General features: G+C 45.5%; 1 protein-coding gene across 1 annotated transcript; it reads left to right on the top strand.

Moving 5' to 3' along the window:
• The first annotated feature begins 40,316 nt into the window (after positions 1 to 40,316).
• RRP15 (ribosomal RNA processing 15 homolog) lies at positions 40,317 to 67,388 on the top strand. The gene is made up of 5 exons (XM_036277515.1): positions 40,317 to 40,461; positions 51,753 to 52,015; positions 54,392 to 54,489; positions 57,541 to 57,742; positions 66,340 to 67,388. Exons 1-5 carry the CDS (start codon positions 40,317 to 40,319, stop codon positions 66,484 to 66,486), a joined length of 855 nt encoding a protein of 284 aa, XP_036133408.1. The 3' UTR covers positions 66,487 to 67,388.
• Positions 67,389 to 72,089: the final 4,701 nt, after the last annotated feature.

The raw sequence follows: 72,089 nt of genomic DNA, 5'->3' as shown, positions 1-72,089 counted from the left end.
CATTTCTGATGCCAGGCAGTGCTCTTATTAATATAATTCCAAATGATAGCACATTTCCAAGAACCTCTCTTGAGAGGGACCTAGGAGCGGAGCCACTCTCTCGAAGAATTACCAATTACTGTCTTTTGCACTCCTCCTGAGCTGGATAAAAATTATCCAGCTCCAATTTATCAGCAACCACATTATAGTTCTGGGGCCAAGAGTCAAAGAAGAAGCTTTTCCTTCACTTACCAGCTCTCGGGAGCCTGGCCTTTTCGAACAGTTAGAAGATGGAGCTTCCATGACTTTGGCCTTGACCAGTTTGAAGACTTTCTCCGAGAGAACAGCCTGCCCACTGTCCTCTTTACCTTGGGTCCCAGGGTCAGTTTCCTGTTTAATTTTTTTTTTTTATTGATTTTAGAGAGAAAGAGAAAGGGAGAGAGAGAGATAGAAACATTGATGAGAAAGAACATCGATTGGCCACCTCCTTGATGTCCCCCGCTGGGGATGTGGCCCACAATTTTGGGCGTATGCCATGGCCGGGAATCGAAACGGTGACCTCTTAGTGCATGGGTTAAGGCTCAACCACTGAGCCACTCTGGCCGGGCTGGTTTTCTGTTTTTAATCAGGGATAACATGTGTTTTTCAAACCAGTCTCAACAAGCTCCAATGGGGTGATAGGAGAGAGTTACGTCTCGCTCCATAGACTGGGAAGTTCTACAGACCCCTTGAAAATGGCCGTGAATGTTAGACTAGACTTGTGAGCAAGACTCTTCAGCTCCTGTCTTCCTTCCATCTGTTTTTGTAGAATCCACTGCAAAGCTCAAAGCTCTAATAGCTCATTAACAGCGAGGGCAAGGAGAAAGCCCATCTGTTAAATTACTGGGGTAAAGAAAACATGGTTCTCTGTGCCAAGGTGTCTACTGTGTGGCAGGGACACACAGTCTCACTAGTGAATTCTCACGCGAACCCTAGAATGAGAAACTTAATATATCCCCATGAGAACACTAGAGCTCAGAAAGGTTGAATAACCAAGCAGAGGTCACAGAGCTGCTAAGTCGCAGAGACAGGATTCAAATGCTCCTCGGTTTGATACCAAGATCCCTGCCTTATTACCACCTACCTAGGAAGGACTGATAGTCCTGGCCTGTGAAACTGTATTCCCACGGAGAGGTCACAGAAGAAAGAAATCACCGAACTCCTGAATCCAAACAGCCATTATTGTAAAGAATGGAAGAAGCTATCTCTGGCCATGAATAGTGCTGTGCATTGTGAGTTTCCGACGGGAGGCACACGGGCAGAGCAGAGGTGAAATCGGGGGGTGGGGTGGGAGGGAAGATCAGAGGCCAGAAGCAGCAGAGGATGTACCATACAGCAAGTGCCGCAGCTCCGAATGCACGGGGAACAGATCAGCGCAGACCAGCTCAGCTCGGAACTGTTTGCAGCCTGGTTCAAAGCGGTTGGTTTCAGGCTGCAGGTAGTAACGGCCAACCTTTCACCTTCACATTCACACCCAGCTGTTCCCCCAGAAGATCATTCTTTGAGCTAAAAGAAATAGGAGAGAGGCGCTGTGCAGCGGTGCATGCCTGCTCAGCTTATTAAAACATGGGAAGAAGGCAATATTTCACCCCCCAGAAATAAAAAAAGATAGACAAGTGAGAGCAGCTAATCCATTGGAAGAAATTAGCAGGCAGAGTATGTAGCTGTTTGAAATGATGAACGAGGCTGAAATAGCTACACAGGCTAACATCCAGTGGGATAATTACTCCAAGCTCTCAGGCTAAAATCTGTCTTGGAGGAACGGGGAAGCTTTGATGACTCAATTTCAATGGGCATGCTTATGAAATACATAGTAAAACCTATTAAAATTGAAATTGTTCTTGGTAGGTAGTCTGTGACTAGGCTGCTGACCCTGTCAGGCGGCTTTTAATAAGGTACACACTATTTTTATTCTCAAAAGTGGCATGTTCTTTAGCTGCCCACACACTTGGGTTTAACCCTGTCGTCGCTTGCCGGGCGAATTTTCCCTACACGTATATTACACATACTTCCATTCTTCTTCCTTGAAACGGCGAGTTTCTAAAGGGACATGGGCGTCGTTGGCTTTGGCCAAACGACAGCTGCTTCCTTTATGATTCTGCCGACCAGTGTTCCAGCCTCAGAGAGAAGTATTTATTGACGAGACTGATCAGACTTAATGCTCAGGGAGTAAATGTTTCTAGGATGTGTTGTTACTGATCTAAATCCATTGTTGTTTTCCCCATGGTGATTACCGTGTCACGCCATGACCATAGTCAGATTATTCATGTGCAGTATATCCAAGTACAACCCATACCGACCCCCCCATTCATTCCAAAATGAATTGAAGTAGGTCCACGCCTGGCCATAATTGCTTTAGGGAAATCCTCAAAATTAAGAAGCTAGAGGATTATGAGGGCCATAGTACTCAAAGTGTGACCTTCAGTGCAACTTCGTAGGCTTCTCATTAGAAATTCAGAACCTCAGGCCCCATCCCCATCCCAGACCCAATGAACGAGATGCGTTTCGAGTCCCACAGGTAATATGCGGGCACAGTCAACTTTGGGAAGCACCCTTCTCTGTACAAGTGATTTTAAGTGTCCATCGTCATTCATCATCTGAGAAGCTTTCCATTCCACCAAACCTTTCTCAAGTAACACCTTTTTGGAGGGAAACAACTACAAAGAGTCAGTGGGAATCTACTCCAACTCCCTATATTTAGAAACCACTCTTTCATTCAAAAATACTGAGAGTCAAAACCACTCTATGTTTTGAGGAATTGAAACAGCATAAGTAGATGCTAAAGGAAACATGTAATTCAGAGGAGGGAAGAGAAAGATTACAGATGTTCAAACATGTCCTCAGAGCTCAGGCCATAGTGCCTGCAGGAACAAGCTTCCTGCCCTGGCCTGTTTGCCTCAGGGGTTGGAGCGTTGGTCCACGGACCAATGAGTCACGGGTTCGATTCCGGTCAAGGGCACGTACCTCAGTTGTGGTTCATGTTGGCCCTGGTTGGGTCATGCGGGAGGCAATCAGTCGATGTGTCTCTCTCACGTATATGTTTTTCTCTCTCTCTCTCCCTCCCACTCTACCTGATGATAAATAGAAAACATATCCTCGGTGAGGATTAAAAATAAAATGAAATTAAAGAACATACTTCTTTGAGGAAAGACTAATGAGAGAAAATGAATGAGCTCTTGTGAATTAAAAATATGGTTACTGAAATCAAAATGCAATAAAAAAAACAAAAACCCAGAAGTTAAGGCTAAACAAATCCAGAATGTTGAGCATAAAGACAAGAGAGGGAAAACCCATTGACTGACTCCTTGGCTGAACAGGCACTTCCTGTGTAACAGCTGGGGGTGGGGCCTCGCAGGAATACCCTGGAGGACCCTGCCCTGGAGCCGGGGGGATGCAGTGAGCCAGATAAACACGAAACAGGTAGAAAAAAGCTAAATAACAAACAAATGATTAAAAACAAAAAAACTTTTCAGAGCTAAAACAAACAAACACATGATTTTCACATTGAAAAAGCTCATGAAATTCCTAGTAGGAGATCTATCGATCGATCTATCTATCTATCCATCCATCTATCGATGAATAAATAGATGGATAGATAGATATTCATAGATATATAAATAGTGATAGATAATACATAGATTGATAGGTCATTTCATACCTATAGGAAATGTCATAATACCTATCCCAAAGTAGATTATTTACGTAGAAATAAGAATTAAATTAGCAAAAAAAGTTTTTATTAGCAATATTATATTTAGATAGAAACCACTGAAAAAAATACTTCAAATTGGTATCCAATCCATTTCCACACTGCAGCCAAGGGCTCCTTCTAAAATGCTCTTCAGCCCAGCTGGTGTGGCTCAGTGGTTGAGCGTCGACCCCTGCACCAAGAGGTCACCGGTTCAATGCCTGGTCAGGGCACGTGCCCAGGTTGTGGGCTGGATCCCCAGTGGGGGGCATGCAGGAGGCGTCCAATCGATGTTCTCTCTCATCGATGTTTCTATCTCTCCCTCTCCTTTCCTCTCTCTCTCAAGTCAATAAAGAACAACAACAACAACAAAATGAAAAATAAATAAATGAAATGCTCTTCAGATCAAGCTGCTCCTTCCCACACATTTTTGAAAAGCTCCTCTTTGCCTTGAGGTGGGGAACAGGGAGTAGATCTTTCAGGGTTGGCAGTCAACGAGGCTGTCTCCTACCCACCCCACCGGAAACAGCCGACAGACCGCTGTCACCGGCCACAGTGAAATGCACCAGACTTCCACTTGACTGCTGCTAAAGATTTCTGCTGAATAGCCTTTTAAAATGCAAACAGAATGTTTAGGCCAAATGTGTCTCTTCCATGTGAGTCCCTCCCAATTCAAAAGTGACATTTACTTCCAAAACTCGGGAGAATTCTGATGTGACCACATGGGGAGAGCAGATTCTGTAGTGTATCTCTTTGGTTATGCCTTCTCCAAAAGATTAAATATTTTACTTCAAATCCTCAGCCCCGAAGTTAGTTTTTTTAAAAAGCTAACAACACCGATTTATACTTATCTGACAGAAGGATTGTGAGGACCTGTTCCATGCCAGGCACTGCGCTGGGTCTGAAGCTAAGCAAAGATTTATTAAAACAAATAAATCTCTAGGAGCCCACAGTGTAGAGAGGTGATAATGTCCACATTTGATGAGACAGCGTATGAGAGTGTCTAGTTCAGTGTTTGCTACATAACAGGCACTCAATTATTGCGTTAAAAGAAATAATCAAGATAGAGTAATTGCTACCTTACTGGCTTTCATAGAAACTACATTCAATTTCCTTTTTGCAGCTGAAATTATTTTACAGAACACAAAGCTCCAATAGACTTACTGAAGATGTTTTTATTAAAAAAAAAATAGCATCTCTACGTCTACAGGCATCTGACACATATATCCGTTTTAATAAACCGTAACACATTTTGGAGGGAAGAACAATTAATGCCATATTAAATACCAGGCAACTGATGAATAGAAGCCAATTCGCCACCGGAGTAACTGTAATTATTTTAGCCCTTTAGCCCTTATTCTAAGGCCAATGTCACTGAATTGTTTTAAATGGCTTTAAAGTAGCAAGCCGAGTCTTTTGCCGCAGATTCGGGAAATTATGGTTTACTGGCCACCTCACTGACCTTCCAAGATCCTCAGCTGAAATTCTGTTAGCATAAGTTGTTTTAATGTGAACTTGATACAGAAACTCAGAACCTGAGAAAGGAGATCTGAAAGGCACCTTTTCTAAAAAACAATTGATTTGCTTCATTTCATTGAAATGGCTGATGCTTTGATGGCTCATATTTACAATGGCTTGTCCTGCTCGCCAATGGAGTTGATAGGTTGGAGTCTTTAACACTATAAACTTGATCAGAACTTCCTCAGTAATAAACAGGCTGGATTTAAGGGGTGTGCCCCTCCTCCCGGGGCCTCCGCAGCCCATTCACTTACCAATTTGTAGCTAAAGACATAAGAATGGTGTTCTTCATGCTCAACTGCCCCAGGTAGTTGGAAATAGTTCTGGGAAGCTCAATATGCAAACTGGTTTGGGAGCCTGAAAGACTTCAACGAGAAGAAAATGTGACCTTCCTCGGGAAAAGGCTGTCGCTCAGCCCGATTCACCTTTCAAAACGGAATTTCCGTAGCGTTCATAAAACACACGAACGATGTTTATTTTCCACGTAAGCCACCTCCTAAACAACTTCGCACACTAACAAGCTGGTATTCTCGTTTGTATTGTTTTGTTTTTTTTCCTGAATGCCAAAGCTGTGTCAAATTTCAGGGACTTACAGTTGAATCTCATCATTGAAACATGGTCCCATAAAAGAACAAGGGACACACCCCTCCCCTCTACATCTACAAGGCGGAGGCCCAAATTTAGCAGCTACTGCAGGGCCTGGGGTTGGTTGGGTTTTCCTTTTCAACTCCCCTCTTTTGGAGGTGTGCTGAGTGAGTTTATTTCCTTTTGTTTCTTTTGAACAGCAGATCCAGTTGGATTGTGAGCATGTTGAAATCAAGCCATTTCATTAATACAAATGATGATTCACAATGCTCCCACTTTTTTCTGCTTTTAGTAGCAGAAGTTTTCACGGAACAGGTGTGTCCCTGACAAGGTGCAGAATGTCACCCAGGTTACTTTCCTATCAGTTTGCAAAACGATTTTGCCATAGTAGCACTTGGGGCTGGCGCAGTGAGTTCAGGGTTAACCTAATCAACAAAAATTCCTACCCAAACCCTCAAAGACACAGGCAGTCCATTAGGGTCATTCCTCAGTACCAGACATGAAAAATTATCCTCTGCAGGTCTGTTAATGCTTGATAACTAACACCATCCCAAACCCGCTACACTCCTGCCTACGAAGACAATTACATGAATTTCTTAGGAAAAATCTCAGACCAAAAATTTTAAAGTCTTTTTTTGCCTTATAGGGGACTTCTACTCAACTTCTCTTCAGATTTCAACAAAATCCCTCCATGATTCCCAGCCCTATTTTTAGTGTAGTTCTTCCGCATTTGACCTATTTTTTTTTTCATGATGAAAAATAACCGACTGATAAGTTCTTCATAAAAATGATGGCAATCATGTAATTGCATGATTAATAGTAAACGTCGTTGGTGCAGGAGACAGAAGACAAGATAGAATAATTTTATGTCAGGAGTGCTTAGCTATTTCTAATTTGAATCGAAATAAGCAGCTTGAAGATTGTTTTAAATCATCTTTTTTAAAAAAAACTTCCACCTGTAAGATGGATTAGAAAGCTTTTGTGGGAAGTTGCTCATTACCAAGGAAAAGTTGAACCTGTTAAAAAGCAAGATCACATTTTAAATCAAATTAAGCCATAAAATCGTAGGCTTGTTTTATTATTTTTATATGTCGTATGTATGTATACACGGGTGTATGTATATATGAGAATAAGCATAGGCCACTTCCTGTGTTTCAATTATCTATATTGTCCAGGAATTGATAAACATGAAAAACTTTAAAATCTCCTATTTCCAAATATTTCAGCATTTATTGTTAGAAGACTAAAATGTGCAAATAATCTTTCCTCAATTTCTTTTCTTTGGAAGCTTAGCTGCCAGTTAGATGAGAGAATATGTACATAAACCAAAAAAATTAGAATATAATCAATTAAATCTAAAGTATCCATATTGATTTAATAATCTAATTCAGGTTGTGTAGATTTGGAGAAATAACATCAATAGGGATTAAAAATTAGTCTGCTGTCCTGGCTGGTGTGGTTCATTTGGTTGGAACATCCTCCGGTACACCAAAAGTCTCGGGTTCAATTCCCAATTAGGACACATTCCTAGGTTTCAGGTTCAGTCCTGGGATGGGGTGTGTGTAAGAGGCAGCTGGTCGATGTTTCTCTCCCTCTCCCTTCCTCTCTTCAAAATTGATACATGTGTCCTAGGGTGAGAATTAACAAAAAAATTAGTCTGATGACTCTAAATGTTTATATATATATATAGGGTGGGGCAAAGTAGGTTTGCAATTGTGAGTATGCAAAATCCAGATTATTCTTGTATTATTGTTTATTAATTATTATATTATTTTCCATACAAACAACTGTCAACCTACTTTTTTAAAAATTGATTTTAGAGAGAGAGGAAGGGAGAGGGAGAGAGAGAAATAGAAACATCGATGAGAGAGAACATTGATTGGCCGCCTCCTGCATGCCCCCCACTAGGGATTTGGCCCACAACCTGGGCATGTGCCCTGACTAGGAATCGAACTGGCAACCTCTTGGAGCAGGGGTCGACACTCAACCACTGAGCCACACTGGCCAGGCTGTCAACCTACTTTTAATCGACCCTGTATACATATGTGTATTTAACTTATGTAATGTAATCTCTCACCTCAATCAATTAATAATGAATGGCTTAACAGAAAAATCATGAAAGCCCTTTTCCAACAATGGTTCCTAAGCTCAGCGAAAATACTACAAAAAATGTCAAATCCACTCTTGACATCTCATTAGATGGCAGAAGTCCCTTCTCTTCCTTGCGTCTGTCTCAGCTAGAACACTGGGCCAAAATCCTTCCTTCTCCCTAGACTCAGTATATAAAACACTCAAATCAAAAATTACATATCAGGTACAAAATAAACTCAGTTCTCATAGTCCTTTGAGAAAGAATGAAGGTGAAACACAGTGTACACATTTATAAATAAAAGGTGAAAATTTAAAGAGAGTCATCGCTGATCGGCGTGAAATCCCCTCAGACCAGGGAAGAGTTAAAATATGAGAACTCCCCAAAGCTTAGATGACTTTGGAAACACAGATCAAAAACAAAGAGACGGAAAGTATAATTAACTCCATTACTGCTCAGTCAAATGAAAACAGCCATGACATCCTTTCTTATTTATGACACCAGCAAATGGTTCAATTCCAGTCCTGAATATTGCTATAGGATAGTTCCGGTTCCACAGGAGGAGAGACAGAAACAAGCTACTGAAATTTATGTCGCTGGATCATGTTATAGATAGAAGATTTATGCAGAAGTCCCATAAAAAATAAGTAGCTTTTCTATCTTCTTATAACAATTCTTGCTCTCAGCAAACAAAAGTCTCGACATAGAAAGCTGGAATTTTCTAAAGTGCATTTAGAATAATAAAAAGGTCTATTTACTTAAATATACATTTTGTATCAGATATTAGAATTTACCAATAGCAATAAAAAAAAATCCTTGAGTAATCAAGCCATCTATTAACACTTATGACACATTTTCATTTCTGAGTTGTCTTCTTAGTAACTGGAAAATTCATCCGTGTGGTATATATTCATCATTGTGCAGAATGACAACGGAAATATTTCAGGGCGCTCACAACATTATCTTCCTGGGAATTCCTTCCAATTATTTCCCGCCTCTGTTCTTATCTGCCTGCTCAAATCTTGTCTTCTTAATCATTTTGGTATTTCTAAAGCCTACTATATACAGTACCCAGAATGCAATATTTAATCAATAAATTATTTATCCATAAAGAATGTCACGGTACACATTATGTCCTATAGCTCCAGTTGAATGGCAGGGACGCCCTTACATTTCTTTGTATCTTATCAACACCTAGGACATGTACCTTATTTACAGTCAGTGCTCACTAAATATTAGTTGATCGACTGGTTTCCCAAGTTAAATAAATAGTTTTGCAATGATATAAAATATTTACTGCACTGCTGGTGGGAGTATACATTGGTACAACTATCTGACTGGCAATGTATTCTTCATACTTTGGGTCAAGAATGTTCATGGCAATGTGGTTGCTAAGAACAGAAAGGAAAGAATGGACACATAGTGGTATATTCCCATAAAGCAAAGTCCTAGAATTAGTGCAAAAGTATCAACCTTCCTTACACAGGTCATCACAAACGATTCTCCCAAATAAAATACTAAGAAAACAAAACCAAATTGCACAGCATTTCTATGCAAAGTTTCAAACCATGAAAGCAATACTCCCTGTGGTATCCCGCACAACTCATTGTATTTACTAATTTTAAATGTATGGAGAGAAAGGCACTACATTCAGCACAGTGGGCAGAACTGCAGTCATGGAGAGGGGTACAGGAACGTTGAACACATCCTAGTTTCCAGGACTGACAAGGGGATAGGGGATACAATAGCAATGCCTAACATTTACTGAGCATTTAATATACGCCATGTACTGTGTTCAAGGCTTAAAATGTGTTACCTCACTTACTCTTCACAATTATCCCATGACGTATTCTGCCTCGTTCTAGATGAGGAAACCAAGACTTGGGGAGGTCATGTAACCTGTCCCAAGTCACAGAACTGGGCCCGAGGTTTGCTCCTGGGCCGTCTCCCTCCAAAGCCTACCTTCTGAAATCACCCTCCCATTCTGCCTCCCACTTGAACATGGTGTTGTAGGGAGTATAAATTGTCACACGTTTCCCTGACAGCACGTATCTACACTTTCAGTTTGTATACTTTCTGACTCGGAAATGCCACTTCTATGCATTTACACTGAGAAATAATAATGCACACGCCCCGGGGAGATGTCAAAGGAAGTTTGTCTCAGCAATGCCTACAAAAGCCAAAAACAAGTCAATAATCATCACCAGAGGGTTGATCTGGAAAATTGTGATATATTCATGCAATATCACCCTCTCAGCCTATACTTATTTACATAGAAGACTTACATGAACCCGGTTATATTGAAAGGCAAGTTGCAAAACAATACGCACATGTGATCTCATTTTTGTAAAAAATAAAAATGTCTAAACGTATACATAGAAAGCAGTTTGGAAGGCTCTCCTCCTCCTCTGCTGATTTGCCATCATGATTCTCTACTTTCAGCCTTCATACAAGTATAATAGGCATTCATTTGTTTGCTTTCTGGTTTATTATTTGTGTCTTTCACCAAGCTTGTGCTCACTAAGGGCAGGGACCACTTCTGCCACTATTGGCCCAGGCCCCCGTGGTTGAGAATCTGTGCTCCTGAAATACTTGTTGACTAGTATTCAACAAATTCAGCTCCAGGTGGTTTTCACTTTCTACTTGAGGCCTTCATCTGTTGCTTCAGCTTTGACAAGGAGATTGGTGTGGATTCTTCTTTATGGTTAGGAGGAGAAAACAGTAAAGCTATTTTTAAGGTGGCAAAACCAATCCATTAATTCATCAACCGGGCAAGGCAGAAGCGATGCGGATGGAGTTAAACCCCCGGGGTTTGTATCCACAAGACTGGAGCTTACAGCCTGCCTTTGGGTTCAGACATCAGTCCTTGACTCCTCGCCCATAAGTTCTCTCTCTCTCTCTCTCTCCCTCTCCCTCTCCCTCTCTCTTTCTCTCCTCCCCTCTCCCTCTCCCTCTCTCTCTCTCCCCCCCTCCCTCTCCCTCTCCCTCCCTCTCCCTCTCCCTCTCTCTTTCTCTCCTCCCCTCTCCCTCTCCCTCTCTCTCTCTCCCCCCTCTCCCTCTCCCTCTCTCTCTCTCTCTCCCTCCCTCCCTCTCTCTCTCTCTCTCTCTCTCTCTCCCTCTCTCTCAGTTTTAAAGCAAAACTTTGTTACTTTCCCTGAGAAATGCATCCAGTATTGATTTGCAGAGCTAAGAACTGGGCCACCTCCCCCAAAGGGGCTAGACAATCACCCAATTCATGCCTTGAGGTGGACCAGGAAGAACCAAAGAACAGAAGCGACAGAGTCAGGGCCACTGTCAACTTGGTTTGTCGGGTTTTTATGCCTGTTTTGTTTGGGAAACGCCAGCAGGGGTGAAACTCATGATCTAAGGGCTGCCAAGCCTGCTTCCCTCTTGTTTTCTCGAAGAGAACAGGCTGACCTAGCCCCGGCCTCCCACTGTCAGAAGAATACTCATTCCATAAATATTTGTTGCAGAAGAGAATGAAGAAGTGAACACGTAAGACGATTTTTTCCATCGGTCTTGGTGTGGCCGTAAAAGCCATAAAAACCACAACTGAAAAATGTAAGATTTGATAAATATTGAGTCTAGGGAAGGAAAAAAAAAAAAAACTGTATTTATAAATTAATTTGTTTTCAGTATAAGACCTTGTATGCCAGGTTCCAACACAGTGAATTTTTACAGTGAAGCTATAAAGTCTAAAATGGGGATTATGAACGTGGACAATATAATTTATAATACTTGCACAGCTTTCAATTATTCAGGTGCTCAAAGCCCAACAAATTGAATAATGAACGGGGTAATGAATTGAACCCCGGGAAGATGATCACAGGAAACGCTGGGTCGTCAGCACGCAGGAATTCACCGGCACAAGTAGCTCTGAAAGAAACAAACTCGTCTGAAGGGCACATTTTCTCTTTCAAGCCAAAAACATTTACGAACAGTAATGCAAGAAGCAATTGCTTTTAAGAAATACCTGTTAGAGGCATAAAGCTGCTCAAATAGTATATTTCAGATGACCAAACAGAGAATTAGAATCATAAATTGGCCTGTTACATTCTTGGAGAGTGTGGGTTCTCTATTTCATTATTTTTAACAGCACGAAGAAGGGGGGCGGGGGGGATGTGGTCATATAAATTATTAAGCCCCATCGCTTTTGACTTAGGCTTGGAAAGTGTGTTGATATTCCACATATCCTAAAGCATAGAGTTCTTAAGAGTATTTCAACCAGCACTGCAGATCAGAAATTTAAATGATGGAATAGCTTCTGAGCTCACTGTTCAGCCCTGGGTGAGATGATGCATGTTTTTGTGACGGCAAGTGAAGATGCTGAGCCTGGCGCCCACATCTCTGCCCCCAGTGATACTCAGACCGGCACAATGTGCAGTTTGCAGAAATCCTGGGAAGGTTCTAGTAAAATATGATTAGCTAAAGTCGATAAAAATGAACCATTCCCCTCACCCAACCTCTATCCCGGTCACACACCCTCTCAGTCTGCATGCTCATCTAACTCCTCCATAAAGTATGTTCATCAAAGCTGCTTAAAAATAACCAGTCTGCTCAAATAGTGTAAACCAGGAGGCAAAACTAGATGAAGATTAGTGTATTGTCCATGAGGTCGAAGTCACTGGTTTTAAATCTCAGCTGTACTGTTTCCTGGATGTGTCTTAGGCAAACTACCCAATGTTCTGAGCTTCTGTTTTTCTATCTGCATAATGGGGATAATAACAGTACCTACCTCATTAGATTACTGGGAGGATTAAATGAGGTAATACGGACAGAACATTTAGTATAGTAAATTGTAAGATATTTAAGTCCTGGGACCTCTTTCCTTTTTTTAATCACTTCTGACACTCAGAACACATCCTTTATAGGTTCCCATTAAGTACCGCTGAATGAATGAGTTCCACGGGAAAGCATTTCAGACTAGTATAGCTGATGCACTCTGAGCTCTGAACTCTGAGAAAACTTGAAAAAAATTTTTTTTTGGTTTAAGGGTGACCTGGAACAACAAAAGGACAATCATTCACAACATGACCTTGGATAAGTCAATTAACCTCGCCGGACCTGGGTCTCTTCACCTGTGCCGTGACAAGGCTGGCCAGGGTGACGCCAGGGAGCCCTCCAGGTCCACAGTGTCACTTCCTCTCCACGGCTTCTCTGCACCGTGTTAGGTCATACCCGTCGCCCCTTCTAATAGCCATTCAATCTTACTTCTAAAAGCCAGGTCCCGCCGGTGTCGGGGGGCGCTGCTTGCGTCTAGTTCACCTGGAGGATTCAGTGGTGGGGAACAGATGAGGATCGATGCCCTGTTATGGCCACAGCTGGGAAGCAATTTCAACCCTGGTGCAGGGGGGCACTTGGCTCCGGGGCTGAGAGCATTAATGGGCACTGGAAGTACAAGCTTCGCATCTGGGATACTTTGGCAAGGATGCGACTCTCCTCCTAGTGAGTAGCTGGTCTGAAAAAAAACAAAAACAAACCAACAAACCTGTGTATCTGTTGATGTGATGGCATCTGAGGCTTCCTTCCTGATTGGCAAAGTGCAGAAACGGGTCCCGTGAAATCAGAGAGAAACCTCTTCTTCGCCCTCCATCCCTAGCTCTTCACTCGAATCGGGGTCCGTGGCCTGCACCAGGACTCGGCTCTGCCCCCTGGAGACCCTCAGAGGGCGCAGACAGTGCCACCGCACTGAAACTCCTCCCCAATCAGAGACCGGGCGAGTGGAGAAGGGGAAGCAAAAACAAGGAAAGAAAGAAGGTTTGGTAAGCTCAGCGTGAGTATTCTCCCCAAATCAATCTTCTTAAGGAAGGGTACAGGCAGAGAGGCAAGCAAAGTCGGGCGACCTGAGAGCAACATGAATGTGAAATGCCTCATGTTTTTTCAGCTGAGGGTTCGGTTAGAAGGTTTTGGTACGGCTTTCGGTGACAGGGGAGGGTTGCAAAACACAGTTGCCTCCTTGGACAAGGCGATGAGTCGTCTGAAAGCCTAGAGAAAGAAGAGGACACACAGAAGATGACCTGCGACAGCCGTCTTTTCCTCCCCACCAGAAAGCCCGACACCGTGCTTTTCCTAGACCACCGAGGTCCCTATGAACACATGACGAATGTTAAGAAATGAGCGGTAAGACTAAACAAGCCCACAGGCAGGCATGCCTATTGGAGAGAGAAGGATAAAACCAAATCAATTTCAAAATCGAGCACTTCCAAATGATCCCACTTACTCCTTTTAAAGCTCACTTTTGAATATCCAACTTCGTTTGGAAAGGTGTGTGCGTGTGTGTGTGTCTGTGTGTGTGTGTTTAATTTAATAACAGGTTAGCCTGGCTGGTGTGGCTCAGTGGTTGAGCATCGACCCACACACCCAGAGGTCGCCGGTTCAATTCCCAGTCAGGGCACATGCCCAGGTTGTGAGCCCAATCCCCAGTGGGGGGCATGCAGGAGGCGGCCAATTGATGTTCTCTCTCATCAATGTTTCCATCTCTCTCTCCCTCTCCCTTCCTCTCTCTTTAAAATCAATGAAGGAAAAAAATTTTTTTAATGTAATAATAGGTTAGACATCTCATTGCAAATACCCTAAACATTTTCTACCACATTATACTCATTATTATTCATCCAGGTACTCTCATTCTCTCAATAAAACCCTGAGGAGACAATAAGAATAATTAATGTAGAATTTCTATCTTAACTACATTATCAAGTCTATATATGACTCAGACAACAGAAGCTGGAATACTGGCTCTTCTTACAAGCCAATTATGGGCAAGCAATTTAAGTTCCTTAAGTTGCAGTTTCCTCATCTGTAAAATAAAAATAGTAGCGTATTTCTAATAGATTGTTGTGAGATCAAAGTCAGATAATTTACATAAAATACTGAGAACAGTGCTTGGAACATAATGGGATATCAATAAATGATAGCAATAATAATAATAATTATCACCATCATCATCTTCTTCATCATCATCATCTTCATTTTCACCATCACCATCATCATCATCACCATTACCATCATCATCATCTTCTTCATCATTATCTTCTTCTTCATCATCATCATTTCCCTGACATTTCCTCTGAGCTGTTCCCTACCTTCCAATTATGCTCAGAGAGTTCTAGTTTGGTGCAATTTTCAAGCATAAGGGAACAGACTGTATAACCTCTTTTTCTTATCAAAGAGAAATCATCTCTTTTTCTTATCAAAGAAAACTGCAAAGTCACAAAGAACAGAAACTGCCATATTTTGCCAAAGCTATGGCCCATCCATTCGAGTAGTCTGTCACCAACGTGGACACGAAAGACTAAATTGTTAGTAACAGCGATAATCATGACCATTTATTGAGCCCTTGCTGTATACCAGGTGCATTCCAAGGAGTTAATATGGATTGTTTCATTTGATCCTTTCCAAAGTCCCTGTGATGAGGGTTTTTTAGCTGCATTTGCAGATGAAGAAGGACATGCAAAGGGGAGTAATTGGGAACTGTGCCCAAAGTCTACGCCGCTCATCGGCAAACAAACCAAGAAGTGGATCCAGACCCTTCTCATGACAAAGTCTTATGCTTTTGATATCGAGGGTCTAGTTTGGTTCTGAAGAATTAAAGCATTTTAGAAATTTAAAAGAATAATATATACATTTTTAAATAGAAGACCATCTTTTGAGAAAATTGAGACCTGAAGTGTTCTCTCTACTTAAACAATAAAATCTCTAGATATAGAACCCAAGATATACAGGGTGGGGCAAAAGAAGGTTTACTGTTGTGAGTTCACAAAACAGAGTTTATTCTTGCATTATTATGTATTAGTAATTGCATTATTTTCCATATGATCAACTGTAAGCCTACTTGTGCCCCACCCTGCTTATACGTTAGAGTTGCCCAAAGTGATTTTGATAATTTTGTGGCTATCTTTGCTTTTCCTAAATCCCATTTACAGTTCTACATCCATAAATTCTAAACTATTATTTCTTAATCAATTTTTATTTCATACCAATGCTTCCCCATAGAAGACTGAATTCCCTAAATTATTGGTTAGCTGAAGTCGTAAATCATCATATAAAACCTTTACTTTAAATTTATTTAGGTTTAATTTCAAATAGTAGCATCTTTCCACAGTATTTCTGGCTTTGATAAAAATTTTCAGGTTTATTTATCCATATTATTGTTTTCATGGTTTTTTTTTCAGAGGTGAAATTTTGATAGTCTTGTCATAACAGCTAATTTTATTCAATCTCATTTTCCCAGTCATTTTAGTGACTTTTCTCTGAAATTTTCTTAGCTCTCTAGGCTGTGTATTTATGGCCTCCAAGGAATTACACCCCCCAACATGCAGCCTCGTGTTCAGTGGCCTCCTATGCTGCCTATGCACCTGGCTATGACTTGCTTTGACCAACTGGACATCAGCAAACATGAAGACAGAGGAGTGGAGTAGAGAAAGCTCAGGCTGTGGAGTCAGCAAGACCCAAGTTCAAGTCAGAGATGTTCAACGTGTTAGTTGAGACCGTGGAAAAGCGATCTGATTCTTGTAGTCATCATCCTCAGAGGCGGGTTACAGGGGTAGAATGAAACCCAGGCTTGAATCCTTGCTCTCTTACTTACCAGCTTCAGGGAATTGTACAAATGATTTAATTTCTCTGAATTCAGGTTCCTCATCAATCAGGTGGGTATAATAATATTTACCCTAAACATTTTATATAATGCAATGAGCACTACACAAGTGGTAGACACGCCAGGGATTTGCAATATTTTTGAAAGGTTAATTCACACTATTTTTTGTTCTATTTTTTAAAAACATTCACAAATAAATGTATCAACTAAATGTGGATAAGTATCAATTAAAATGGCTAACTACAGTATTCATTGTACTTGTGTATTACAGCTTGACTCAACATATTTTTCATAAACGGGTTTTCATTGCATAAAAATAAGACTATGTTAAAAAACACAAGGAAATAAAAATTTCCCATTTCCCACCAACTTCAATTAATGATTCATACTTTGGTAGCTAGATACTCAGATATTTTTCTGAAAGTCTGGGGCCATACTGTAAATACTGTTTTGTAATTTCCCCTTTATTCACTTAAGGACATACTTCAAACTTCTTTATGTGTCTATAAATATATTCCCCAGACTGCTCTATTAATGGCCTCATACGGATGTACTGTAAGTTATTTAACAAGTCCCAATGTTCACATTAAAAAGTAGCTGCGATTTTGTTTCCAGAGCAACAAATATAACACACTTATGTACAAATCAAATCAATCACCAGACTCCAATCAAAAAAATGATTTCATGTTCGATTTAATAAACATCTCCAATTTATAGATGTCACATTGAAAACTAAAACTATGGACTTGGTCATTAAATACACATTTGGCTTGTATCATACCAGTAACCAAGTCCCGGCTGGGATGTTTGTTGAGTAGAGAAGGATGTCGGTACAACTGCACCGATGCACCTCCTGTTGCCCTGGGGAACAAATCAACCCCGCTTTGTCCCAGAGAGAGGCACACTCTGAGGACAGCAAGTCCATGTTTCCCTGCCTATGAACTTGGAGGAAAACATGTCTTCCAGAGCTGATTTGTTGCTCTCAGGCAAGTAGAGCTGGAGATACTAAGCCAAGAGTGGGGAATGGTAGAGAGAAGCAACTTGATCCGAGAGAAGATTGAAGAAAGGCTGCTTGGGCTGCTGGTCGACCTCTGCCCTGAGAAAGAAGCCTGTGACCTACAGAGCCAGCCTGTTCATGAGCATCTGTTTTTCTAATAAACATCTTCTTCAAGCCTGATGACATCAAGAGGGCTCCCTGACAATGCTCCAGAGAGAAAACCAGAAGTAAGAGGCCAACAAAACTACACCAGTGGCTCTGAGGAGTTGACAGATGAGATTCAGAGCCTCAACATGAACCACAGACACTTACTGAGCACTCCCTGTAGGTCAGGCACTGAATTTAATGTTTTACATGCATCTAAGTTCTCACAGCAACCCCAGGCACTAGGGACTCCCATCATCCCCATTTTTCAGAGAAAGAAACGGACATTCAAAGGCCAGGTAACTTGCCTGAGGTCTCACAGGAGTAAGAGGTACCAGGAGGTCTGGTGCCTGTGTGGGTGCAGGAACTTCTGTCCACTCTCCAGAGCACAGCCCTTCTTCATCCAGATGAAGCTCCTACTAGACTGCCCTTGGTCCCTCAACTGGATTGCTACGGACTTTATCCTCACCCTTTCCTGGAAACATGGGGGGTGTTTTTCAAAATGCGTATGTGTGTTGGACCAATACTTCATGCATATTTGTTCTATCATATCCCAGTATTGGTTCAAATTGTTCCCCCAGGGAAATCTTTGCTCCAGAAGAGAAATCATCTTTTTTTTTTTTTTAAGGAAACAATAACAATAATGATGTGATGGAAAATCCTGTTGCATTCATTCATTCAGTCAGTCATTCAGAAGATATTTACTGCAGTATAACTTGGTGATTGAGAGCACAGGCTTCAAACCAGACTGCTCGTATCCAAATATGAACATGACCATCCTCTAGCTGGGTTGTCTTAGGCATATAACCCCTCTGTGCCTCAGTACCTGTCTCCAACATAGAAATAATAAGATACTAAGAGTACACACCTCATGGAATTGTGAACAGTGGGTTGTTAATATATGAAGACTGTTTAGAATAGCATCTGGCTCATAGCAAATGCTCAACATAGGCTAGCTATCGTCTGGGTTTGGGCTGCTCTAACAAAATACTTTAGACTGGATGGCTTAAATAAACATGTATTTTTCACAGTTCTAGAGGCTGGGAAGTCCAATGTCAAGATGCTGGAAGATGCAGTATGTGTTGGTGCTCTCTTCCTGGTTTAGAGATGACTGATGACCTTCTTGGTGTGTCGTCACCTGGCCGAGAGAGGGCTCTGTTCCCTTCCTCTTCTGATATGGTCACGAAGCCTTATCTTACCCTAATTACTTCCCACATGTCCCACCTCCAAATACCATCACACTGGGCATTTGGGCCTCGATATAGGAATTTTGGGGGACACAAATATTCAGTCCCTAATGACTATGAATATGATTATGATTATTTATCAAGTGTCTTAACTCTGTGCCACAGATCAGGCGATGAACCTAGGTTACAGACACGAACATAAGATGATGGCTACCTTACACAATTCTTGAAAATATTACCCCATGTAAAAGCAAAATGTGTAGTTGTAAGGTACTTTGACTCTAGGTCCCTGTCTCAAAATTATCCCCCATCAAAAAAAGATAGAACTCAACTTTAGCCATTTGTGGGAAGGTTGTAGGAAATTAGCTGCCTTAGCAAATCATGGCCAAGTGTGCTCCAGGCTGTAGAAACTGAGGTGACCTCTTCCTAAACTGCTGCACCCATAACCTGTGCGGAACAGGCGAGGCTGTCTACACTGCAGTAGAAAATATACAGCGAACCATTGAGAGCATTTAGATATGCCATGCGCTTTTCAAGGCGATTTATTTTCCTTTATTTATTTTCCTGTTAGAGAATCATTTGATAATTGAACTGAGCCTGCCAGTTCAGACTCACATCATTGATTGCTTCCTGATTGTCAAAGTCGAGTCACTTTAAGATCATTAATGAATCAATTCTCAGAACAACTCCACAAGTTAAGTACTATTATTAGCCCATTGGAAAGCTGAGGCGACAGGCACAGAATGGTGAGGACGACCAGCCACACAGTGGGAAGCAGAGCCCGGTCTGGCTCCGGGGTCTTTGATCTTCAATGCACACCTTCATGCATCTTTGTCACTGAAGAGACTGCTTAAGTCTCTGAAAATTAAACAGTTATGCATATAGACTGTGACTGATGAGCAGACACAAAAAGCTATGGATGTCACGGTTCAGAAATGTCATTGTCCTATCCATGAGTGTTGCGTCAGTAAGTGTTTTGTACTTGTTTTGTTTGGGAGGAGGCAGCAAAGCTATACTCAGGTCCTGCCTTTGCCAGTCATTTATTGAGGTTCACTGTGGGGATTATAATAATTCCACATGCCAATAGCATGCAGAATAATAACTCTTAGTAATCCGAGTAAAGAAAGAACATACTCCAAACAAATGACGGATTGATCACTCTATTGTTCCAGGCAAGGGGAGATGAGGGCAATAAAGTCCAAATTTAACAGAGGTATACCTTTTTATTTGAGGAGGCGCTTGGAGAAATGGGGGCCCACTGAGGTCTGATGTCCAGCTGCCTGTGCAAAATGAAAAGTCCCCTGTTGCTAGAGCATGTTGCTAGGGAATGAGGACACCAGTGTTGGTAGGCAGGCTGACTTCCTTCATGGGCTCCCTGCGAGACTTTTGGTCACTGCCTATAAGAGAGGAGCCCTGACCATGTCCGAACTACTGCCTCCAGGGTGTTTGGAGAGGATGTAGGCAAGTCAAGAGGCCCCTCACCCAAATCGAAACTTAGAAGTCCTCACAAACTCTCTGTGTTTATGGTCTAACTGACCTCTTGCCATAGACACTTCTCCACATGTTCTTACTCAGAAGCCCTCAGTGGACCCCTCAGCACCTGCGCTGCTAACTAACAAGATTTTCTTTTGTTATTGGGCAACTTGTTGCTGACTACAGATCCTAAATACCACCCAAAATCACTACCGTCTACAAGATTGGTGACACATACATTTTGTCAATGTACATTTGATAAAGTAACAGATGGCGTCTTCTCTATTTCTAGTCTTAATCTGGTTAACAAGTTGTGAGTTTATGAGTTTTTTTCCTTTTTTTTTTCCTAATAACCCAGATCTCAAAGAGCAAGGTCCACACTGACCTAAACCTGAAATAAAATCAGTCATCTGTTGATATGGAATGAGCAAGGGACCTCTCGGTCAAATCACTAAAGAGAACATTTCTACATCTGTTTATAGAAAGAAGCAAAACACCACTGAAATTCTAAGCACCTCTGCTCCATTCCTGGCACTGAATATTATTCACTGGGTCCCTTGATTGTTCCAAGCTCCAAAGAGTAGACGAAGACTCACTGACAAACTCATCAAAAGCGAAGGGATCGGCTCTTTCTCCTCCAGTGAAACATACAAGTAATCTGATGACCTGTGATGCTTTCTACTCAATAGTAATGAAAACATACGTTCAAAGAGGACTTATAAAAAAAATGTCTGTAGCTTTATTAATAGTAGTAAACAACTAGAAACAAGCTAAATCGCCACCACCGAGTGAATGGATGAACAGTTGGGATGACCGTACACCGTGGGACAATGCACAGCGATAACAAGGAATAAATGACCAACAAGCACAGAAACCTGAGTCAACCTCAAAAGCAGTGTGATCAGCAAAAGTACGCCCACCGTGTGATTACAGCTCCGTGATATTCTACAAAATAAGCCAACTTCTGTGACGGTGACAGGATTCAAAAGAGTTGGGCAGTGGTGGGCCGCCGACAGGAAAAGGGAAGAGGAAGAGTCTGGCAGATAATGGAGTTGTTCCCCAACTTGATGGAGGTGGTGGTTAGATGGGCATAGACTTCGGTCCGAGCTCATCGAACTGAGCACTTCAACCTGTGCCTATCTGAAAAGTAAAATGAACTCAGAATTAAATGCACACTTGGAAAGAGTAAAAAATGAAATGGTCACTTTTATTCAGACTGAAGTTACTCCATGTTCTTGTGTGATCGCTCTCTGTCTCTTCAAAGTATTTCACAGGTATTTTCGCCCCCCCCCCCGCCCTTCCCTCCCCCCTCATGCTAAAGGCGAACAGTGGTCTCTTGCTGATCGTTTTCACGGAACAGCTAATATTAACTGAAAATATGGATGGTGATTTGCAGTCCACTCACACTTTTCCATCATTTCTACAGTAGTTTCATTATTATTATTATTATTTTATGCAGGTATTCGATGGTGACAAATGATTTTTCAAAGGGTAAACAATCAGTATATAAGATTCAGGGCATTAAACAGACGTCATAGTCTCTTGACTAATCTTGAACTTGATCATTTCTGGGAATTTTGAATCAATTGGTTTTTCTGGTTACTTTCCAATGACATTTAACAGTTAGACTTAAAAATACAGAAGAAAGCATTATAAGTTTTATCCAAAATGATTATGGCCATCATTTGAATAAAATACAGATTTTGCAAGCTGTAAAGCATATCATTACCACACACTGGCCTGAGTAAGGTTTGGTTCACAAACTACACAGCTCTAACCAAGTCATTAAATCTATCTAAAAGGGCCTCATTTGAGAAGCAATAAAATTTTTAATCATTTTATTATTAAAAGAGTGTTTAATATGTAGCTAATTAAATGCCAAAGGCAGGTTATCTGAGTTTAACCTTCAAAAAGAAAATGATGTATCAAAGTCTGCCTCTGGCATCTTGGGATAGAAATGTCATCCTCATAATCATTGCGTGACAACTAGCTAGTGGCCTTTTCTGGAGCTATCGCTAAATTACCTGATTAAATTAATAGCCATTTAGATGTTTTAGGAACTGCACAGACCTACACTAAATGAAAATTAGGTCCATTACATTTTCTGAGTGGGCCAGATAGACCCTAAAATAAAACACGAATACCATTGCCCATATTACTTAGATTAAGCAATTAAAAGCTCTTTCTAAAAAGTGACAAATTCCCCATAATGTACAGACAACTGGATTTACTCTAATGACCAGAGGTGAGGTTTTTTGTGTATGGGTGTGGTGTGTGCTTATTTTTCCTTATTTTAGGATAAATATTCTGTGTTTGTTTATTTTAAAATAAAAGAGTAAAGCTTGATAATATCATCTAGATATGTAGCTAGATAACACTATGTGTGATTATATTTCTTTTGGGCAATGAACAGTGGTTATACGTAAGACACTAAATTATAAAGAGTACAATATCATCATAATTGGGAATTCACGAAAACACCATTGAACCATCCCAGAAAAGAGCCTTCAAATCACTGAGTCTCAACTATTTGGAAAGAAGACAAAAAGCATTCATTCTTTCCTTACTAAGTTACTTCTTTCATTTGCAATATCCTCATCAAATAATTCAGCATATCAAAAATGCAAACAGTATATTTAGTCACTATTCCTTCCATATTCCTCTAGTTGCAAATGAATATATTGAACATAAGTTTTAAGGACAGAAGGTTTGGTCACTGCTATGTACCAAGTACCTAGAATAGTGTTGAACACACAGTAGTCATTCAAGAAATAGCAACTGGATTGAAAGCAAGCCTGAAATTTTTTCCTCAGTTTTCCTTAATATCATTTATTTAAAAGTCATATTGAAGTATCAAGATCCTTTATATTGGCAGCATGTTATGAAATTAAATATTTGGCAAGGAATTTTAGGCTGGTGCCATTTCAGATGCAACGAGGTGATAAATGAACTACATCTGTGTGGAGGCTTCCTTTATTTATAATTAAGCTTAACTTCATTTCATTTCCTTTGTATCAAGGACACAGTATCCTATTCATGGGCTTTTCAGGGTTCAGATAGATACAATTTCTTGATACTATTTCATCTCAGCATCCTTCTAGTAGCTACAAAACTTAGATCTACCATAAGGTCTGACACTATTTACAGTGACGTGTCCATTACGTTTCTAACTTTCAACAGCAAGAACCAAGACAGCATTGATGAGAACGTGTAAACAAATCACTCTTTGGGAACCAACGATGCTTATGTAATAACTTGGTTGTATGCATGCCAGTCTTTAGTCTCTGAATCAACATTTTTGGGGGGCCGGCGGGATATCTACATTGCACTATACTCTTTGTAGAAATACAAAGATTAATCCAACAGCCATTGTCTTAATTCTAGTGCAAAGAAATAAGTAACATTGGGTATGAAAGAGTAATAATAAAAGAATGTGCATGAGCAACATAAGAAATGTGTGCAGAGTACAATAGCTACAGTGAGGTAGGAATTATGAACCGTCTTGTGGATGGTTGAGGCAACCGTCTTGTGGATGGTTGAGGCAAGTTAGGAAAAGAGTTATAAAAGAGATCTTCAAAATTGTCATATGAAAAAATGAAGAAGGAAACTTGTCCATGAGGATGTCAGAGCAAAAAAAATATATATCATAAAAGATGTGTAAGAAACTAAACTTAACTCAATACAGAGCCTTCTTAGAAATGTCAGAATCTGATTTAATGGATGGAGTTTTTTCAAAGTTGCTTTATTGGTATGTGAAAGAATACTCCAATAGTAGTGCATCCTCAATACTATGTGATTTTTCAAAGTTCCCACGGAAAAAAATCCTTACAGAGAAACATCAGGGGTTAATTACGTCATAAAGAAGATACAGGAATGCCTTGATGATGATAAGAAAGCACGGACATAAAAATGTAAGACTTTCATGACTCCATGATTTGCAGTTGTAGAATTGAAAGGACGTTCTGAGATCTTCTAATCTCCCAGATACGGTTTCACAGCAAGTCCATAGTGGTGGGACTGAACTCAGCACTCCCAACCTGACTTCTCTCCACCATCTCTTCTGTTTGCCGAATGAGTTTCCCCAGAGCTCCTAAAATCCCCCAAATGTGTCCTGCCTGTGCGTCTCCCACATAATCTAGCTGCTGAAATCAGTAAGTGTCCAGTGTCTACCGCAACCTCAGAGGCAGCGGATGGGTCTTAGTCTATCCGTGGAAACCGACAGAAGAAATACACGTGCATTCATCTGGTTTGGGCTCCTTTGCTCTACTTTTGGAGAAAAAATCAAAAAGAGGATGAAAATAGGTGTTCTGTCTGCGATTTTTCTCCCGGGCAGTTCCCTTTTAATTTCTCGGGCCGCCGTCTGAACAGGAACGTTAGGCTCCACAGCCTTTTCCGCAGAGTCGGTTTTGCACCACTTGGATTTAGTGCATCTTGGGTGAAGCCTGACGGGTACACGGACGGCCGGTGGCAGGAGGCTGGAAGAAGGTGACAGGGCTAGGACAGCAGCCACGTAATTTACAATCCCCGCGCCCATAAAAGCATGGCAAGCAGGTAAGGTCAAGCGCACTGTCACAGGGGCACTAGCCGGGCCTTAAAGCTACAGGGTCTTATTTCTGTATCCCATGGCCCGCCGCCCATGCCAGGACCCAGCCAATGGACCGTGACAGAGGAAAACCACGCAACTCTGCAGCGTCGCTTCCCCAAACGCCGGAGGCCAAGCGCAGACGGCAGAACTAGCCCGCCTGGTGGCCAGCCTTCCTCCGGACAACCGGCCGCCGTGACGGGTTACAGTGTGCAGAACTTGTGACCAGGCTCTGATTCTGTGACTTCATAGCTGCTACCACAATGCTGCAGAGCTGGTAAGTGCATGGGGCCTGGGTTCAAATTCTAATCCTGCCACTGTGAGCCGGATAACCTGAACATCTGCATCTCGGAGTTGCAGCTTCCTCAGTACCACAGGCCGCCGCTCTAACCGCTGAGCCAAACCGGCCAGGGCTGCAGCTTCCTTAACCATGAAATGGTCATCAGAATAGAGTCCAATGCTTGGGGTTATTAAGAGAAACAAACGAACGAATCCACGTAAAATGCATTGCACAGGGGCATGGCCTATGGTGTGCACACACTAAATACTAGCTTAGAATTTTGATCAGCTTAGTATTTATGATTGTGCTACATATCTCATCGGTGTACCTTTGATGTGTCAGGCTAATTTCTTTAGGTCAATCCATATACCTTTTGGCCATTCGTTTTTAGCTACTAAGGAGACTCTCCCTAATTCCCATAGATAGGCTGATCAACTTGGCAAGACACAACAATTAAGTGATCACACCTTGACCATATTATCATAATTATCTGAATAAGGAAATAGTTGCAAATGTGTTCTGAAAAGGACAGCGCCACCAGATGTCCCTCCTGCACACCGCACAGTATGCATTCACTTCTTTTAATTTTCTTAACTCGATTGGGGCGACACTGGTTAATAAGATTATATAAGTTTCGAGTGTACAGTTCTCCAATACATCATCTTTTACAACCAGTTCTTACCTTAACCTTGACACAGCCCACCTCAGAATAGTGTATAATAGCTATGAAGATACACCTAAAGAAAAATAATTAATCTCATGGGCTGCTTCATCATTCGTAAAACACGACACCACTTACAGCCAATCACAAATAACATCTTGCAATAAGGAGTTCTGTTCTCATTAGAGAAATGCTGCACGTGGGTTCTGAAAAGGGAGCTCCTTGCACAGGTGGGCCTTTGTAACTCTGACTTCTTTCATTAGTGAACAGCGAAATAGAGGAGGAGCAGCCCGCATGCACCTTTTACTTCTCAGATCTGAAAAGAAAATGATCCCTGAGGATGTTCTTGATCTACGATGAAATGCAATATTCTGTTCAGGAGTTGACACACGTATCGCTATATTGAGGGGGGCAGGTGGGGACCGAGGGGACCCTGCATAAATTTTTGCTTGTTTCCTTTCTCATCCACTGGGAATGTGACCGTGTTCACTGCAAACCTTCTATCCAGTGTCTAAAAAGCAAGCACTTAGGCCTTTTTGAGTGATAATTCAAGAGGAGGAAATTACGCTCGTGACAGCTCACTCTCACTAATGAGGTGCGTTTCAGTAAACTGTTGACAGAACTGTCTGGAAGGTTTCTTTAATTTACCAACATGTAACAACATGGGAAAAGCATTAGTCTACCAGATGAAGATGAATAAGCAGGTCTAGGGGTATTTTACATTAATACCTGACAACCTGAGAAAGGTTTTGTCTCCGGCTCTATTTAGCCCCAGGCAGGCACAGAATAACGTACCTGTTAGTGTGACTGACTTCCCCAAACAATGAAAGGAATTATCCTGAAGAGGGCTGAGCGGAAAATATGTCAGAGAAATTTCTTTTCCTTCCAGTTAACAGGAAGCGTGTTCCTTGCAAAGTGTGTGATGTTGCAATAAAGTTGAAAGAATGTATCAAGTCTTTTCAGATGCCTGCACCAACACTTTCATTTTTCAAATTCTTTGAGTTCACCCTTATAGGTGAAAAAAAAATCTGTCTGTATATATTTCCAGGCAGGTGTTGATTGGTAATGATGAAAGGTTATCCTTGCCCAACTAAATTTATTCCAAGCCAGAAAAGAAAGCAAATATAGAGAACAGGAAAGAGCAGGGATAAGGAGATGAAGAAATCTGCTTATTAAGACATCAAATGCTTATTGGAAAGCATTTCTAGCTAATATTATACTGGCCAATAAGAAGAAGGCAATGCAACCTTTGCATCCTTTGAAAAACATTCTGAACTAATAACATTCCTCTGGCATGCCAGCTACTTAAATGAATGAATATGGTAACCATTAAGGGCACTACAGATTCCAAAATAGATACTTGGGTTCAGGATCTAGCTGTTTCAATAGTTATTCTCCATACCTAATCATTCTTGAAAACATTTTTAACTTACAGCCCTGGCTGGTTTGACTCAGTGGTTAGAGCATCAGCCTGAGGACCAAAGAGTCGTGGGTTCGATTCCCAGCCCTGGTTGGGTCAAGCAGGAGGCAGGCAATCGATGTGTCTCTCTCACATGGATGTTTCTCTCCCTCTCCCTCCCTCCCACTGTGTCTGAAAATCAATGGAAAAAAAATATCCTCGGGCGAGGATTAAAAAAATAAATAAATAATAAATAGTAATTTATAGATTCTCAAGATAAGGTGTTCCACAAAAGAGAGTTTCTACACAGTGTTAGGTCAAAGGGATAGTGTCAAGTAACAGCTCAATGGCCACAGTTTTAAAAATGAAAAGAAACAACTGAATTTTGTCCAGGACTGACCGAGCTATCTAATCAAGCCTCTTGGAAAGTTTCAATAATACGAGTGGTGGAGAATAGCTATTTGCCAGCAGTATGCAGTTGTAGCATCCACGATTCTACGGACGTCGGTGCTCTGACTGGCCACGGGGAGAGGAGGCGAAGAGCGGACTGAGACCCCACATGGCACAGCGAGCGATCGGTAAGGCTGCCACTCGAATCCAGGTCTGTGCCCTTCAGTCCCATCTCCATGCTGGCTGGACTGCTCCTTGGCTGCGTCCTGTTTCTCAGTGAAAGTCCTAATGTTCTCCTGTTTTGCTAATTCTGGTTATCTAACTCAAGGATGGCTCAGTTGGGAATGATGCAAAGACACAGAATCGACTGGGAGCGAAATAGGGTGCACATTCCTGGAAATCCTACTTTCTTGTCATTGGGGAAGTCTGGGGCCAAGCTCAGGGAATGGCCAGGAACAACACCACAGCAGTTCTTTTCAAATGAGAAATTAATCTCCCAGATACACTGGACTTTGGATATAAAAATGTATTATAAAGATTTTCAACTCCACAAAAGGAAGACAAAGAATCCAATTAAAAAATGGGCAGAGGAACTAAATAGACACCTCTCCAAACAGGACATACAAATGGCTAAGAAACATATGAAGAAATGCTCAACATCACTAATCATCAGAGAGATGCAAATTAAAACAACAATGAGGTATCACCTCACACCTGTCAGAATGGCACCATCAACAAATCATCAAACAGCAAGTGTTGGTGAGGGTGTGGAGAAAAGGGGACTCTAATACACTGCTGGTGGGAATGCAGACTGGTGCAGCCACTGTGGAAAATAATATGGTGTTACCTCAAAAAATTAAAAATTGATCTTCCATTTGACCCAGTGATCCCACTTCTAGAAATATACCCTAAGAAGCAGAAAACACCAATCAGAAAGAATATATGTACCCCCATGTTCGTAGCAGCACTATTTACAATCGCTAAGATCTGGAAACAGCCCAAGTGTCCATCAGTAGACGAATGGATCAAAAAGCTCTGGTACATATACACAATGGAGTACTATGCAGCGGTAAGAAAGAAAGATCTCTTATCCTTTGAGACTACATGGAGCGACCTGGAAAGTATTATCCTAAGTGAAACAAGCCAGAGAAAGACAAGTTTCATATGATCTCACTTATTTGTGGAATATAATGAACATAACAGTCTGAGGAATGGGGTAGTCCCAGAGACGCGGAAGCGGGGTACAGACTGACAATCCCCTAAAGAGGGGGGTGATGGGGGAGGGATGAACCACAGAACTTATATGCATGTATGCATGAACAGTGGACATGGACAACAATCCGGGGAAAGGGCAGGGAGGGAGGGGAGAGGGGAATCAGTGGGGGAAAAAGGAGAAACATCTGTAACAAAAATTAATTAATAAAAAAAACAGATATAATAAAATATAATTAGAAATAGAAAAAAAAGATTTTCATATTGCTTGTAATAGTATAAGAAAAAATATTTAGTAGGACCACAGGAATAAATAAATGATGACAAAGGTATGCAATAAAGTATTGTGCAACCATGAAAAGAAACTGAATAGATTAATGTGTGTTACTACAGATCGATTGCCAAGACATACTGTTTGAAAAATCAAAGTGCTGGCTGGTATATCAAGCATGTTATCAAATACATCTTAAAAGGTAGAGATACAAATTTATACAAAATAGAATATTACTGGAAGGAGCCACAAGATACTGGCTTTCATTGTCTCTGGAGAAAAGAGACTACTCTTTTTTTTTAAATCCTCACCCGAGGCTATTTTTCTATTTATCATCAGACAGAGAGGAAGGGAAAGAAAAACATCAGTGTGAGAGAGACACATCGACTGGTTGCCTCCCGCACAACCTGACCAGGGCCGGGACGAACCACAACCGAAGTACATCCTTGACCAGAATCCAACCCGGAACTCATTGGTCCACAGGTGGACACTCTAACTACCGAGCCAACCCGGCCAGGGTGAAAAAAGACCACTTTTTACCGTGCAACTATTTCTATTGTTTTCATTCTTTTTCATCATGTGCATGAATTACTTAAAAGTATTTTAACGCTGATAAAAAAATAATAGGCGCTCAGTCAATGTTTGTTGACCTGAATGATCAGAACACATGGGTCGTGTGGATACAGAAGCAATGGACTTGGAAGCCAACATAAATTTTAAATCGGGCTCTGTCACAAACCAGCAGGACAGGGCTTCTTTGCAGAAGATGGTGAATCTTTCAGTCACAGTTGCATTTACAGGGAATTGGTGTAATAGTGTCTACCCTCTATGTCACAGTCTTATAGGGGTCAGGAGAGATAAGACACAATAAACCTTCTCTAAGGTGTGAAAACACAAGGACCTGCCGTTCAGAATAGGAAGCTGCACAGTCCCAAGAGGGTGACTTCATGTAGACAGTCTGACTTGCTACCTCAACCAGATCTTTTCCAAAATATCCTCTTCACTAGGTCCTGCTGTTTGACAACCAGATGGACATATCATTTTGCTGTTAGACCGGGGGAGATCTTTGCTTGGAGAAATATTGGGCTGGTTCGGAGCAAAAGGTAACCCGAGAGGGGCCTTGCTGAGGCAGAGGCACTGTCTTGTTCCTCTGCAGAAGGTGAAGAGCAGAGGGGAGAGGATGATGAAGACTGAGCTCGGACGAGACAGGGCTGAGCAAGTGCCCTGGACACACCACCTGCCATTGAAACCACACAGTGGCGGAGGTGAGTGGAGTTCAAGGTGGGCCAGCAAAAAGGCTAAGTACAGTATGCATAGGGTCTCTCAAGACAAAAGAGACAAGGAGAATGAGAGAGAGATTGGGAGAGAGAAGCAGAACAAAATAAAAACTCAGGGCCTCTCAGGAATCAAAGAGAGAGTCTTGGTCCATCACCTACACTGGATGAGATCTGGGCCAGGTTGACTTGAGACGTGTAAGAAGGCAGGAGACCCAGGTGACTTTAGGGTGTCACACTATTTCCCCAACGAGGCAGTCAGCCATGGAAGTTCAGTGCACCCTGACGTTAGCCCGAGCTCACAGAACGCAGCTTTAGTGGGCTGATCGTCCATAATCAGTAGAGATGTCCCTAGGTGACGTGCAGATCACTCCCCTTGCTGCGTGACCCTTCCAAACCATGATGACAATTGCTGCTGTGTCGCAAGCCGGGCAGGGGTCCGTGCCCTTCCCTCGGGAACCCTCCCCGGGCATAGGCACTGCATATATCTCATGGTGACAAATGACTAGTTTACCTGCGGATCAGTGCACAGTAGTAGGCATTTTGTCATATCCCCACAGCAGAACACACCACACCTCTCACCTCAAGAAAATAAAACCTGCCACTCCTATATATATCCGGTAAGAAACGGAATCAGTTCATTTTTAATCCCGTACGCAGTAACTCAAATCTCAAATTTAAAACAATGGACTACAAAGAGCCTCCTCGAAGTCACTTAGCATTGATAAATTAGTAATGTATGATTAAATTATTCATATCTTCTTTTTCCCTCGCCCTGCGATGATATACTGTACACAGCTCTGATCATTTACTTAGGTGGAGTCCATTCATTTAATTATGCTGCTAAACTGGGTAGGCCAATTGGTCATCATGAGAGTTTCCAGGCAAGCTAATCACAAATATATAGAACATGTCCCTTATTGGCCCCAGCGGCTAAGTGCTAAAATGCTATTTAGTGCTCGCAAGGTTAATGTCCTGCTTATGTAAATTGTCCAATTTAACATTCAGCAGCAGTATCATAAATTCCGGCTCCAGAATTTCATTAAACGTATGTTCAAACTAGTTGACCTTAAAGGTTAACAAGCACAAGTTGAACAGGACAATTATTTAACTCACTTCTTATCAAGAGACTGGAGCAGACTCGCCATGTAATAGCTCGGCATACTTCACAATTAGAATTCGTGGAAGGTCTCTGATAAAGCTGCAGGTCATGAATTTTCATAAGGATGTCAGATAATAACTATTTATCTGAACTTGTTTTTCTTTCTTATAAACTTCAACTTTGATCTTAACATTCAATTAGAAGAGATTCCACAGAGAAGGAAGCGGTGACTCAGAGAGCCTGTGTTCCCTCTCATCCGGGTCCGCACGGGGCTCACAACATCGCATCTGCGTTTTCTTTTCTAGAAATCAATGTGGAAGAGCCAGACACTCACTAGGAAGTGGGCACAACTCAGATGAGGCAGCTGGCCTGACTCTGAGTTACAATCTTGCTTACTGTTTGGGGACATTAGACCAAACATTTGATTCTTTTCTTAAAAGACCCCTTAATGCCTGTTAACCTACTGGAGGAAATGTATTCTCCTGTGCACTTCTATTATTATGGGGTTGAATAGGATATAAAAAATGGATTATTCAAAGTAGCCTTCCCTTCACAGTCCTGTTTTCTCTCCTGGCTCCCGTTGGGCTTTGTGAAACTCAGAGGCAGAGCTTGGGGCATGATGGCCACTGCCCTGCTCCCTACAGCTGGGGTGATGCACAGACATAAGTCCCAGCTGACATGGCCACACACTCCTCTGTGGCAGGACCCGGCTACGGCTTTGAAAATACATTCAGTTGGTACCCACACTCCAGCAGTCCCGACGGTGGCCAGCCACTGTACCCCGGGCAAGGCACAGGACACGTTCTTTGCAGGGTCAACGGTTCAGCCTGCAGGCTGTTTGGAGGATAAATCAACAAGTAAGAGCAAACAGGATTTTACGAATGGATCATGAGCTGGATCTCTGTTTAGGAGCTGAATCAGAGCCAAGTATGTCAAAATTGCCTGTAGGTACACTTACTGGGTGCATGGCAGGTAGTTTTTAGAATTTGGTAATGTTTGTTAAAAGTAAAGAAATGCAATAATAGAAAAGAGGTAGAAAGATAGATAGATGATAGATAAAAAGATAGATGATAAATAGATAAAATAGAAAGAATGACAAAAAAGATAGACGATAGATAGATGATAGATAGATAGATAGATAGATAGATAGATAGATAGATAGATAGATAATTAAATACTGCCAATCCTGGGCCTAATTTCTCATTCTGTACTTCTTAATCCCCTAGAGGTTACTGGATTGTTGGGAACTGTTTAAAGAAATAACATAAGGAAGAAATATTTTCCAGCATGAAAAAACGCGACAGTGTTTTATACCCTCTTGTGTTGCTCTTCATCCAAACTTCATCTTTTGAATATTGGCTTCAAATCCTGCCTGAAAGGGGACATAAATAAAGCGAAACGGCTAATGGACTAAAAACACTTATGATCAGGTTTTCATAACTAACATTATTGATAGCTTCTGTCCCACGTGAGCCCGCGCACTGTGCAATATCCATTTCTAAAGTAAGATTTAGAGCCCTATTTGCAATAAAAAGGCTCGCACATGCAAATAAAGAACTGGAGAGCGAGGCCAGCGGGTGGCATTCCCCTGGGCTGGAAGGCAAGAGCTTCTTGAAAGCAGAGCTGACCACAGGGGTGGGGGTGGGGCACACAGAACACCTGCAGATTTCAGAGGTGGCTGTGCTTGTCATTGTGCCCTGGAACGGTCTCCAGGGACACAGCGTCTCGTTCAATTGGAAGGGGCCACTCCTTTCTGCTTAATGGCATTCGTATTTGAACTTGGCCATGTAAATAGGTTTGTATGTCCATTAAAACAAGAACAAAGTGGCCATGCAGGAAACATGACCTTACACATAAGGAGGCAAGATGGGAATGTTTTCATGGGATCTGGTGCTTCCGTGTCAATTTCAATGTGGTTTTTTTTGTTTTTTGTTTTTCCTGGTTCTTATTTTCCTGTCTTGCGATCTCTATTTGAGCAAAGACAGTTGAAGTATAGGTTTCCTGAGGCCTGAAGATTTATTTTGTGCTAAACATTTCATATAAATAACTCTCTCTTTAACAACGTGTTAGCTGCAGCCACAATGAAAAGGTGTTGACAAAGCAGAAAGCATTCTACCTGCTTCTTGCTATTCAGATGGAGTTTGGGGAGCATCATTTCCCTCTATTTCAGTTCCTATTATGCAAATGTCAGCAGAAAAAAAAATTTTTTTTTTCCAAATCTGGGCTTTTATTATTTTATAAAAAAATAAGCTCAGATTACATCGTTAACTATACACTATGGCTTTACCACATGATATTGGTTAGAAGGAGCATATGACCTGTGGAGTTACATAGTTTCTCGTGTTTACAGCTGTAATTACAGGAGAGTCCTCTCCTTTAATTACATGGAAAACATGAAAATACTGGCATCCCGGTAACCGTCCCCCTTAGAGCTGTGCACTGATGTTAGAAATTGTACCTGTCTTGCCCAAAGTTTCCTTGAGGAACTAATTCGTTGGGATTGAGGACCACTGGGCCACCAGGCCATTACAGGGCCTTGCAGGCCATGTTAGGAATTGTTACTCAGTATGATCTGACTTGCCTTTGGAAAAAAGTCATTTCATCTGCTCAGTGCATGCAGGGAGACCAGCCAGAGGGCGGGGCTTTGTAACAAGTCCACTAGAAGGTTAATGAAGGTTTTGATCAAGATGGTGGCCTCGGGAGGCAGAGATAGATTCAAGAGGTATTAGGAAGCAGGACACAAACAGTTCTTGCTAGGTGTCTTTTTTATGACCATCTTCACTGCGTGTCTGACCCTCAAGGCCTGGGGTGCGACACTCAGGCCTCGCTTGTCCCTTCTGAGGGTCTCCCTGTTTTTCCTGGGGGCAGGATTACTGGAAGTCTGTCAAAGCAGCTCCCACCTTCCCCTGATTTGCATTTTACAAGGAACACCCAGGGAGATATTCCCAAGTTTAGAACGAAAAATATCATCGATGACTCGACCACAGTCTGAGCAGCTGCTGAGGTCGACAGAACAGTCTGGTTATCGCACAGAAAAATCAACAGTCGTCAGAATATATTTATTACCGTATTTAGTGGATTGCAGCAACAATCTCATTATGACCACCCTCACACAGGAAAAGGCCGTTTCCATTAGTAAAAGAAGGAAAAGAAGGTCAGTGTTTCCCTGCAACTTCTGTGTACTAATTAGAGAGACCCTTTACAGGGTGAGGTTGAACATAATTGGGCCATTACCCAATCCCACCACAACATAAAAAATGTACAGTTTCGTTCTTGTTGGTTTTCCTGTGAGTGAGACACAGATCATCAATGGATATATGAACTGTAGCAAGAGTCTTACTGATGGGTGTTCTACATGTGAGATTCCAGCTCCCAGGACTCTATTAACATTCCTCGTGTTAAAGAAACTTAGTGGACAGGCAGTCACTTGGGACCTGCCTCTGGTCCAAAGCCATTCTAAACATCTAGTTTTATTAACATTTAGTGGCAAGAGCAGGAGATATTATTGACAATGAAAACTCATTTCTTCAGTAAAGACACCCAGGTGTCCTTCAAGGCAACAATGTTCCAGGGATAGTTTGGTAAGACCCTTTCAAACAAAGACGTGTGGAGAGAACACATGGAAACAGAGTCGGTGAGACCCATTTCTGCTCATATATATCTGGGTCAGCCCCTCCAAATCTGGCCTGAAATCAAGGACAGGACCACTGGCCTCATGGAGACCTCTTCTGGGGGTGAAGCTAGCTACCACATTCTATTGCAAATCCCAAGAGTCTTCACCCCTTTCTCTTCCCTCCTGTGTGATGACAAGGCCCTGGGGTAATGCCTTTGGTGATGTCAGAGCCCAATGCTGTCTAGTTTTTCCTAGGAAAATTACATTTCATGTTTACTACTTTCATATGAGTGAGTCCATTGGAAATGACGAAATGAAGTAGGCCTGAAAGAGAGAGAACCAGGAAAGCAACGGGCTGTAGCTTGCTTGGAAAGTTTTCGCTGTCATAATGGTCATCTTTTCATTTGTTGTCATAATGGCTACAGTTAAGCGTGATCACATACTTGACCAGCCCCATTTTTCTTATTGAAAGTTCTCTCTAGCAATACCACACCAACTCCCCAAGGTAGTGGAGTCCAAGAAACCAGAGAGTCAATATTTCATAGGTTGAGTTCAACTGTCACAGTGGGAAGGAGGTGGAAGTCCCCAGTGTACAATTTGGGACACGCTTTCGACTAACAAAAATGAGACTCTGATGGTCCGGGAGGATCCAGGTAATCCACTTTTCTGTTTTCTTGATCATTCAGAAATCCTGGGTAAAGCTTGTCATTACTGATGAATACCACCTACCAGACAGTTGACTTCCATCGGGAGGTGAGTTTTTAATGGGAAAGTTTTGTGCAAGGTGAAATATACCTCCTTGATGCATGCACGTATCCAGCTCACTAATGCAGGGTCTGAGACCAGATGTCCATGAGTAATTCATTCAAATGAAATAAAGCCTATTCATTCGTCTTGCCAGGATTCACCTGCTCCGTTGTTTAACACCAACCAAATCAAGTCATTTGTACCTTTCTTGTTTACAGGGATGTTTCTAAAGAGGCCATCAAACACTGCCTCAGTCTGATCAGGAATAATGAAGCCACTGCCTGGTCTTAATTATACCAGAAGCAGGAGTTTGGTGCTGGAGGAGAGTAAAGAGAAAGCTACCCTCTTTCCTAGGCCGTTCCAAAGGACTCAGACACACGTGCTCTTACAAGAAATATAAGACACAGAGATGGTCGTATGAACAGGCGTCTGGGATGTTTGGACTTTCCAAGTGGTTCCACTTTTCCACTGCAGAGCAAGATTACTGCAGAGCAAAAAATGGAATTCTACTCACTTGCTTTGTAATGACTTTCAAAAGCTTTAAGGAGACACGCGTGAAAGATTATTGCTCGTAATGTCTTCTATCCTGAGGGTCAGTATCCAAAGGACAACTCAGTGCTGTGAGCTCTGCTTCCCACAGAGGGAGGGTAACCGATCGGCTGCCTTCCGAGCCTTTGTACACCGCGGTGTGCCTCTCTTCTCCCACAAGTAACCCCAGTGGGATTGTGGTTGAAATAAATAAATATGTATCTTTAGAATATTTGATCTCTCTCTCTCTCCGGAACGTGGTGCATCAATTAAATGTTTGTGATTTCTTCTCCTCTGAGACCACAGTAGAGTTTAACATCAATGACAGTCTCTTCTTTTAGGGGATTTATCCCACTAGTGTTTAGGGCCTTAGCACTGCTTTTCTTATAACCTGCTATCGTGATCCCTCCTTCTCGTTCCTTTCGACACAGGGGTGCTGATATCCCTGTGATCCTGAGATATCTCCCTTCTCTCTCTTTTTTTGGTTAAAAAAATTTTTTTTCTTTATTGATTTTAGAGAGAGAGGAAGGAAGAGGGAGAGAGAGTTAGAGACATCGATGAGAGAGGACATCAATTGGCTGCCTCCTGCATGCCCCCCACTGGGGATCGGGCCCACAACCTGGGCATGTGCCCTGACTGGGAATCAAACTGGTGACCTCTTGGTGCAGGGGCCAATGCTCAACCACTGAGCCACACAGGCTGGGCTCTCCCTTCTCTTTATACTCCCCCTTCATAATTCCGCTCTATGTAGAGGACCAGAGGACTATCATTTAATCAGAAGCTCTTTCCAGAACCCCTGTCCAATCATTGTTGCATTGAGACCTTGCCAGACAGCTCTATGCCCTGCTCTGGGTCCACTGTGCAATTAACCCTCTTCTCTCTTCTCTCTTCTCTGTCCACCAGTTTAGAGCTTCTTCAAAATACTCACGTTAGCCAAGCTGCAACACAATACCCAGAAAAAAATATTACACCTCTATCCTCCCATAAATATTGGTGTTTTAACAAGGGACTCTTCTCCCCATAGTCCACCCTCCTCTTTGGAAAACGGAATAACCTTCTGTGGGCTCTCTGAGTGCTGTAGACAGGCAGGGGGACATATGTGGGTGCTGATACTATTTTCATCACAACACCCACTTTAGCTTTGTATCAGTCAGGTCCAATCAGGACATGGAAATTGCTTACTAATTTCGAGAGGAAAATTGAATATAAAGAATTGTTAACTATAATAGAGGATTGGGGTACCAAGGGATTGGCTAGTAAGAAGTTAAGTCTAGAGAATACAGGACTAGCACATAAAAGGAGCTGAGACTATTCCTGGAGTTGAGAGTCAGCACCCAAGGAAGAAGCCTCACCCCAGTCCCTCCAAGCACACACACAACTGAGGTCCAGATCTCCTTGGACAGGGCATGGCTGTGTCTTATGTATTCCTTGTGGGAGCTAAATGTTTATTAATCCAAACTTTTACGTTAGATCTACCTACCGTGAGGAAAGGGCTCTTAGGTTAGAACACATGCAAAAACACGAAGATCCGTCTCTACACTGGCACGTCCCCACTCCCCGGGCTAATGTCCTGGGGCACATTATAGTCAAGAGTGAACTAAAAAATCAGAAGGAGTTTCACTCCACTCCACCTGCTCGCATGGATTTCAAGACTTACATTTGATACACATTATAGTAGGTTGGGTTATACCAAGGCAACAGTATCATTTTTACTTCCACAAATGGGCTGAAATAGTACAAATTAAGCTTCTCTTCGAGATGTCTCCCTTCCCATTACCATAATCTGTAAGAAATGGGATGTAAAAGAAGGGATAGACCACAGGTAGTTACAAAAACAGATAACTCCGAGAATAATCAGCACCTATGGTCAGCAGAGCACAGTCTTACAAAATGTATACCCCTTTAGGTGCCAAAGTTCCTCACTGGTAGGTGACCCCCTGGAGGCACTTGCCTACGAATCTGCCTAAGGGGCTGCTTATGGAAGCTGCTGGCCACTGGATACTGTGGGCCACTGTGTGGTGCAGGAGGCAGATGCTGGAGAAACCATCTTTGCTCCCTGGTCTGCAGACAGAAGCACACTAGAACCAAAGAGAAGGCTCCCTCTTCTTACTGTCACTACAGTGCCCTCTATTGACAAAGCTGAACATCCAGCTGGGCCCAGCAAAGGAAAAATATTTAAAGGACCCCACTGTATTTTCACAGAGCAGCCAAAAAGGATGAATGTGGAGCTGAGAGGCAATAAGCTGGTAAGCAGCACAGGTGTGTTTGTACAAACCCTCATACAAGTAGGCAGGTGACTTCGGTTATTCCCATCATTCGATGCACATTCTCTTTGCATCCTGTCGATCATTTTAGTTCATTGTGAGGGCAAGGATTTTTTTTTTTCCTCCCTAATTTATGAATTCCAGTGTTTGCCAAAAATGTCCATTGTCTGTTCTCAGGACATACTTGCTAAGTGTGAAAGTGCAACAGTCTGGCACACTAGCTCAGTGGCTGAACAGACTCTGGAGCAGAAGGCTTAGGTTGGAGCATGATTCTGCCACTTACTGGCTGCATGACCTTGAGCAATGATTTAGTCTTGTCTGTACCTTGGTTCCCTCATCTGTATAATGGGAACAACAGTACTGAACTCATTGGCTTATTGTGACAATTAAATAAGTTAATACAGACATGTCCCACTCCATAATAGTAATCCCTTTTTGAAAAATCAGAGTTCCGCAGGAAAACCTGGAGCCTGTGTTGTTATTTAAAAAAAAACAACTTGAATATATAACAAATCAACCAACCTTACCACCCCCCCCAAGCAATTTCTTAAACTAACTAAACATAGTAAATCCCTCAACAGAAACCATCAAACTACAATGTCAAATGCTCGAACATCCCTCGTGATCACCAAGTACTATTAACCAGTGGAGTTTCATATGCTTTTTTCTGTAGTCATTTTTCTCTCTCGCTTTGCTTCTTCTCTACAGTTTTCTTTGGGGCTTTCTCAACTTTGTTTTGAACTCTATAACGTCAGGCAAAAACAAGAGCTCAATAGGGCAGTCAGCAGGATGCAGGTTCAAGACCAACATGCACTGGCGGGTAAAGGTTACACTGAGCAGCACAGTGAGGGTTCTGGGCACCAGCAATGTCCTAGTCGGCTCACTGCTGAGCTGCACCCCTTTGTCAGACTTTTCAAAAGGTTTATGCTCGAATTTGATCTTTTGCCAATTGTATCTGAAATGAAACTTTTCCTGCACGTGGTTTGGTTTGAAAATGCCTTGAGTTTGGGGATCTAAATATGCTTCCTTCTATAAACAACTGGAATGTGTCCAATTGAGAGGTTCTACTCCTTTAGAAAGTTTGGATATTAGAAACCAAGTAGCTCTCTACTGGTAAAACTGGAAGCATGTGGTTGGTCTTTAGAATACGCCTGGCCTACAGAACACCATGTAAGGGTTTGTTCTCTTACCAGCCTGACTGGTTAACCTTACCAATGGATGTGTTCTATCCTCCCTCCCTCCCTCACTCCCTCCTTCCTAACATATTTGGGGGGGGGGGCTCCTAATAAGTGCTGGACTCCATTGCTAGCCATGGGGGGTAACGTGGTGAATGAGATATGGTCCCTACTTTCAAAGGGCCAACAATTTAGGGGGGAAATAGGGGACCATTGTGGCACTGCTTGGAGAGAGTGCAGGGCAGGGCAGGCAGGTGACAAGCTGACCTTAGGGAGCAGCTGGCCGGGGAGGGAGGCAGGAGGACTGGATCCCCTAACCCACGGGACCCAGGAGGAGAAAGCGAGATTCTATCCCTTGCGCAACTACAAGCCCCACAGACTTCTCCACGTCAAGTCTGAGGCTGCATGGCCCCGCCCCACGGGCTGCATGGCCCCGCCCCGGAACCTTGTGTCGCCGGAACTCGATGCGGAAGTTCCTTCGGTTAGCACCGGACCGGCGCTCACGGGACACTTCCGGTAAGGAAACATGGCTGCGGCCGTGCGGGACTCACGTGGGAGTGCGGGGAAGAAGCTGAAAAATTCTCTGAAGAAGAAGAAGAAGATGAAAACGGCAGCCAGGGCGGTCGCCTCGGAGCTGGAAGACGGAGACACGGACGCTGCGGGCGCGGGAGGTAACGTGCTGGGGCCGAGCCGGGCTGCGTAGACCGAAGGCCGGGCCGAGTCCGCGGGAAGCCGGGCAAGCGAGCGCCTGGGCTCCGAGCCGCTGAACCTCGGCCCCGCGCGGCGTCCGAGGGGCGACTTCGGCCGGGAGACGAGGCTTGGGGGGCGGGGGTGTAAAGGAAGGACGGAGGGGACGCCTTGTGGGCCCCGCCAGCTTCTTGGGTTACAAGGAATTAGTTGCAGGCGCCCCCGACCTCGTACAGCCCAGGCGTTGCCGTAGCAGCCAGAGCTCACGTGCCTCGGCCCCTCAGTTACCTTCTCAAGGTGACCCAGTGTTTTCGCATCTCAGAGAAGCATCCCAAGCCCTTAGCCCACCTGACCTAGCTCGGGTCATCTCTGCCCCCCTGGTCCTCACTAACCACTAACAGATCCAGCCGTCCTGACGCCCTCGTGGTTCGCCGAACACACCCACCAGGGTTTCTGCCTTCGCTGCCTAGAAGACGTTTAGGTGTGAGCATGGCTCACTCTCTTCCTCAGTTCCTGTAGCATTTTTTTTTCTTTATTGATGCTAGAGAGAGAGGAAGGGAGAGCTAGAGATAGAAACATCGATGAGAGAGAACATCGATTGGCCCCCACCTGCATTACCCCCAACTGAGGATCAGGCCCACAACCTGGCCATGCGCCCTGACCGGGTATGGGACTGGCGACCTCTTGGTGCAGGGTGGGCACTCAACCCCTGAGCCACAGGGTCGGGCTTCCTCAGTTCCTGTAAGCTCTGATCCACTGGGTGGTCAGCAAGACCTGTCCCTGGTCACCCAATCGAATGCACCGCCCGGTCTTCACTTTGTGACTTATTACCCCACTTTACTTTCCTAGCGTTTCCAAAACCATCTGACATTTTATGTTTGCTCTATGTCTCTTCCAGCTGGAATGGAAGGTCCATAAGGGTAGAGATTGCTGTATCTCCATGGCCTGAAACAGGGCCTGTTGCGTGGTGGATCATTCGCAAATGTTCACTTAAATGAGTGAATAAACCTGAACTTCCAGAACCAAGAGGAAGACACTGTTATATGCTACTGCTGACCCTAGATGCTTAGAGTCCTCCCTACCTGCCAGAAGAGTTAAGGAAAACAAGCTATTTGTTGAACAAGAATGAGAACTTTTGGTTCTGATATGTTTATAAACCTCAGTAGACTAATTCATGTGCACTTGTAAGTACTACTTGCAAATTTAGGTGGAAATTAGATTTTCCTTTTCAAGTACTGGATAATTCCAAGTTAGAGCTCTTCTGACTTCTCAGTGCATTATTGTAAATAAGGGTCGAAGGTTCTCTTGATAATATAGATCAATTATATTATAGGTTAAGAGAACTTTGCTAACAAGGAAACCTAATTATCCACTTCAGTTCAACACTTGGGTTCCATTATATTCCAGGCACCATCTGGGTGGTGAGGATACAAAGGATGAATAGATTCCTGCCCTAGAAATACAATCTTAGGAAAGATATTAAACACAGGACTGTAATACAATGGATTGAGTGTTGTTATTAAGAGGTAGTTATAAAGGTAGTTATCATGATCGTGGTCCAATTGAAAATAATGAGGATGGAGACAGAGAAATCCATATCCTATCCAGATCCAGTCTTGGCATTGCTTCCTTCTATCTTTTGCATGTTACTAACAGTATACTGTATTACTTTATTTTAACTTGTCTCTCTCCTTACAAGATACACGTTTTTACTGGTGTCAGCATTCTGAGCTCCTGTTTCTTGAACGCTGTATGCTCTGTCTCCTAGCAGAGCTTCTGCTGTTCTACGAACATGCTCTGTTTTTCCTTCACTTTCTCTTAACCATCTTTCCTGTATCCTTGAGATTTCGAGTCAGTTGTCCCCATCCACTTTTTCTTTCAAGATTTAGGCTTCTCTGCAATAGGAATAAATAATAAAGGGCCTTTTATTTACTATATTCAGCAATGAAGATCCATTGTTTGTAAGATGGGACACTGTCTTGTGGTTTAACTCAGGACTTGCCACCTAATATAAGAAACTGTTTTCTTGTGATGAAATCAGGTATTTCTGGAAAGGTGGCCCGTTCAGACAGTTGTGTATATGTGGCCTTGGAGAGTTACTACATCATCAGAATTTTTCAGATAGCAGATTCGGAGAAACTGTAAAGGCAGGAGATTGAATTTGGCTTCAGACCCAGGAAAAATCAGTGCAAATTATAGGCTTGGCGTTACCTGCTCATTTTTTCAGGAAGCTGAATGGGAGACTTATCTTTGAATTTTAATTGGATCCTAAAAATTGATAGGGATATGCCCTACCATAGCATTTTGAAAGCAATTTTCTTTAGCAAGATGCTCCTTAAGTTTCATAGAGAAAACACAGGTATAACCCTTGTGTTGCTTGAATTTTATTTTTCATCTTTTTCCTTTAATTTCCGTTGACAGATAAGAAAGATAAGAAAAGTATGCTCTTATGGGTGTAAAACTCTTAAATATCGTTGGCCAGACTGCAGAAGTTCCCTGGTTGTGTGAGGACAGGCCTGTCAGCCTTGGTGAGGACCGTGACTCTGAACTTGGCGTGTAGCACTGATATCCACGTACCCTTTCACTGCATTGGGAACTTCTCTTACTGTGCTTTTTACACTCGTCTCGTGGACCTGAGATTGTTGAGGGTAAAATGAACAGAAGTTGTATGTTATGTAAACTTGAATGATAGCAAATGATTCAGAATGGATTTTTGGTAAATTGTAATACTCTTCAGAAGGGTTTGAAATTTGATCATAGCAGAATCACAAGTGATCCTGAATCAGAAGTATATGGGAGGCAAATGCTACAGCCAGCCTTTTAGGTAATAGGTAAATGTCAGGCATTATAAGGGGGAGGGTGGCACCCCTGAGTTAAACTTGAACTGCTTAGATTTACTGAACCAGATACCTTATTGGAGGTTTAGATACAATGAATATTTGGCTATTAAGTTTGCAGCCTTTAAAACACACACACACACACACACACACACACACACTCACTCCCTCTCCCTCTCCCTCTCCCTCTCTCCCTAGTCAGTAAATCGACTCAGGTGCAGAAATGCAAACACTGGTTGATGGTACCAAGTATTATAAGGGAGGATCATAACTTCTACCTCTTAGTCATCCTCAACTACTCAGATTTATTGAACTGATGCGTCATTGGAGGTTTAGACACCGTGCTAGCTTGATTCTTAAGCTTGTAGTCTTAAAAAAATTTGTGTGGTCAGTAAATCAACTCAGGTGGAAAGAGCCTTGGTTGTTACCCAGTGCCGGGAAGTGACGGACCCTCCCTCAGAACGTGCCCATGTGGCCATGAACTAGTAGGGAGGAGTGGCCATCTTACGTTTTCTGAATTGTTCTGGTCACATGCATGAAAAAGGCATATACTTCTGATACAAGACTTCATAACAAGCTAGTTTATCAGTCCTAAGAGCTATCCCTTCATTTTTGATAAACTGCAAAGCTGTACTTAAGATCTAATAACCTAGCAGATAAATGTGCTTTTCATCAAACTGTAGCTTATAGCCTCCTTCATCATTTAAGTTACTTAAAATAGCAAAGGGACATGCCTAAGGAGTGAAGTATATCTTGGTCCTACTTGAGTGGCTTAGCAATTTATAGGACGGACTCAGCCCTGCCTGCTTCCAGGCTCCGTCTGCTTTGCTTGCCCAGATCACGCGTGTAATCACACCTGACAGTTTGTCTCATGGTAGCAATTGTTCTTTCTTGTTGGTTATTTTTATGGAAACATAGGATGGCTTCATTTTTTTTCAAAGGTCAGTGCAGCTTTAAATTTTAAAGCATTAGTTTTGAATGTCCTAAATTTAGTACTAATTGGTGGGAAAGAGCATGCGGCATGAGCCGCACACGTGACTCACAACCGGAGTGGGGACCAGCAGTGTCCCTGAGCTCTGAGTGTCCAGGGGATGTGCTTTCTTGGCCGAACCTCAGCAGGGGAAGGATCGGCTGTTCTGGGTCCCTGGGGCTTAGCTGGAAAGTCCTTATTAATTCAGGCTTTGTTAAAACATTTAATGACTATTTTCTGCATTAGCTCAGTACACGTTAGTCTGAGCTGAATCTTTGATTCAAAGCTTTGCATTGCCTCGGAAATCCACCAGCCCTATCACTCTGCCCCATTAACTTTATGACTTTGGACATGTTTGTAACTTTTCTAATAAACTTCAGAATCATCCTCGGTGGAAATAGATAATATTAGGAACTAATGGAATGTTGGAGGATTAAAAAGCGTTTTAAATGGTAGCTAGCTCTTAATATCTGTTCACTAGTTAGTATTAGCATTACGTTAACCAAGATTGTAGATACAATTATAGTGGAAGTACAATCCATTTTACCCCTCTGTTTTTCTAAATTCTTTTTTAAGCTTTTGGGATCCTTCGCTGCTCTGTCTTCCAGGTCCTCAGGGTCCTGGTCTGTCCTCCGGTTACTTACGGTCATTTATTTCATGCCTACTGTGAAGCAGTCCCCGCTAGTGCCTTCCATGTGTTATCTCATGGAATCATCTTAGCAACCTAGTGAGGCAGGTACTATTTTTATTCCCATTTAAAGAAGAAAGTGAGACGGAGGGTTTAGGTAACTTGCTCAAGATTAAGCTGTTAGAAAGTAATGAAATCGGGATACATGCCAAGTCTGTCTGCTTTTACAGTCTGAGCTCGTAACCCCCACACTGTAACTTTCTGGTCCCCTGAACTTCCCATCAGCCCTCATGTCTTGCGATTTCGGCTTCCAGGGTCTGTCTTCCGTGCTCCCTTCCTCCCCTCCACCAGCCACATTAAATTCTCATTATGTGAGTCTGCAGTAGGCCCTTCCGCAGTTTTGCTCTCCGCTGTTTCACTTACCGGCAGTCAACACACACTTTCAGAGAGAGAGGAAAGCATTATTACTGTATATTGTTATAACCGTTCTATTTTATTATTAGTTGTTTTTATTAATTTCTCACTGCACCCAGTTTATAAATTAAATTGTATCATAGGTATGTATGTACAGGAAAAAACATAGTGTGTCTAGGGTTCAGTTCCCTCCATGGTTTCAGGCATCCACTGGGGGTCTTGCAGTGTATCCCCCATGGATGGGGGTGTGTGCATGTGAGTGTGGGGTGTAATCAGCACTTAAATGTCTACTATGGATGGACTAGATACTCTTCAGAACTCTATATATGTGTGTATATTAAATGAGTACATGTATGTGTATACAAGTAGACTCATTTAATTATCACAAAAACCCAGTGAAGTAGTATTTTATCTCCATTTTTACAGATGAGGAAACAAAGGCACAGACCTTCAGAATCCTCAGACTAAATCCACATAGATTTAGTCTGGAGCAGAGACTGAGTCAGGCAGCCTGGCTTCCCTGTCCTTCCTCTTCACCACTGCTGTGGGCTCAGTGCAACTTTTATAAGGAATTCTGTTGGACTTGGAGTAGATTCTGAAAGTGTGGAGTAGGTTGAAGATTAACCAGTAGCCTTAATGTTCCCAGATGGTATTTGTGTTTCACAAGGACAACCTTAATCCAGCAGAGAAACTTTTCCAGAGGTACAGACCTGGGGCGTGTACCGAAAGCAGAAAGCGCTAGCAGTCTGGCCTCTTCCCGGGGGCTTGCGCACAGCTAGTGTGCAGAGCTTGGTTTTAATTTAGTGTGTATTCTAGTTCTCGGGTCGTATTTTATTTCTTAGACCAGCTTTTTGTAAACCAACCAGTCTTTTTATATTCAACTCTTACCCATCCAATCCCCAAATCTGTATTTTCAGCCACTGTGAACTTGTCATTTTATAAATATCTTACCTTTTGTAACGTTCTGTTGCCTTTGCACATGCTGGTTTCTTCTGCCTGGAATGCCAGTCATAATTTCAGTTCTGGTGCAGAGTATCGATTCCATTCTAGGATGCGGTTGGTTATGGATGATTTGACCCTGCCTCTTGCCATTGGCCTGGGTTGTGGAATCGGACTCCTCTGGCCTCCTCCCTTCTCTTGGCGTTCAAACCCTTGCTTGACCCTTTAAGAAAAACTTAATGTGAGCTTTGTAGAAGATACCCCCCATCAGTCACTCTTCTTTTCTGTTGCCTTTCGTGTAGAAGAACACTTACAAGTCTTACACATGTTTGCAGTTGGTTAACTCATTTATCTACCCTCCTAGACATGTGATTTCTTCAGGAAGAGAAACGTAGATTGAGTTTTCATTTTCCCCTCCTTCCTCATCATTCCCGAGTACTCAGTATGTAATATTGAGGGACCGAGAGTCTTCTTCAAACTGTATTCCAGTTCCAAGGGCTAACGACAGTGGCTCACTTTCCTGCCAGCGCTGACCGACCGTGTGTGGGGACCGGGGACTGATGGCCGGGTGCAGAGGGAGCCTGGGGGAAAGGCGGAGCAGAGGAGAAATGCCTGTGTCTGCTGCCCTGTCCTACGTGGTGGCCACTAGCAACGTGCAGCCTTTGCAATTTAAACATGAGTGAAGTAAAACGTAAGACTCAGCTCCTCTCTGTGCTCGCCCTGCCTGAGCCCTCCCAGGCTTGTGGCTGGTGGGAGCTCTGACGACAGAACTCCATGGACGCGGAGAAAGGTCTGGAGCCTGGACTCATTGCTTCCAGAAGCGTTCTCTGTAGTCCTTCCTTAGTTCCAGAGTTCTAAAATAGATTTCACGATTAGGGTTAATGTTCAAAATAACACACGGGACTTCAAAGGAATTTTTTACTTATCTGGTTCCCTTAGACCCATGCATATATCCACTTACCTTCTGCTATTAAAGATCAGTTAGTAGAAAATTTTTTTAAAAATTCTCTTTATAGGATGCAGTAAATTTTTAAGAACCAGTTCTGCTTTTTGATTTGCATCATGATTATCTTTGGTATCCTAGGAGTAAATCCTGTTTTTTCAGTATGCTGGAAGACCTCATTACATTGGCATTTTTAATTTATTTATATAAGAATCATCGTTTCCATTGGCAGTAAATGCCTGGCTCAAAACTTCTGAGCTAAAGCTTCTTTTAAAAAAATAAAATAAAAACTCTGACTTTAGAGACTTCTTCTGGAATTTTTTTTGTTTTAATCCTCACCCAAGGATATTTTTATATTTATCTTCGGATAGAGTGGGAGGGAAAAAGAGGGAGAGAGAGAAACATTGACGTGATAGGGACACATCGACTGGTCGCCTCCCGCCCGACCCCGACCCGGGCTGCGGCGAACGGAGGTACATGCCCTTGGCCGGAATTGAACCCGAGACTCATTGGTCTGCGGGCCAACGCTCTACTGCTGAGCCAAATTGGCCAGGGCTGGAATTTTTTTTTTATTGATGGGGTGAGTGCTGGTTTATAAAGTGGTGTTACAAAACTTGTCACGGATTTATCGTGTTTCCATAATATGCATGTTGTGGTCAAGCTGGGTAAGGAACACACCAAAGCAAAATAGCCCAGAAGCCCGAGACTCCTGCAGTCTGTGTGCGTGCGTTCATCAGGACGAACACTAGGTGGCAGTGTTGTAGTTTTGACGCGTCTCCAGCGGCTAGTAAAGACTCTGCTTTTCGTCCCTGATCTTCTTGAGTGACAAACGTCTAAGCCGTCATGCCTCTTTACGTTTAGAGAAATGCTTACTGGAAGAAGCGCTTTTCAAAGAATTGCGCTTTTGTTAGTACCTGTGCAGTGCTACGACCCTGTGGAATACTTTAATACACTTATTTTTCAGCTGACTACATGCCCCAAACTTTGTTTCCCAATGTACTTTCCAGGGATCACTGATCGCAGGAAGGTGCTTCTGGGGGAAACTCTGGCTCTGGAATGGGCATATAGTAGACACATGTTTGCCGGATGGAATGGTGGTGCTGTCAGCTTCTGTTTGGCGGAATTTAGATACTTTTTTTTAATGTTATGGGCATGTCAGAGCTTCAAGCCATATGCCCTCAGTTTCCTTAAATTTACTTATCATACAGGATACAGAGAGAAGGCTTCAAACTAAATATGTATGTGGCAAATAACTTTTTAAAAAGTTTATTTGTCCTTATTAAGAAATATGCAGCACATTAAGGTAGAATTATTAGGGATTTCTTGCTTTTATCAGTTCCTTTAATAGTTTTGATACCACTGACATACTTCATGTTATAAGATAGTGCTTTTTAAAAATGTGTTTTGTTTTTTGTGTTTAACTCAAGTTTATGTCATGTTCTGTTACTTTTTTGAAGATACTTCCTTTTTACCCATATGCTTGAGGTTTGGTTTTATATATGTATAAACTATTTTGTGATGTTAAAAAATTTTTTTGAACCCTGGCCAGTTTGGCTCAGTGATTGGAGCGTTGGCCTGTGGTCCAGAGAGACCCGGGTTTGGTTCCCAGTAGGGGCATGTACCTTGGTTGCAGTTTGTCCCCGGCCCTGGTTGGGTCGTGCGGGAGGCAACCACTCGATGTGTCCCTTTCATGTCGATCTTTCTCTTTCTCTCTCTCTCTCTCCCTCTCTTTTTCTCTCCCTCTCTCCTTCTCTCTCCCTCCCACTCTATCTGAACAAAAACTGAAAAAAATGTCCTCGGGTGAGGAAAAAAATTTTTTTTTTAGTAATATATCAAATATCTAGGTTTTACATCCTTTTCATTTCATGAATTTGCAGCCCTTATAAAGGTATTGTGCAGAAGTAATGCTAACAGTGTGTGTATTATGACGACTAGCTGAAAGATAAGCTGTTTCCAGCATTTCTCTAATGTATTTTTAATTGAATTTATTGGGGTGACATTGGTTAATACAATTATATGGGTTTCAGGTGTGCAGTTCTATATACATCATCTGTATATCGTATTGTGTGTTCACTCTAGGTCTCCCATCACCATTTATTTATCCCGCTGCTGTTGTCTGTGTCTGGGAGTTTTTTTGTCTTTGTTTGCTTAACCCTTTCACCTTTTTTATTCAGCCCCCAACCACCCCTCTGACACCTGTTGTCTGTTCTCTGTGAGTCTGTTCTGTTCGTTTATATTGTTCGTTAGATATTACATGCAGATTGGTGCAGCAACTGGAGAAAGCAGTATAGTGTAACCTCAAAAAACTAAAAATGGAACTTGCCCTGGCTGGTTTGGCTGTGCAGTTAGAGCATCGGCTTGTGGATTGAAGGGTCATGGGTTCGATTCCCAGTCAAGGGCACATACCTAAGTTGCAGGTTTGATCCCCAGCCCCAGGTGGGGTCACTTGGGAGGTGACCAATTGATGTGTCTCTCTCACGTCAATGGTTCTCTCTCTTCCCTCCTCCCTCCCGGTCACTCTATCTAAAAATCAATGGAAAGATATCCTCGAGTGAGGATTAACAAAAAATATATATATAAAAAAATAAAAATGGACCTGCCTTATTACCCAGCAATTCCACTTCTGGGAATATATCTGAAGAAACCTGAAACACTAATTAGAAAGAATATTTGCACCCCTGTGTTCATTGCAGCAGTATTTATAGTAGCCAGGATTTGGAAGCAGCCCAAGTGTCCATCAGTAGATGAGTGGATTAAACATAAATAAATAAACCTGGTACATTCACAGAATGAGATACTTCTTGGTCGTAAAAAAGAAGGAAATCTTTCCTTTGCGTCGGCGTGGATGGCCCTGGAGAGCATTATGCTAGGTGCGATAAGCCAGTTGGAGAAAGACCAGCATTCGCTCTTAATTCGTGGCTTAAAGTCCAGAAACCAGAGAGGCCCCCTCGAACGCGAGCAGCTGCCCTGCCTTCTCCTCCTTTCACTTCGCCCTGGCAGTGAGTTCTTGCTTCTCAAGGCTGGACGGCCCTTTAAAAGCGAAATGTGCACATTAGCCGAAATCATTTAGAAGAAGTGGGGCTTGGAGTCGAAGAGTAGGTGCGTAGTTTTGAGTGGTCAGTGGACTCGTTGGGGTGCGGTAGGGCGCCCAGCCCTGGGAGGGGGAGGGGGCTCAGCGCGGACTCCGGAAATGCTGCGCTTTGGGCTGGGGTTGCGTTCCAGTCCTGTAGGCTCAGGTGGAGTTTCTGACCTTTAAGATTTTACCTAAATCACCAATGTTGTTATTTAGCAGAGATATTTTAATATAAAAGATGGAAAGTAATGGCATTCTCTGTGTTAATTCTGAGACTCGGCGGTCTCATGATTTGACCGAGGAAAGCGCACGTTCCCCAAAGATGGCAGTTGTGGGTGTGTGGCTGAGGTTTCTGCATGCTGGCCCCCTCGGCCTTCTTTGTGCGCTCTGCTGCTTGTTAAGAACATTCCACATCTCTGCTGTAGGTGCTTTTCTCCCTCGAAGCATTTCCTGGTAAGTTCCACAGGTCTGAGAACCAGCAAGCGCCCAGAGGCTGAGGTTCTAAGACGCACGGCCCGCGCCGCCCGCTCTCCCCGCGGGGCCCCGAGCCCCGGACGCACTGCCCACACCGCCCACACCGCCCGCTCTTCGTGCCGGGCCCCGAGCCTCGGACACCAAGTGCCCGGAGCTTCTCAACAAGTTGGTGTCCAGACAAGGCAGCCGATGAGTCTTTCTGCCAGTCCTCAGAGCCAGCGCCTGATGCACTAGTTTGCGGCTCACCTGTGTGTGCATGTTGGGTGGGATTGCAGGATGACATTCAAGCAGTCACTGTGTGTCTTCAGCTCCCAGTTTGGTAGTCTCACTCGGTCGCTCAGCAGTGCGACTGAATCTTAGTATCTTGGGTACACATCACTTCATTCGATTGTTTTTTAAAAATGTTTAAAAAGCCAATTTTATAGTTATTTGCAAATTCTTTGAAAGGAGGCTGAGGCTGGTTTTTTGGGTTTTTCTGCACACAAATTTAGAATCTTAAGTATGTGGACAAATCCCTTAGAAGTTTTCTGACTTCTCTGTACCTTGGAAACTCGGCGCCATTTTCTTGGTAACGTAGTTCGTTACTTGTTTATGAAATACTCTTCACTGATCTCGTCAAGTACTTGGATGCACAGTGAAGGCCCATGGACTTGGTTGTCTCTGCACTGGCCCATGTCAGCCTCTGTCCCTCCTAGACTGCAGGGGTGGGGGTGTTGGGTTTCTTTTTTCTTTTGTGCTGCCTGGGTCCTGGGTGCTGAGGACACCATAGCCTCCCCGCCAACACGGCTGAGCCAGGTCTCTGGAAGCTGGTGGCAGGGGTGGAGGGTCCTACTTCTATCACTCTCTACCGTCACTGCAGCTGTGGTACTTGGAGAAGTCCCCACGTGCAAGAATGGTGATAGATGGAGAACTGTGACAGGGTTCTGGGGGCTGGCTGTGGCCTCGGCCACCTCTGCCTCTGGCGTTGGAGTTTAATTTTTTCTTTTCGGCTTTATAGGAAGGTGCAGATCAGAAACAGGTCACCCTTCCGAGGATGAAGCAGCAGAGGCCGACAATGAAGAAGAAGTGGATCCGTGTGACAGGGACAGTGAGAATGCCGTGGGGGCCAGCGTGGGGACCAGTGCCGGCTGGGCAGACGCCATGGCTAGAATCCTGAGCAAAAAGACCCCCGGAAGTAAACCCACCATTCTGGTCAAAAACAAAGAGCTGGAAAAGGAAAAGGAAAAGTTGAAGCAGGAGAGACTAGAGAAGAGAAAGCAGGTATGTCTTCCCGCTGTCCGCAGATTAGATGGTGTGTCTGGCTAGCTCTTGGTTCGCATCTGTCCCGGACGGTTCCTGGGGTGTTTGTTCAGTTCACATCGCAGCGTTTCACTTCTTTGTTTTCTATGGGGGGGGGAGGGTACCAAGGTTCTGTGCAGAATCCTGGTCTGAATTACTCCATGGGGTGTGTCCACCTTCTCATCACCTGAACAGCAATGGAAATGCAGACTCCCAAGGACGTGCATCCTTCTCAAGGCCAGTAACCGCCTGGGGCAGTGACCCCTGTTCCCGTTCGATTGAGCTGTCCATCGCCACCTTGGTTAGGTGCTGGACCAAGAGTCCTATTAGTTACTTTTTGCTAAAACCTACCTTGTGATAAAAATCTTTGAAGATGTCATTGTTAGGTATTGGTTGCAGTTTTGAAAACTGACTATTTCATGGGTAGATAACCTTGAATTCAGCATACCTGTGGGCAAACCTCTGATGATAGATGTTAGAGTAACACAGTCTGCTCAGTCAAGGTCAAAAGTTGGACTTAAGTTTGCTGTTGTGTATTCCAAAGATAAAGTAACAGTAATAAGATTTTTATATCCTTTGTACATGATGAAATATTTAGATGTCTAAAAGATTTGGTTACTAAAATAAATATTATTTTTTAATGTAAGAAAAATAACTTTCTAAAGATGTGTCAACAGTATAAAGTACTGATTTCCAAGAGGCACTTTATAGATGAAAATGAAAGAAAGTATTTGAATTGGTATATATTTCTTTTAAGTTCATTGTCCCGGATCTGTTTCGAGGTGAGCACTTTCCTTGTTCCGCACACTGGTCACTCCGAAAGTCTATGAAAACGGGCTTTTCCAGCGTTCCTCCTAGAAACAACGTACTCTGCCACTACTTTATAATCTCAGCACACTTCAAGATAAATCTTGACTCTCAGTCATACTGGTAACTTTTGAACTGAAAATCTGATTCTTTGTTTATTTGGCAAAGCTAGAAGGGGAGCTAAAAGTACCAGAATCCTTAAGTTCAAGCCCCAGCGAGAGTAAGGGATGCGTTTGGAAGCCAGGAGCTGAGTCTCCAGCGCTGCTCCGGGCCAGAGCTCTGCTGGACCCGTCCTGTCCACAGCGCGCGCACGGTGTGGCTGCCGGCACGCAACACGGCGGCCACAGGCGCTGTCCGTCTCTGGTTCGGATTAGTCTGTGGGAATGGTCGTCATTTCTTCATGTTAAATACTACCAGTTCCTGGGATAGCAAGTGCTTATTTCTAATTGTTACCACAAAAATGTATTTTAAAGTTTAAAAATATTTTGGATTATGCATGCCTATTATACTTTGGGTACTATCGATAATTCAGAATCCAGTGTTTTAAACTTAAAAGTAAGATTTTTTTTTAAAATTTCTGGCATAATCTGGTAATGAATTTCATGACAGTTAAAATAAATGATCTGATTTGGAGAAGAATCTTTTTCTTTAGAAAGGAATCGGGCTAATCTTTATAGCGAGAGCAGGACTTTTACTGTGATTAGACATTTTCATTAATGGGAAATGAGAGATCGGAACAGGTAAAGGAGCCTTGTCCGTGGTCCCTGTTACTGTTTTGGGTGCTCCCCAGCTGCTTGGTGTGGGTCATACTCAGTCTGGTTGCCGGTTGCTGCTCTGTGGACCTGGACCGGGACCTGGAGAGGCAGTTCTGTCACAGCAGGTGCCGGGACGTCCTGCTTGAAGACAGTGTTCAGTGAGATCATTTTACCTGTGAGGTTTCCTTATTTCCTGGCTCCCCTTCTACCTCTGCATGACGACAGAGAAGCAGTGTCTGGTTTGACTGAGCGGCCACGCGTGGCAAGGGTAGTGGTCAGATACACCGTGAAAGAAGACTTAAATGACTTGGGGAAGAGAACACAGTCACTGTGTACATCGGATGCATCTGGGTATAATGCCCTTCATTAAAACTCTGATGAGAATCCTTAATAATTCTGTCTGTGGAGGGAGTCAGTTCCTGCAAGGAAAGTGGAACTGTGTTTAAGCTTGTGGTCACCAGAGGGCAGTGTGGGTCTCCCTGGCGCTGCCGAGCAGCCGGGAGTGTGGCCCAGGCACACCTGCCTTGTCCTGTGGACCCGGTTCTGGCAGCCCCCCAGCCCTGCTGTCTGAGAGCCGACAGAAACCCCCTTGGTGCCTCCCTCATGACCCGCTGAACGCCAACCACAGGCTCGCTGAGCTGAACCCCTAAGAGCGTGGGTTTTTTTTTAAGTCCTCATGACACACTAAGGTGGAATGATTTTATTACCTTTGTCCTTATGCAGAGTATCATATCAAAGTGTGCTGCACTTTCATAAATGCCCAATACTCTCTCACGTAACCACCTTTGTACCACAGCTTGATAAGAAGCGGGAATGGGAAATGATGTGCAGAGTCAAGCCAGACGTTGTCCAAGACAAAGAAACAGAGAGGAATCTTCAGAGAATTGCCACGAGGTAAGACGGTGGCTGTGCACCCTGAAAACTGAGTGAGATGCTTTGAGAGCGATGCTCCCACTGGACTTCTCAGCAGCTCTGCCTTCTCAGCCAGCTGTGTGTTGAAGCCAACCTGGTCTCGGGAAGTAAGAATACACTGTGCTAAGTGTATATTTGGTACGAGCCTGTGTTAAATCATCCTGTTACGGTCACGGGGACAGCGTGGTCGGAATGCTCACTGTCTTTCTCTTGGGCTGGCGTCTGAATGGATGGTGCTCTACGACGATTTTTGTTTCTTGTGTTATATCTGTGGCATAACAAGTTACACACCACAGCAGCTCCATGCTGCACCTTCATTCTGCATTTTGTTTTATCATTGACAGACATTTGTGTGATGCCCTGTGTGTCCAGATAAATAGAATCTGTAGTCACTGGGTGGTCCTTGCCCACCCACCTGGAGGAATTATAGTCACCCTGAGCACACAGGTACGTCCTGTGTATTGGGGATACAGAACAGGAGAGTGGGTAGGAGCTGGGCAAGGTTCACAGAAGAGATGGCTGTGGGTTCCTACCTGAAGAACACAGCAGTGCATGTAGTGGGATGGCTTTGGCTTCCCAGCTACCTGCACTGTGTTGGTCATTTTCCAGTGCACCGGGTGCTGTGCGCTGAGGTGCTGAGTGTGATGGCTGAGTGTGAGCAGTAGGCCAGGCCCGAGGCTCGGCGCAGCTCTGACTGACGAGCTGTGTGTCCTTGGGCATGCTCCTTACTCTCCCTGTCTCAGTGTGTTTATCTGTAAAGCCAGGAGAACATTACAGCTCCCCCTAGGGTTTCTCTGAGAATTCAGTGAATTAATACATCTAAAGAACAGAAAAGTCCAGGGCTGGTGCAAGAGAGTAAGTACGGCTTCAGTTTTATACCCTGGGCACCTCCCGTTCCTCATCTTGGCCCCAGCCTTGCTGTGAAGGGTATGGGATTTCACCCTATCTGTAGCCGACTGCACTGGCCTGTCCAAGTTCTCGGACACTGACAGGAGACGAGACTTCCGGGGCAGACACCAAGGGCTTTGTACGGCGAAGCGGTGGCCAGTTTCCCGTTCCGCTGGCTCCCCTTGTCCCTCAGGGTAGCCCAGGTGCCCTGGGTGGCAGCCTGCGTGTCGAGCGGGTGGTGTTTCAGGAGAGGCACACTGGCCGGGAGTGCCATTGCTTGTGTGGTGGACCTAACAAGCCTGCCCGTTGGGGGAGACATCCCTCGTCTCTCAAGGGCGCACACTGCGCACACCGCCGGAGGGGCGGCCCTGGTGTCGGATAGCCCGGGAGGGAGGGACAGGGTGGTCAGGCCGGTGCTGGAGCGCCCCCCGGGGTTGCTGTGGCGGGGACTGAATAGACGAGGGAGTCCCCAGCTGGGAGGGCCACGTCCGGCGGTGCTGCCCAGTCGAGTGTCGCGGGAGCCGCGGTCGCGGTGTGCGTGTTCCGTGGAGCCGCACCGGGAAGTAGAGATGGGGCGGGATTAGCTTCAATAAGCATTCTAATGGCTATTATTTCACATGTTATCAATATGAAACAATTATTAACGAGAGTCTAAAATTCTTTTTCATACTAAGTCTTCAAATAGATAGTTTTAAAAATTGGATTTTGAAATTAGTTTTATGTCAGAGGAGTTGCAGAGTGTGTAGCTAACTACGTTCTAAGCTCCTTGGGTCTTACTTTCCCATTTACCCGTGAACGAAGGTCCGCAAGGCCGTCCTGGGGGCAGCGGCTGGACAGCGGGGCGCAGGCGCTGCTCCCGGTCACCGCTGCCTCCGCCGCCACGTGGTCGGTTCTGAGCAATCGATGTGGGTGTTAGAAGTAACTCTTAGTTCTAATTGCACAAAGGTTGATTTAGAAAGGCCAGAGCTAAAAAACAAACAGGTCCCATATCAACCCATATATATGGATTATCTTAATGAATTCATAAACTTTGTTCATTCACCGAAGCGGGTGTGCATTTTTCAGAAGTATCTCCCCCTCCGCTGTTGCCATGGGCATGGCTCCTGGGGGCCTGCCCCTGTCCTGCGCAGTGCAAACCCGTTGTCCTGTGCTCGGACTGCAGACTGCAGTCTGGTGCAGCTGCTCACTGCACTGCCCCCCCTCCACCTCCAGGGGCGCGGTGCGGCTGCTCACTGCACTGCCCCCCCTCCACCTCCAGGGGCGTGGTGCGGCCGCTCACTGCACTGCCCCCTTCCACCTCCAGGGGCGCGGTGCGGCCGCTCACTGCACTGCCCCCTTCCACCTCCAGGGGCGCGGTGCGGCCGCTCACCGCACTTCCCCCTTCCACCTCCAGGGGCGCGGTGCGGCCGCTCACTGCACTGCCCCCCCTTCCACCTCCAGGGGCGTGGTGCGGCCGCTCACTGCACTGCCCCCTTCCACCTCCAGGGGCGCGGTGCGGCCGCTCGCTGCACTGCCCCCCCTCCACCATCCAGGGCGCGGTGCGGCTGCTCACTGCACTGCCCCCTTCCAACCTCCAGGGTGCGCGGTGCGGCCGCTCACTGCACTGCCCCCTCCACCTCCAGGGTCGCGGTGCGGGCCTGCTCACTGCACACTGCCCACACCTGTACCACCTCCAGGGGCGTGGTGCGGCCGCTCACTGCACTGCCCCCTCCACCTCCCGGGGCGCGGTGCGGCTAGCTCACCGGACCGCACATGCCCCGCCCCCATCCACCCTCCAGGGAGCGCGGTGCGGCCGCTCGCTGCACTGCCCCCCCTCCACCTCCAGGGGCGCGGTGCGGCCGCTCACTGCACTGCCCCCCTCCACCTCCAGGGGCGCGGTGCGGCTGCTCACTGCACTGCCCCCTTCCACTCCAGGGGCGCGGTGCGGCTGCTCACTTGACACTGCCCACCCCTCCACCTACGGGGGTCGCGGGTGCGGCTGCTTCACTGCACTGCCCCCCTCCACCTCCAGGGGCGCGGTGCGGCTGCTCACTGCACTGCCCCCCTCCACCTCCAGGGGCGCGGTGCGGCTGCTCACTGCACTGCCCCCCTCCACCTCCAGGGGCGCGGTGCGGCTGCTCACTGCACTGCCCCCTCCACCTCCAGGGGCGTGGTGCAGCTGTTCAATGCCGTGCAGAAGCATCAGAAGAATGTTGACGAGAAGGTGAAGGAAGCTGGAAGCTCCATTCGCAAGCGCGCCAAGTTGATGTCCACAGTCTCCAAGAGAGATTTCATCAGCGTCCTGAGAGGGCTGGAGGGCAGCGCCAGCGAGAAGAGCTCAGCCGGAAGGAGCCCCAAAGCCGCGCAGGTGAGGCTGCAGGACGGAGACGTCCGCTTTTACGCCGAAGGGCTTGGGGTGAGGTGCACACTGGAATTACAGTGTTTTCAGGTTGCATCGTGATTTCTCGTGCCCACAGCCTAACTGAATTTGGATCCCTAAGTGCCGGTTGGTTGATTCAGGCTGGAGATGGCCAGTGATGGACATCATACCCCTGCTCTCAGAGAGCAGGGACACCAGAGGCAGGCCGTCGAGAGAGGGAGAGGTCCTGCCCTCGGTGCATCTGGGAGAGTAGACCTAAGGGAGTCGGACGGCCGCAGTCTGGTTGTTGACCCCCAGGTGCTCGTGGTGGAGCGGCTGCTGCACTGGGCGGAGGCGGAGCTGGGGAGGAGTGCATGTCGGCCTTGGGCCAGCCGCTCAGTGTAGGTGGGAAGTGATGACCCCAGACGCTATATTCTCCATGGTCTTCGGCCTCGTAACTGGTAACTGTGCTGCTCTGGCCCTTCTGACCCGAGGACCCCACTAGTTTCCTTTTTAATGTCCCAGGTGAAAGGTTCTGAAATGTGCTTTAATTTCAGAAGGACTATTTTTTGTTTTTGTTTTTTTTAAATAAAAGCAAAATACATAGTTGTTTTGGAGGCTCGATTTCTGCTGCCATCAAGGTACTTCAGTTGGGAAGTGGGAGTTTCATCACGGTGTGTGTGTGTGTGTGTTGTGGGAAAACAATTGAAACCCTGGCAAGAAAGCCCTGGCCAGTTTGGCGCAGCGGTTAGAGTGTCGGCCTGCGGTCCAGAGAGACCCGGGTTCGGTTCCCGCTAAGGGCACGTATCTTGGTTGCAGGTTGTCCCCAGCGCTGGATGTGTCGTGCGGGTGGCAGCCACTCGATGTGTCCCTTTCACATCAATGTTTGTCTCTTTCTCTTCTTCTGTCTCCCTCCCACCCTATCTGAACAAAAAAATGAAAAAATGTCCTCGGGTGAGGATTAAAAAAAAAAGAAACCCTGGCAAGAAAAGCCCTCAGGAATTCCATGCCAGCCTGGGGTGAAGTACTTTTCAAGTTCCTTGATTTAGTTGCTGGTTTACTTAATTTTGTCAAAAGGTTAAGAACTCAAATAGTGTATTTATATAACAAAGGTGCTCACGGCACTGAAGTTTTAAAATGTTCATCGGGCCATAGCCTGTTTGCTCAGCAGTAGAGCATCGGCCTGTGGACCAGTGAATCCCAGGTTCGGTTCCAGCCAAGGGCACGTACCTGGGCTACGGTTCATCCCCAACCCTGGTTGGGGTCGTGCAGGAGGCAACCAGTTGATATGTTCCTCTCATGTTGATGTTTCTCTCCCTCTCTCTCTACCTGAAGATAAAAAGAAAAATATCCTGTGAGGATTTAAAAAAAATTAAAATAAATAAAATATTCATTAGAAGGAGGTATAAACCCACGAGCGCGATGCTGGGGCTCTGTGCTTCCAGGAGAGAGGGGGCTGTGTCCTCACTGGTGCCACTTCCCTATAGGGACGGGGGACCCCCAGCGGCATCGCCCGAGGAGCTGGTGGGAAACCAGACAAGAAGCAACCTCTTCGTGGCACGGTGACCCTCTGCCCACTCGTGCTTAGGAGTGAGTGGCCTGCTAGTGAGCTGATTAATGTTCTGCTGGGAGCCCCTAAGCTCAGAATTGAGTCTAGTTGGTTCGGTTTGGGGGAACGCCCAAGTGTCAGTTTCTGTGGTGTGTCTTTCTGGAGAAGAGTCCTGCAGTCGGCCGCCTTGACTCGGGAAGGGAACCACCGCCTGCACGCGGGTCACTGGAGGGAGGTCGTGTGGACCGCGGAGAGGGGAGCACGCACCGTGTGCTACTGACGAGTTGAAGCCAGACTTTGTGCAAGGTTTCCACTGGTTTGAAGTTGCCAGTAGATCACTGTCAGCTATTGTTGGTTGTAATGAAACCACAATAATAATTTGCAGTAAAGGAAAACGCTAGCTAGCTTCTGTTAGAAAGGATTTCCTTGGTGTTCACAGGACAACAGATTTCAACAAAAATCGCTAGGTTGAAAAGTTACTGGAAGAGACTGGGTATTTAGTTTTTCTGCTTTTGTGATATGAGCACTTTAAATGTCAGACACAGACATAAGTTAGGGGGTGCTTTTCTCATCATTCTCATAAATGGCACCATGTCATTTCTTCAGAGCTGAGTGTTCAGCGGTGGGAAAGCTTTTGAAACACCTGCTTCTCTGTTGTCTCAGTAACGCTCAGCTCGGCTCAGGCCACACTCCTGGTCCGTAGACTTCTGAGCCTGCTCCAAAGGACGGAGCTGGGCACGGAGGGACGCCGCACTGGTCCCTGGGAGGTCCCCCGGGTTCGCGGGACTTCGTGTCTGATGGAGCTGGGCCTGGAGGGCGGGCGGGCCGAGGAGGAGGCTGTCCTGAAGCTGCCCCTGCGTGGCATGGAGACAGCGTGGTCACTGTCACATAGGAGCTGCTCCGACAGGAATGTATGGAATCCTGACTTTGTAAATAACTCAGCTTAATGTTTGTTTACTGCGAATGCCCAAACAGATTCGAGTTTAGACAAAAGGGAGACTCCCAAGTTTGAAAGGAGGGTGGGAATGGTGGTGGGAATACAGGGAAGCCGGCTTCTCACTGGGTCACTTCCCGACCAGGCTGTTGTTGACTTGGAACGCAGGGCGGGTGTGGGTGCAGCTCGGCGGCGGTGGCCCTCAGTGCACCTGTGTCGGGCAGCGTGGTGCGTGCAGCCCTTGACCTGGGGGAACAGGTAGAAACAAAGACTAGAACCAGTTACAGGGCAGCGGTAGAGATCTTCAGTCACTGCCCAGACACAGGGGACAGTGTCAGCATCTCGATCTTTGCTCCGAGGGTGAGGACCCTACGTAGTTCTCTTCTAGTGGGCTGGGACCTTAGGAATGGCCCCCGTGACTGGGAAACTAGACGTGGATCTGGGGACTGTCCGCAGAGTTCACAAAACCAAAGGCAAAGTGGTGGTTGCTGGGCATCCCGTCCCAGGAAAACAGTGAAGAGGGACTGGACGAATCGGTGAGGGAACAGAGAGGCGGAGTGGTCAGGACACTCAGGAATGCGCACCAAGAGTCTGTGAGAATCGGAGAGGCTGGGTTGTAGTTGATGCGGGGTCTTCCGTAGAACCTCGAACCGGAAGGTTCCGCCTTGGAAATGCTCGGCCCTTGATGGTCACTGGGGAGTTAGATGTCCTGCGTGGCCAGGACTCACCGATGCACTTTTTCCATTTCTGAAGACTTGGCCTGCGTTTCGCTTCTGTTGTTTTCTACCAGAATGCGTGTTTAGAAGAGGGATTCCCCACATGTCCGGGTCCACTTCACAGGCCAGATCCCCAGATGGGTCCCCCAGTTGTGGGGGAGCTTGCTAGCGACCATACGGTTGCAGATAGCTTCCTGAGAGTTCGCAACAGCAAGGTCGTAAGATGCTTTTAGCCAGAGTTCAGAACCTTTTTAATTTAGGTGAAACTGAATTCAAGTGAAAACTGAACATTCTTGCTGAAGAAAGGAAGGAAATAAAGTATTGCTGGTTACTAAATATAGATGAGATTATGCTGTTTATATTTTTAGGATTTGACTTGAATTTTCCCCCTTTAGACCTGCAGTGAGGGGGAGCGCTCGTTATTTGGTGTTGGCTAATGAGCAGTCCCAGCCTGTTCCAGTCCCTCTGCAGTAGCTGCCAGTGTGTGTTTGAGCCCGAAATGGCAGCTGATTAACATTTTTAAGGGTTGTCTTCATCTTTCAAATCGACACAGACGCTTCTGTGTGATCTTGATTAAATATTTGTATAAAACCAGGCCAAGGAGGGTGGGGACTATTTTGTTTCCTTGCCTCATGTGGTTCTCGTTAAGTTTTTGCATTTAATCAGTTTTACAGCTCGGTTGCTGTGGGCACGGAGGGCTGTCCTGTAGGTCGCTCTAGGTCACTGCGTCCATGCGGGCAGCGGTCCTGGCGGCTCCACAAGCTGCTGGATCGTGAGGGCTTCTGTCTGTACCTCGGTAGTGATGCCCTCCACCCGACTGGGGGCGATGCCTGCCCTCCCGTGCACCGTGCTGCAGTGACCCCTCCACCCGACGGGGGGCGATGTCCGCCCTGCCGTGCACCGTGCTGCAGTGACCCCTCCACCCGACGGGGGGCGATGTCCGCCCTGCCGTGCACCGTGCTGCAGTGACCCCTCCACCCGACGGGGGGCGATGCCCGCCCTGCCCTGCACCGTGCTGCAGTGACCCCTCCACCCGACGGGGGGCGATGTTCGCCCTGCCCTGCACCGTGCTGCAGTGACCCCTCCACCCGACGGGGGGCGATGTTCGCCCTGCCCTGCACCGTGCTGCAGTGACGCCCTCCACCCGACGGGGGGCGATGCCTGCCCTCCCGTGCACCGTGCTGCAGTGACGCCCTCCACCCGACGGGGGGCGATGCCCACTCTGCCCTGCACCGTGCTGCAGTGACGCCCTCCACCCGACTGGGGGCGATGCCCACTCTGCCCTGCACCGTGCTGCAGTGACGCCCTCCACCTGATGGGGGGCGATGTCCGCCCTGCCGTGCACCGTGCTGCAGTGACCCCTCCACCCGACGGGGGGCGATGTCCGCCCTGCCGTGCACCGTGCTGCAGTGACCCCTCCACCCGACGGGGGGCGATGTCCGCCCTGCCGTGCACCGTGCTGCAGTGACCCCTCCACCCGACGGGGGGCGATGCCCGCCCTGCCCTGCACCGTGCTGCAGTGACCCCTCCACCCGACGGGGGGCGATGCCCGCCCTGCCGTGCACCGTGCTGCAGTGACGCCCTCCACCTGATGGGGGGCGATGTCCGCCCTGCCGTGCACCGTGCTGCAGTGACCCCTCCACCCGACGGGGGGCGATGTCCGCCCTGCCGTGCACCGTGCTGCAGTGACCCCTCTACCCGACGGGGGGTGGGGGTGGGGGGCGACGTCTGCCCTGCCGTGCACCGTGTGGTTAGGGGTGACTGTGCAGTCACACTGGTGGGTCCCCGGCATTGCGATCAGAATCTCTGGAGGGCTTTTCACAACTGATTGCTGGGCTCTGCCCCTCTGGACTGGGGCCCGAGAGTCTGAGTTCCTAGTAAGTGATGGGGATGCACGGGCCTGACCGGGACACACTTGGAGGAAGACGGGGACTCAGGACTGCTAACAGCACACACAGCCCAGGAAAGCTTCGTAGTGTCGCTCTGTGCTGGACAGGCGAGAGAAGCTTTGTCCATCCCGTCATTGCTCTTGGTGCGTCTAACACAAGCGCACGTCGTAGCTGTCTCAGGACAAGCGAGGAGAGGGTCGTCTCAGCGTTTTAGTTGAAGTCTCCCTGTTGCTCCTGCTTTCTTCCTGACCTGCACCCTCCCTTCCCGCAGTTTCAGTGACCCATGGTGACTAAGGTCCAGAAATGCTGGCTGGAAGGCCCCTCCTCACCACGTGGGCACGGGCCTCACACGCGCTTTCTCCGGGGCCGTTGTCCTTGCTCTGTTCTGGTGGCCATTTCTGCCGGCCTCTCGCCACATTCAGGGCATGAACTTTGCCCTAAACAGTGTGTACAGAATTCGGCGCTGTCTCAGTTTCAGGCATCCACGGGAGTCTCGGAACGTATCCCCGAGGATAAAGCTGCTGTGCTTGTTTAAGGTTTTGTCCCCGCTCGTCCCTCCCTCCTTCCTTCTGGTGCCCGTGGCCTTCTTCGTGCCACCCAGTAGGGGAGGGACTCAGAGCCCAGCAGAAGGGGCTGGCTGTCAGCCCAGCTCTCCTGTGGGGACACTGCACTGGGGACGGTGACGTGGGGTCTGCCGCTCCCGGGCGCTAGCATGTTGATAGCATGTTGGATGTAGTTAGCTAAGCATGGAGGCTACCAGGGACTGCGTGTTCACATGTGAACACAGACGTCGGTGTCAGGACAGGGCTTGGCCCGTCAGTAGTGTGGGACAGGTGTCCAGTGCTCTGGAGTTCAGCTCAGAGCGATGCAATGGCAGGACAGGTGTCCAGTGCTCTGGAGTTCAGCTCAGAGCGATGCAATGGGCAGGACAGGTGTCCAGTGCTCTGGAGTTCAGCTCAGAGCGATGCAATGGCAGGACAGGTGTCCTGGCCTCTGCTTCTCAGTGGGCTCTGCTCACCGGCCGGAGGGGAGAGGGGGCTGGCAAAGACAGCTTGGGTTGAATCAGGGAAAATGGCCTTGTATCCCTCCAGTTGGGTAACTGGATCTAATCCGAGCAGAAACCGTGTTAGGGGCGCGGTTTGATGTGTAGGAATGAGGGGTGGGGTGGCGCTAGCTCCCCCGTGGAGCCTCCTAACTGGCCTTCCTCCTCCTTTGCTGCCGAGGCCTGTGGCACGGGGCTGTTGTGGGGCCGTCTCCACCCAGCACAGATGGTTCTCATTTGTTTCTGTGTGTTGGTTTGTTGGGTACTAAGTGCTGTTCGCCGTCCTGCGTGTTCCGCAGCCTCTGCTCATGTTCGCACGCCGTCCAGGCCGCAGGCCGTGTTTAGGCACCAACCCTGCTTCAGTCTTCTATCCCAGGAAGGCAGGAGGAAGGACAGGGGGACATTTTCCTTTGTCATGGCATCCTATTTTTTTTTTTTTAATTCTTTTCTTTATTGATTTTAGAGACAGAGGGAGAGAGAAAGAGAGATAGAAACATCGATGAGAGAGAACATTGATCAACTGCTTCCTGCATGCCCCCCATTGGGGATCTGGCCCACAACCTGGGCACGTGCCCTGACCAGGAATCGAACCGGCAACCTCTTGGTGCATGGGTCCACACCCAACCACTGAGCCACACCGGCTGGGCAGCATCCTATTATTTTAAATGTTAACGATTGTTTCAGTGCTGTGTCTGTCTTTTTTTTTTTTTTCCTTTATCCTCACCCAAGGATATTTTTTCATTTATTTTCAGATAGAGAGGGAGGGGAAGAGAGAGAGAGAGAAACAGCCTGTGAGAGAGAGACATCAGACTGGCGGCATCCCACACAACCCTGACCAGGGTTGGGGATGAACCACAACCGAGGTACGTGCCCTTGACCAGAATCCAACCCGCGACTCATTGGCCCACTGGTCGATGCTCTACCACTGAGCAAAACTGGCCAGGGCAGGGCTGTGTCTTTTAAATTAAAAGGTAGCTTCAACAGAATTAAGTAAGTAATGTCTTGGAACCCAGCAAATGTCTAATATCTTTTCTCTTCAAAATTGCTTTTTTAGCCCTTGCTGGTTTGGCTCAGCAGTTAGAGCATCAGTCCATAGACCAAATGGTCAAAGATTTGATTCGGTCCAGGGCACGTACCTGGGTTGCAGGCTTGATCCCCAGACCCAATTGGGAGGCAACCACTTGATGTGTCTCTCTCACTTTGATGTTTGTCTCTCTCTCTGTCCCCCTCTCTAAAAATCAATGGAAAAATATCCTTGGTTGAGGATTAACAGAACAAAACAAAAAATTGCTCTTTAGCCCTGACCAGTGTGGCTCAGTTGCTTAGGTGTCATCTCATGCACTGAAGGTTGCTGCCCCTGGTTCAATCCCCAGTCCGGGCACATGCAAGCCAGGGTTTGGGGCTCAATCTCTGGAGGGGGCGTGCAGGAGCAGCTGACAGGCATTTCACTCTCATGTCGATATTTCTCTCTCTCTCTCTTTCTGTCTCTCCCCCCATTCCTCTCTCTAAAAATCAATTAACATTTTTTAAAACAAAAATTGCCTTGTAACCCCTATAAAGATAATTTTCTAACCTGATGTCATGGGATCGTGCATATTTAGGGAGATTTTTCCAACACTATACTTCTGTGAATGGAATAAATAGAAAAGCATTGACTGTTAGCTCTGTGGAGACAGGAACTTTGTTTTGAACAATGCGTGATACACAGTTCTCAGTAAGTAATTGTGGAATGAGGGAAAGAAATCCCCGAGTTTGTAGTTCTACATTTGTTGTATTATCTAGTTGATACCACAAGGTGGTGCTGTTGTACCATGAAATGAGAGGTGGTCCTAGGCCTTTATATGTGTAGTTTTACATAAATCCTATGAAGAAATAAATGAATTGACTGCCTCTGCTTATTGCTGCTCTTTTATTTATTTATAATTTTAGCATGTGACTAGTCTTCTGATTGCATGATTAGGTCAGGCAGTGAGATCATAACATTTGGTTCACATTTGCATCGACTGTTAAATGAGATAGCATCTGTGAAAGCCCAGCACCGCGCCAGCCAGCTTCCTTTCGCTCCTTTACTTTGGGTTAAAGCCTTTATTAAATTTCTGTTTGTCTTAAAATAATTTATCAAAAGTCTTCTAATAAATTACCTGTGAACTGGAAATAATATTGTAAGACTGTTTGGTCAAAAGATTTTAAAAATTATACCAAGCCTAGATCTTACTATGTTTTCTCCCCATTGCAAAAGAAAAAAAAATTATTTTGCTTCCACGTTTCTTCTGTGAGGTTAAACTATTTTATTAGCATACAGCTCTGTTACGTATTTCTGCATACATGATCACAGTGTGTGAGTAAAGCCAGTCTAGACTTTGTTTGGTTTTTCTCCCATTTAAAACGAAGTGTTGACAAGTTGTTTTGTGGCCTTTCTCAGCTTCCCTGTGATTGAATTGGCTTTTGAATGCTTTGATTCTGTGGTTGTCCTCAGGCTGAAGCCAGTGAGGAGGGTCCGGGATGGACCATCCTTCGCGACGACTTCATGATGGGCGCGTCCATGAAGGACTGGGACCGAGCGAGCGACAGGCCGGACAGCAGCCCGCCAGCGTCGGGCAGTGAGTCCGACGCCCAGAGCTAGGCCCGCGGGCAGCACCGCGCGCTGCTCCCGAGAAGCTTGTGCTCCACCCTGGGGACTGGTCGGGACCACGGCTGGGGAAGCCGCAGCCACGGACTGTTTTCCACCGCGAGGTCGCCCTGTTCGCGTCAGCTTGCACACGTACGTGTTCAAACTTTGTATAACTTTAAGCATTGTTCCTCAAAACATTAGTAAGAAGAAAGTTGTTTACTCGTCCAGCGAGATGCTGATTTGCCACGATCGTTGGTTTAGTGTTGGTCATGGGTATTGGTTTTGTTTAGTGTGACCAGTGTCCTTCATGCTTAAAATGAACTCCTTGAAGTTAATATGGTTCAGTGGACAGACCGTGTATGATTCACAGTTTTGGGGGGCAGGGTTGGTGTTTGTTTTGGTGAGCTACTGGAAACTTATGTTGGAAAATTAAAAATCACAGTGTTAACTATTTTGAGTGATTTTATTGCTTTAAATATTCTGGCAAAAGTGATAGAAGAAATGTATCAAATCCTTATTTATATTACTTCCTTTTATATGCTAAGTAATAAATATAAACGACGACTGAAGATATTTCGAGTGTTGGTTGTTTTTGCTCTCGTGTTTCACTTCTGCGACAGGCGTGTTCTTAGCAAGCACATCTGACGCGCCCTCGTCCTCCGTCTCTGGACTGAGTTACGTCCCTTCCCTCCCACGTCGACTGAGCGGGGCAGGGGGGGCGGGGGGCTGTCCCCGGTGGTCTGCACCAGAACGCAGTGTCTGATTTGAGGCTCGGTTCCCTGCTGTTGCCGTGAGGATGACGAAATTCCGTGACAGCCCGTGTCCTGCCGTCAGGTCGAGAAGACAGAGGCCGTGTGTCACTCCGTCATCTCTGAGGCTGCACCCCGAGCCGGGGTAGGGAGCTGCTGGTAGGCGGGAGCTCCTCCTGGACTGAAGGGCTCCACCCTGCGACCGCCTCCCCGTGGTGCAGACGTGGTGCAGACGGACCCTCCCCGCCCTCAGGCGCACAGTGCCTCCGCTCTGCCGAAGGGAGACCCTCCCGGAAACGCCGCTAGAGAAGGGACGGTGCATTTCCGCCCACGTGAGTGTTGCAGGTGTCATGTGACTGAAGTGAGCCGAGTCCGCGGCCGGCCTGGTGCTGTCGTCACAGGAAGGCGTGCGCCCAGGACACCGCGTGGGTGACCCGCAGAGCGCGTCTGTCCGGGACCCCGCCGTGCAGCTGCGGTGTCGAGTGAACCCTGGGACAGACGTCCCTCAGCAGGAGCGCAGGAGGGCTGAGCGTCCCCGCACAGCGGGACAGGCGAACGTCCCGAGGGAACCGCCACGTAAGTCATTTTGAATAAACAAAATATTTTTGTTGTGTAAAGACTTTTTCTCCCCAGAGTTAAAAATCACACTTTGTATGTTGGTCATTTCTCTCTCTGCACAACACTGAGCCTGTGAAAACTGAATAGTACGTTTGGGTGACAGAAACTGGTGACCAGTGCCCAGCCAGTGTGGCTCAGTGGTTGAGCGTCGACCCTGCACCAGGAGGTCACTGGTTTGATTCCCGGTCGGGGCACATGCCCAGGTTGTGGGCCCATCCCCAGTGGGGGGCATGCAGGAGGCGGCCAATCAATGTTCTCTCTCATTGATGTTTCCGCCTCCCTCTCCCTTCCTCTCTCTCTAAAATCCATAAAGAAAACAAAAAAATTTAAAAAAATCCAGCTTCTCATGTATGAGACGGTTGTTTTTGAAACAGACACTCATTGTTTAGTTCTGAGTTTTAGAAAAATTGAACAAGATTTTCAGACTGAAGGTAAGGAGGAAGAGAATATTTGCAGATTTTTCTTTTAGAAATTATTTCAAAATAAAATTGAGTTGCTACTATAAAAAAATACATCTTGTTATAGGCTATGAAGCTTACATAAATACATAAAGGAAATTGTATCGTGAAGACGGGCTGTTTTTATGTGTACTGCTGTTTCTGCATCTTGGCTGGAAGATATTTAAGCAAAATGCCACGTGTGAATATGAATCTAAGGCTGAGCTGCTTATTTTAGAAACTGTACATTCAGGTGAGTGGTGTAAAGTCTTCGGCTCTGTTACCTCTACCCTAAATACTTAAATTCTTCTGACATCAGATAGCTTAACCTGCAGCGATTTTGTCTTCCTGCATTGTCATTGAGTTCTTTGAGGAGAGAACTAAGAAAGAACTGCATTTCTAATACCCCCCAAATGTGTCTAAATACAACAGTATTTGGGTTTGTTTTTGGTAACTATTTAGAGCAATATAATAAAAAAGTTATTTTTATTTGTTTACAAAGATTTATGCAAAATAGTAACCAGGTAGCTAGTGACTAGATGTTAACTCGCTCCCGTATCCGAATATTTAGGTGGCCAGGGTGAATGTCGCAGTGTTTAGCACTGTTTAGTATTGGTTATTAACTGTTGTCAGCGCTGAAATCTCAGAGTCGAAGATAATGCCTGTTTCAGACAGAAAGTGGCAGGCATCTTAGCAGCTGAGCACTCTGACTTGGAGTGCGGGTTATTTTCAGGTCACCCGAATTCCTCGTAGATCAAGTGTTATTCTCCTCGAGCAGTGCACCTTGGAAACGCTTTGAATGGAAACTCAGAGCCTCACCTTTAGTGCCGATGTGACTCCGCGGGAGGTTTGGAAGGTTATTTGAGGATAAGTCCAAGTTCTTCAGAATACTTCGTGTCTTCCTCAAGTGGGTGTGAAGAGCGTGTCTAGGTTCTGGAAAACCTCCTGGGGCTGTGTGTCCCTGTTCTGCACATGTGAGCATGTTTCATAACCCAGTGGCCCCAATGGAACCGATCTGCCACCTGCCTGGTCTCCAGGACGTGTGGGGACAGTGCTTAACGAGGAAGGCGTTGGCCGCTTACATGTGTCCTGTTAGACACCGTACCAGAGGTTCTCGGGTCACAGTGCGAGGAGAAACACGGACAGACGAGACCCCCGCTGTGTTGCTAAGGACTTGAAGGAGTCCACAGGCCTCGGAAAGTGCCCATCAAGGAATCTTCAAAGAGCATAAATGTTTCTCCAGAAGAGAGAGGAGGAGGTCAGAGAAATAAGTCGATACTTTTGCATCCTTTTTGGACAACTTCCTTCTTTTTCCCCATAGATATTATTTTTGTTGTTATTTTTATTACAGGTTTTTGTTAATATATGTGTGTGTCGTTAGTGAAATAGAAGTTGTGTTTCCCCCTCAGAGTACCATTCTTGTTTTGTATGCTGATACGTTTTTGCCACATGAATTCACTTTTAGAATAAACATGTAAACAATCAGTACTTAGGATTTTGAACATTTGTAATTTCTTAAGGAAGTGTGTGTGTGAGAGAGAGAGACCAGGCTGCGGCACCGGAGGCCCATGGACGGACGGCAGAAGCAAGCATTTACGTCTCGTCCTGGGGGCTGGGGGGACCGGGCGGGGGCGGGGGGGGCAGACCTGGTCCCTGGTGAGCATCCTCTTCCTGGTTCGCAGACAGCTGACTTCCTGCTGTGTCCCGCTTGTGGAGAGAGCTCATCTACCTCGGTGCCCAGTCATCAGGACACGATCCCATTCATGGGGCTCCGCCTCCCAACACTGGGCGTCAGGGCTTCAGCGTAGGAATTGGGGGGGGGGGGCACAATGTATAAAACAGCAAATTGTACACTTGAAACATTTTTAAAATCTCGCCCAAGTACATACTTGGAGAGGAAGGAAGGGGAGAGAGGAGCATGGATTGGTTGCCACCCAGGCACGTGCCCTGACCGGAGGCCCGCAGGCAACCTTACCAGCTGAGCCGCGTTGGCCGGGCACGAATTGTACAGTAACTTAGATGTGGAGTAACTTGAGTCACCATTGTTTCTTGACTTAAATTTCTTAATAAAATTAAGTGTTTCACATAAGTTGAGCACCCATTCCAGGAACTGCTAGGATCATTTGAGGGATGGTATTATTCATGGTAAAATAAAGGACAGTTTGACTCCTGTAGACACCAAACAGTTGACTCCTCCTTTTTATTTGCTTATTTTTTTAATTAATTTATTTTTGTTACAGATGTTTCTCCCTTTTCCCCCATTGACATCCTCCTCCCCATCCCCCCCTCGCCCCCAGTTTTGTTGTCTTGTCCATCGGTTATGTGTACGTGCACGTAAGTTCTGTGGTTTATCTCTTCCCTCCCCCCCGACCCTCCCCTACTCTCTCCTCCTCTTTAAATTCCTGGAGTAAGTCCTCACTGTACAGTTTGAAGAGTGTGGCAATTTGGATGAACAGGAGTAACTTGAAATAAATCAGTTACACACCACAACTTGAAAGATAACCTGTTGCCCTGGCTGATTGGCTCAGCGGTAGAGCGTCAGCCCGAGGACCAAAGGGTCTCGTTTCAATTCCGGTCAAGGGCACGTACCTGGGCTGCAGGTTTGGTTCCCGGCTCTGGTCGGGGTCATGCGGGAGGCGACCAATCCATGTGCCTCTCTCTCATCATCAAAGTTTCCCTCTCTCCCTCCCTTCCACTCTCAGTGGAAAACTATCCTCAGGTGAGGATTAACAACAACAAAGATAACCTGTTAAAGTATTATAATGAAATCTAGGTTTTATTTATTTATTTATTTATCCTCACCCGAGGACATTTTTCCATATCTTGTTCAGATAGAGGGGGAGGAAGAGAGAGAGGGAAACATCCACGTGAAAGGGACACATCGAGTGGCTGCCACCCGCACAACCAACCAGGGCCGGGGACAAACTGCAACCGAGGTACGTGCCCTTAGCGGGAACCGAACCCGGGTCTCTCTGGACCGCAGGCCAACACTCTAACCGCTGAGCCAAACTGGCCAGGGCCCAGGTTGTATATTAATAGGGGTCCCAGGAACTTGCTTAGAGCTGTGACTCTGGGGACCTTCACTTCAGTTTTCCTCGATGCACCGCGCAGGGAGCTGACTGCACTCTGCCCCTCCTTACATTCGTACCTGTTAGGGTCCAGGTGACGCCGTCTGCACGCGGGGGGGTTAGTTACAGGTCGTCAGTTGGGCCCTCAGATAGGAGTATGAAGACTGTTTCAGGCGAAGGGCAGGAGAACAAACTTTGGAAACAGGAGAGAGCTGCCCCACACCTCCAAAAAGCCCTCTTTCCTTCCCCAAGAGAAGGGGGGCCGCCTGGAGGGAGGAGTCACCTGCGCGTGCAGCCAAGGTAGGGCCCGGCGGGCTTGTCTGAACCCTGAGAATGTTAGTCAGCAGGCTGGGGGAGCAGCTGCGGAGGCCGCGTGGGTGGAGCGGGCGACTCCGAGCAGGGTGGACGCCGAGCCTTGTGACGACTGGTCGGCGATCCGTGCTGCGGGCCAGCGCCTTCCGTGTAGCCGGACGTGCATCGGTCCCAGCACCACCCTATCCCGCCTGAGCACGTGGAAGTTGCAGATTTGGGGGCGGGGAGGAAAGAAAACAGAGCACAATGAGCATTATTATTATTATTAGCACAGCCAGTTGAAACTGATGAGGTGCGAACCACATTTGTATAAATAACAGTTCCTCTAACCCCGGAATCCTTACCCTGCGCCTTTCATGCAACCAGTTCAGACACATCAAAGCGAGTTCGGCGGGTGTGTGTGGGGTCAGGACCCCCGGGCGCTGGCGGGG

This window comes from Molossus molossus, unplaced genomic scaffold (genome assembly GCF_014108415.1).
Source record: "Molossus molossus isolate mMolMol1 unplaced genomic scaffold, mMolMol1.p scaffold_m16_p_23, whole genome shotgun sequence".
Classification (NCBI taxonomy): Eukaryota; Metazoa; Chordata; class Mammalia; order Chiroptera; family Molossidae; genus Molossus; species Molossus molossus.
Note: the sequence above shows the minus strand (reverse complement) of the source record. Positions and strands in the feature narration are given on the sequence as shown.

Excerpts from the sequence above, each read along its gene's own strand:
- RRP15 (XM_036277515.1), top strand. The coding sequence starts at position 40,317 with ATGGCTGCGGCCGTGCGGGACTCACGTGGGAGTGCGGGGAAGAAGCTG. Across the intron at positions 52,016-54,391 it reads GACTAGAGAAGAGAAAGCAG|CTTGATAAGAAGCGGGAATG; the intron begins GTATGTCTTCCC and ends TTTGTACCACAG. Across the intron at positions 54,490-57,540 it reads CTTCAGAGAATTGCCACGAG|GGGCGTGGTGCAGCTGTTCA; the intron begins GTAAGACGGTGG and ends CTCCACCTCCAG.